Source organism: Malania oleifera, chromosome 2 (assembly GCF_029873635.1).
Source record: "Malania oleifera isolate guangnan ecotype guangnan chromosome 2, ASM2987363v1, whole genome shotgun sequence".
Taxonomy (NCBI): domain Eukaryota; kingdom Viridiplantae; phylum Streptophyta; class Magnoliopsida; order Santalales; family Ximeniaceae; genus Malania; species Malania oleifera.
This window is the reverse complement of record NC_080418.1, coordinates 47,668,255-47,740,343: the sequence shown is the minus strand read 5'-3', so window position 1 is coordinate 47,740,343 and position 72,089 is coordinate 47,668,255. Positions and strand designations below refer to the sequence as shown.

Below are 72,089 nucleotides of genomic sequence, written 5' to 3'. Positions count from 1 at the left end.
TATATAAATACAGAATGTGATGGATTATACTTAACTCTGGTATTATGTATTCTATGGTTTTAAGAATGTGATTTATATTTACTGCTGCTTAGGTGTCCACTGTGAATGACAGTGTCCCCGTTACCCACGGGTTCGGGTTGACTGCTTTATTTATTTTACTTGTATTATATGAGTATATAAGCAGGTCGTTACAGATATATGATATAATATGGTTCCCTAACACTTAATCTTGTGCAATGGACAACAGTGGCTCAACTTAAAGTATTATATTTAAGCATGAGTTAAGCATTTGAAATTGTTTACCAAGCAAAAATGCTTTGTCCATTTTGAAAGTGTATTTTATTCATTTTTTGTATTGGTTTGGTTATCTTATGATTCTTAGTATGGAAATAGTGTATAGTGAATACATATACTAAGATTTGAAATTTTAAGCATGCACCACTTCCTGAGCCTATAGTCATCAAGGAAGATTAAAAATATTTATGTAATGTTAATTTAGATCCATTTCACTTTAGATCCTACAGGGTTTTCTTTCATAACTACCCACACCATCTCCTTATCTAAGCCTCTGGCACTTCTAGATGAACAAGTAGATTGAATATGCCATTTCATTTTCGAAATAAGCAAACTTTGAATTTTCGTGAAGGGATATGCTTATTTATTCTATTTTTACCTGATGAGGCATGACATTAGGTTTGATAAACAGAACATGAACCTTTTACAAAAATATTTTTCTTTTTAACTTTCAAGGGTTTATCATTGTTATTCTTTTCACAAGAGGGTTTGAAAATCATTTCAGAATAGTCTTCAGTTTTTCTTTCTAAGCAGATGATTTTCAACACTTTCACAATCTTCTTCTTCTGTAAGGTGGCATAATATTTTCTTAGATCTTTTAATTGTTTTGCCAACCTTCTATTTTCATTTTTTTAAAATATTTTTTTTTTATATATATTCTACCTAGAAGCTTATATAGTTTAGATGAAGCCATTTCTAGTTTCCTATATGTGGGCATGCTTTCATCATATAATTTAGCACATGATTCATTACAAATATTATTATAATCATTGCATGTAGTAATATCATCAAAAACAACAAATGATTCATCATAAGTTATATCACAACATTTTTCATATGAATCATCACATGTATTATCAACAGAACTGCCATTATATTCAATAGATAATTCAACATATGATATATCACATAATTTAGCAACCAAATCATTTATAGAGGCTGAGATAGGATCATATACCTCAATGTCTAATACAACAGTTACCCTATCATTTACCACTTCCTGAGTGGTGGTTTCATTCTCTCGAGATTCTCCATATTTTATTTCAAGTTCATCTCAGATTTCCTATGCACTTCTGCATGCCATGATCTCAAGAAAGATGTTAGAATCTAAAAATCAGTATAGCATATGCATAACATTTGAATTGATTTAGTTGAAATCATGTCAAAAAATATTAGCACCACTTCCTTTAGCAATCACTTCGCAATCCTTCTAGTCCCTTGCTTTTATAAATATACTCATTCTAAATTTCTAGATGGTGTAATCAGCACCACAAAACACTGGAGGACTGAAAAGTGATCATCCCTCTCCAAATGGGGATACACCAATGTGAGCCATTGCAATCTTTTACAAGAGCTGTTAAGCCTAGTGTAACGAGGCTCTAATACCAATTGTTAGCCTTGGTGTATTCCCAAGAAAGGGGGTGAATTGGGTATTTAAAATTTCTTCCTAGGTATGTTCAAATCAGCAGTAGTAATACTCAACCTAGGGTTTGTCTATATACTCATAAACCCAAATGCACAGATAAATAAAATATGCGGAAATTAAATTATGCACAGCATTCACAGAATAACATACATTTGCGGTAAATAAATTATGGAAAAATAAAATGCACACATGATATTTTATCGAGGTTCGGCCAATACTGTCTATGTCCCTGCCTTGGCTCACGAGTATAAGGATTTCACTTATGCTCACTTAACGGGTGGAGCAGCACCGGTTACAACCAGGTCAATTAAAGGGGTTGATCTCAACCTACAACCGCACCTTTCCAACATGGTACACCTAACTTTCCTAACCGAGTCTAAGCCAATCTGAGACTATTCAACAGAGCTAGTCTCTCTCTTCAGGCCCACGCCTGGAATACAACAAATATAATTTTGCATACAACCAAAAATGCTTCTTACACTAAGCAGATGTGTACCACTATTAGCTTTACTGTGATCCTAAGAGGGGGGAGGGGTAAATTGGTATTTTTAAAATTAATGCCCTAGGTCAGTATCATAATAGCAGTATATTCGCAACCCTAAAGTCAATCTAGTGCAAGTAAAATTAATCAATTGTAATATGTAGCAGAAATTAAATAACACTATTTAATCAATTATGCATGCACCAGAAAGAAATAAAGAGAAGTGACACGCAAAAGTGTTATTAAGGTTTGGCAAATTGCCTACGTCCCCGCCTTGGCTAACAAGCGCAAGGATTACCACTATATTGCTTACTTAAACGGGTGGAGCGGCACTTAAACAACCAGGTCAATTAGCACAGGGCTGACCTCAACCTTTACACAATCCTTACTGGACTGGATTACCGCCCCCTCAAGCCATGCCTAGAATACAACAGTATTTTCTCAATCAACTGGTACAATGATTATACTTTCATATAAAGCAGATACGTACCAAATATGCGCAGTCACATACACATCAATGAATACTCTACACAGTATAATCAATATCAAGCTCAAGAGTATTCAACATACTACAATCAATATGATGCACAAGAGTATTCAACACAAGCAAAGTCTTGGAATCTAAATAGGATATTTCAGTAGCACATCAATATTCCAAGTATACTAAATATATAATCAAACTAGTTCCAAAATGGTTTTCCTCAATCAAATAAGCCCGGTGCTAGTTTGAAAAATTTCTTGCTTGTTTGAAAAATTCTTTGCACATGAAAACAAAGCTATTGGAAACTTGCAATGGAATGCAAATATCCCAAGCTTTCTTGGTTTAATCCCATACTAGATTTATAATAGAGAAATTTGTGGGATATACCTAAGCTAAGCTCCCAGAGAAATAATTTCAAGCACACACACACAGATGGGAGTATTAGCAATGGACAATAATCACATACACAAGACAAGCTCTTACAAACTTAGATTTTATCAAATGGATTTAAGCGTGAAAGTATTTGAGCAAAGGGTGATTTTTCAGTAGAGAGAATTTTGGCTTAATCACTTTTTGCTAATCACTCTCTAATCATGCAAATGAATGCATATTTATAGCGAGGTGAAAAAATATAACCGTTCAGGACAAAATGGGTATTATTAAAAAAGTCCCAATTAATTAAAATCTAGTTAGCCCTATTTAACCCAGTTTTACCGTGGTTAAATTAATTTTAACCAGCTAGGGTTCAGGTGGCTGAACCTAGGTTCGGTCGCCCGACACTACACAGCTTAAAAAGTTTTTCAAATAAGTTCGGTCGGCCGACTATAGGTTCAGCTGCTCGAATCAAAGTCAGTAGCTTAGCTACGTAACTTTGGGTGCCTGAACAATTGTTCGGTGTCCTCAATAGAGGTGTTCAGTCGCCAAGGGATATATTTGAACTAAAACCATCAGACACTCGAGTTGGTGAACAATCCCTTTCGAGTGGTTCGAGCGCCCGGGGAAGATGTGTGTATTTAGGGTTCGATCACCCGAGGGCTGATCAACATTTTACTTTCAAAGTTCGGGCGCCCGAGGAGTTTTGTGCTCCAAGGGTTTAGTCGCCCAAGCCCTCTTATCTTGCTTAGTTTTGTTCAATTTTGAGCACAATTAAAACACACTCATATATTTTATGCCATGTGTGTGAGTGTTGGAGCCTAGGGTCTGTCTATGGTCTAATTGAGCTTACGCTATATCCTGTATGCATGATGTGTAGGTGATAAACATACAACCACAACCTAGGTTATTATTACAGACCCATATAAATTATTATAGACCGATATGAATTACAATTACAAATTACAAGTCTTCGCGGTCTTCTTGTTTCTTCAAGTGTTCTTCCTCAAGATATTTATTTGAGCCTAAAAAAGCACTTGACAATCATCAAATGTCAGTATTTGTCATTATCAAAACCAGGTGCGACCTATAAGGTCAACATTCTCCCCCTTTTTGATGATGTCAAATACATTAAGCAAAAATTGGGTATAGCCTTAAGAGGCTCCCCCTAACAATATGTATTATGCTTTTAACCCACCCAATTTTTGTCACTACATCTCCCCCTTTTGGCAACTGCAAAAAGGGTCATAGGAGTGAACACTCTAGGCAATGGGTAAGTGTTACTTTTATACATAAGAAATTTTGAAAGGATTTTGAGAAAAAATTTCGGTAGAATGCCGTTTGTAAATCGGACTTTTCCAAAATAAACCCTGTATAAAATGTAACCTGTTTGAGTTTATATTTCCTAACAGTTTATCCACAACTACTCAAACAGTTTATATGGTCCAACAATCAAGTAAAAGTTTCAATATCATCATGAAGTGGACAAAGGAGTTGTGCATCATAAGTAAGAATCGATACTCATTACATATAATATGGGTATGCAATAGATGTATAGAATGTGCACACAAACAATAAGCAACACCCACAAAGTCTAGAACAAGTAGGCATGTCAACAATAATATTAGTTGCTAAGACTTATAAATTTCATTTAAGAGTTCCCCCTAAATTTATGCAAGTCATGAAAACATCTAAGAAGCCTCTCTATTGTGCATTAGACCTAACTCGTGTCTAATTTGTATGAACCTATCCTCAAGAAGTGGTTTAGTGAATATATCCGCCCATTGTTCATTAGTGCATACAAACTCAAGAGCCACATCCCCTTTTTGCACATGATCACGAAGGAAATGATGTCTAATCTCAATGTGTTTAGTTCGTGAATGTGAGATAGGATTTTTAGAGATGTTGACTGCACTAGTATTATCACATTTAATCGGTATTGTTTCATAGAGCAATCCAAAATCCAAAAGTTTTTGTTTCATATAAAGAGTTTGGGCACAACAACTTCCAACCACTATATATTCTACTTCGACTATGGATAAGACAACTGAGTTTTGCTTCTTGAAGAACCAAGAAACGAGAGATTGTCCTAAATAATGACAAGTGCCACTAGTACTTTTTGTATCAAATTTACTACCGGCAAAGTCACCATCAGTATAATTAACAATCTCAAAAGTAGTATGCTTAGGGTACCACAAGCCTAACTCTATAGTCCCAACTAGATACCTAAGGATTCGTTTGACAACTTTTAAGTGAGATTCCTTAGGGGCAGCCTAAAACCTAGCACACATACACACACTAAACATAATATCCGACCTACTAGCAGTGAGATATAGGAGACTCTTAATCATGCCACGATACAATTTTACGTCAACAGGGATTCCTTGCTCATCTTTATCAGGCTTAATGGAAGAATTCATAGGCGTGCCAAGAATTTTGCAATCTTCCATATTAAATTTCTTTAGCAAGTCCCTAATATATTTAGATTGGCATATGAAAGTTCCATGATTAGCTTGCTTAATTTGTAGTCCTAAGAAGAAACTAAGTTCACCCATCATGCTCATTTCAAATTCACTTTGCATGCATTTGGCAAACTCATTACATAACTCATCATTAGTTGCTCCAAAAATGATATCGTCCACATAAATTTGAACAAGAAGCATATCATCATTCTTGGATTTGATGAAGAGTGTAGTGTCAATCTTACCACGGGTAAACCCATTTTCTAGTAGAAAACCACTAAGCCTCTCATACCAAGCTCTAGGAGCTTGTTTCAATCCATAAAAGGTTTTAGACAACCAGTAAACATGATCGAGATATTTATGATTTTCAAAACCGGGTGGTTGTTCTACATATACCTCTTCATTAATGTAGCTATTTAGAAAAGTGCTTTTAACATCCATTTAAAGCAATTTAAAATTTTTAAAAGCGGCAAAGGTAAGTAGCATACGAATGACTTCTAACCTAGCAACAGGAGCATATGTTTCATCAAAATCAATCCCTTCCTACTGGTTGTACCCTTGGGCAACTAGTCTAACCTTATTTCTAGTTACTAGCCCATTCTTATCTTTCTTATTTCTATATTTCCGCTTAATTCCAATAATTGATTGATCATTAGGCCTAAGAACTAGAGTCACACCTTGCTTCTTTCAAATTGATTAAGTTCTTCTTGCATAGACATCACCCAAGACTCATACTCTATGGCTTCTTTAATATTTTTAGGTTCTTTTTGGGATAAGAAAGTATAATTATTTACTAGATTTCTAAGGGAGGATCTTGTGGCTACACCACGATATGGTTCACCTATGATTTGATCTATAGGATGATTTCTAATAAACTTCCAATCTCTAGGCAACTCCTGATTTCCATTTTCATTATCTTTAGGTGATTTTTCATTTGCTTCTTGATTTTCACTTGCATTGTTTTCAATAGACATCTTTTCTAAGCATTTTCTAATATCAATATCATCTTCTTCATCTTTATTAGAAAATGGATTGGATTCATCAAACCCAACATGAATAGATTCAATTACGGTCAATGTTCGTTTATTGAAAACCCTATATGCTTTGCTATTTATTGCATATCCTAGAAAAATACCTTCATCAGATTTAGAGTCAAATTTTCCTAGATGCTCATTATCTCTAAGCACAAAGCATTTACAACCAAACATATGAAAATAGGAAATATTAGGCTTATTGTTGTTCCATAATTCATAAGGGGTTTTATTAATCGAAGGTCTAATCAACACCCTATTCATAACATAGCATGTAGTATTAATGGCCTCGACCCAAAAATATTTAGGTAAGTTATGCTCATTCAATATAGTTCTACCCATTTCTTGTAGTGACCTATTCTTTTTTTCTACTACACCATTTTGTTGAGGTGTCCTAGGTGCAGATAAATTATGTGATATGCCCTCTAAGTCACAATATTTTTCTATGTTCTCATTTTTGAATTTCGTGCCTCTATCACTTCTTATATAAGTTATTTTATATCCCTTTTCATTCTAAATTTTCCTACAAAGCTTGGTAAATTGTTCACATGATTCATTTTTGTGTGCAAGAAATAATACCCATGTGAATATAGAAAAGTCATCTACAATAACAAAAGCATAAGATTTACCACCAAGACTTTGCATAAAATTATGACCAAACAAATCTAAGTGAAGCATCTCAAGAGGTCTAGTGGTAGATATAAATTTCTTTTTCTTGAAGCTAGATTTTGTTTGCGTACCCATTTGACATGCATCACAAATTTTATTTTTTACAAAAGACATTTTAGGCAAGCCCTTAACTAGTTCTTTTCTAACAAGTTTAGACAACAAATCCATGCTAGCGTGTCCTAAGCGCCTATGCCATAACCAACTGGCTTCATTTACAGCTGAAAAACAAGTAACTTGTTGTGAAGCTAAGTTATCAAAGGAAGTAGTATACATGTTTTCATGGCCGTTGGCAGTAAAAAACACTTTGTGAACTGATTTATCTTCTACTATGCATTTATCATTCTTAAAAGATACTTTATATCCTATGTCACACAATTGACCTATGCTAAGTAGATTATGCTTCAGTCCATCAACCAACAAAACATTATCAATAGTAAGAGATGAATCCTTACCAACCTTACCTACCCCGATGATGCGTCCTTTGGCATTGTCATCAAATGTTACATAGCCTCCATCCTTAGGAACAATTGATGTGAATTTGCCCTTGTTGCCGGTCATGTGCCGTGAGCACCCGCTATCCAAGTACTACCAGCGGTCCTTGGAGGAGGACGATCTTAGGCATACCTGCAAAGTAAGCTAAGTAACTGATGCTGGTCCCCAAATTTTGTTGGGTCCACGAGGGTTAGTAGCAAGATCTCCCTTAACTACCCATACTTTCCTAATTCTAGCATGTTTATTCCTAAGTGGACAATCAAATTGAATGTGACCTATCTGTTTACATTTAAAACATCTTAATCTACACTTAGGCTCTTTAGGAGAAATATGAGATTTTGATTCACGTGTAAAGTGTCCTAAGTAAAGATTAGGTCGTCTAACATTTTCAACACCATTAAAACCAAGACTTTCTTTACTTAAGGAGTTTCTTTGGGCACCAAGTAATTTTTCAAAATTGTCTTTGCCTTTAGTGAATTTAAAAATGATTTTGGAGCTATCCTCTAATCTCCTCTCAAGCTCAACAATAGTAGCATCTTTTTCTTTTAAAATAGATGCATGAGAGATTTTTGCTATATTAAACAATTTTGACCAATTTTCACATTTCTTTTTCAAATCACTATTTTCTTTGGTCACTTTGCCTAACAATTTAGAAACACAAATATATTCGAACTGTAACTCTCTAAATGTAGGCATGCAATCAGAATCACAATCATCAGATGAACAATATGAAGATAAAGAATTAGAAGACAATACCTCATCCTCGTGTGCCATCAAGCACAGATTAGCGACCTCTGAGTCGCCATGATTTGATTCTGAGTCGCTGCTACTAAGTTTGTCCCATGAAGTCCTGACCTTCATGGCTTTCTTCTTTTTCTTAGCCTCCTTTTTCAGCAGTAGGCAGTCAGGTTTGATGTGCCCCACCTTGTTGCAGTTATAGCACGTAGGAGCATTTGATTTTTCTTTTCTTTTTCTAGACTCTCCCTTTTCATTAGTAGACTTTCTATATTTTTTATAGGGCTTTCTGTTCTTCTTGAAAAGTCTGCTGAATTTTCTAGTTAGCATGACCATTTCATCATCAGTGTTAGGCCCACTACACTCACTAAATGTGTTATTAGATGCTTTCAATGCAGTCACTTTCTTAGTCCTATTATGCTCATTAAGTTTTTCATTTATGGATAATTCATAAGTAATCAAGGAACCTATCAATTCATCTAAGGTCATAGCCTTAAGGTCTCTACCCTCAGCAATGGATGTAGCCTTGGCTTCCCAAATAGGACGTAAGCCTCTAAGGATCTTCCTAATCATCTCATATGTGGGATAGGTCTTTCCTGATGCATGCAGTGAGTTTATGATGTATTTGAATCTAGTGTACATGCTCTGAATGGACTCACTTACATTCATCCTAAATGCCTCATACTCATTGGTCAACATATCTATCCTACTATCCTTCACATCCCTAGTACCCTCATATGTGACCTCTAACTTATCCTATATTACTTTTGTAGTAGAATAAGTCATAATTCTGTTAAATTCATCCACATCAAGACTACAGATATAAAATATTCATAGTAGTGGCATTAAGACTAACAACTTTCATATCATCATCATCATACTCATCTTCAGTCTTAAGAACCCTAGCTGCACCCTCAGTTTTCATAGGGACATAGTTTTCCTTAGAGACAATCCTTCACACCTTCCAATCAATATTCTGAAGGTAGATGTGCATCCTCTGTTTCCAAAAGGTGTAATTAACACCACTGAAAACAGGAGGTCGTGTGGAAGATGGTCCCTTAGGGAAAGGGGTCACGGAGTTATGAGCCATAAGTGATCTTTTTACAAAATAACAACTAGTCTATGCTACGTGGCTCTGATACCAATTGTTAGCTTTACCGTGATCCCAAGAGGGGGGGTGAATTGGTATTTTTTTAAATTTAAGCTCTAGGTCGATTTCCTAACACCAGTATATTCACAACCCAATGGTCAATCTAGTGCAAGTAATGTAAGAGTATACCAGAAAGTAAATAAAACGATTTAATCAAACATACATGCACTAGAAAGCAATAAAATAAGGATGACACACAGAATTGTTATCGATATTCAGCCAATTGCCTACGTCCTCGCCTTGGCTAACAAGCACAAGGATTACCATAATAACTTGTTCACTTAAACAGGTGGAGCGGCACCAATACAAATGAGGTCAATTAGCATAGGGCTGACCTCAACCTTTACACCAATCCTTATCGAGCTGGATTACCGCCCCCTCAGGCCACGCCTGGAATCACTCATATTTACAATCAAATGGTACAGATAAAAGTGCTTTCACGTAAAGAAGATATGTACACAAATGCGTTCAATCACATACACATCATTACCATGAATACAGTGTAAGCTCAGTGATGCAAGATTTGTTCAATCAATACTCTACACAGTACAATCAATATCAAGCTCAAGAGTATTCAACACACTACAATCAGTATGATGCACAAGAGTATTCAACACAAGCAAATTCTTGGAATCTAAATAGAATATTTCAGTGGCACATCAATATTCCAAGTATACTAAATAGATAATCAAACTAGTTCCAAAATGGTTTTCCTCAATCAAATAAGTCCAGTACTAGTTTGAAATAAATTTCTAGCTTGTTTGAAAAATTCTTTGCACACCAAAACAAAGCTATTGGAAACTTGCAATGGAATGCAAATATCCCAAGGTTTCTTTGTTTAATCCCACACTAGATTTATAATAGAGAAATTTGTGGGATATACCTAAGCTAAGCTCCCAGAGAAATAATTTCAAGCACACACACACAGATGGGAGTATTAGCAATGGACTATAATCACATACACAAGAGAAGTCCTTACAAACTTAGATTTTATGAAATGGATTTAAGCTTGAAAGTATTTGGGCCAAGGATGATTTTTCAATAGAGAGAATTTTGGCTTAATCACTTTTTGCTAATCACTCTCTAATCATGCAAATGAATGCATATTTATAGTTAGGTGAAAAAATATAACCGTTCAGGACAAAATGGGTATTATTAAAAAAGTCCCAATTAATTAAAATCCAATTAGCCCTATTTAACCCAATTTTATCGTGGTTAAATTAATTTTAATCGGCTAGGGTTCGGGTGGCTAAACCTAGGTTCAGTGGCCCGACAAGACACAGCTTAAAAAGTTTTTCAAATAAGTTCGGTCGGCCGGCTACAGGTTCAGCTGCCCGAATCAAAGTCAATAGTTTAGCTACGTAACTTCGGGTGCCTGAACAATTGTTCGGTGGCCTGAACAGAGGTGTTCGGTTACCCAAGGGTATATTTGAACTAAAATCATCGGACGCCCGAGTTGGTGAACAGTCCCTTTCGAGGGGTTCGGGCGCCCGGGGAAGATGTGTGTATATGGGTTCGATCACCCAAGGGTTGGTCAACATTTTGACTTTCAAAGTTCGGGCACCCGAGGAGTTTTGTGCTCCAAGGGTTCAGTCACCCGAGCCCTCTTATCTTGCTTAGTTTTGTGCAATTTTGAGCACAAGTAAAACACACTTATATATTTTATGCCATGTGTGTGAGTCTTGGAGCATAGGTTCTTGCTATGGTCTAATTGAGCTTATGCTATATCCTGTATGCATGATGTGTAGGTGATAAACATACAACCACAACCTAGGTTACTATTACAGACCCATATAAATTATTACAGACCGATATGAATTACAATTACAAATTACAAGTCTTTGCGGTCTTCTTATTTATTTAAGTGTTCTTCCTTGGGATATTTATTTGAGCATTCACAAGCACTTGACAATCATCAAATGTCAGTATTTGTCATGATCAAAACTGGGTGTGACCTATAAGATCAACAACTCGGTAGTCCGAGTTGGCGGAATGTCCCTTTCAAAGGGTTCGGGCGCCTGTGGAAGGTGTGCATAGTTTTAGTCGGTCGCCCGAGAGCCTAAGTCAACTAATGACTTCTCAACAGTTCGGGCGCCCGAGGAGTTTTGAACTCCTAGGGTTTGGTTGCTCGAACTCTCTCGATTTCTCTAATAATATTCAATTTTGATGCATTTTTAACACTCCTGTATTTTGTGTCATATGTGTGTGAGTGTTGGGACCTAGAGTCATACTATGGCCTTACTGAGCTTACCATATATCCTATATGCATGATATGCAGGTAAGTAATACAGACCATATCCCTAGTTACTATTACGGACTCATATTGCATTAATTGAATTGGCAATACAAATTAAAATGTTCAAGTTCTTCATGTTGCTTCAAGTGTCATTCCTTTAGATGCTCATCTAAGCTTGCACAAACACTTGAAAACCATCAAATACCTAAGTATTTGTCATTATCAAAACCGGGGTGTGACCTATAAGTCAACAACCACTATGCACAATATAATCAATGCACCTTAAATAGATAGGAAATATAAGCTCAGTGAAATACGTGTGTAATAACACTCAATCTAATATCAATGTTCAATCAAGCACAAGAGTGTATTAACTATATAATCTTTAAAACTAAGTAAAGATAAATCTCAATCAAGGTTTAGGTTTTCAAAGATTTGTACCAATGGAAATTTAGAATATCTCAAAAATAATTTTCTCAATATCAAAGTACAAAGAGATATTCAAATATGATTTTGTAAAAATATTTTTGCACACACAAAATACAAGCCCTAATGAGTCTTGTCATGATAATGCAAAGACCCACTTAGCTCTAAGAAATTTTCCAACTAAAGATTTATCAAATAAAATCAAGAGGAAAACTCCTTTGCTTAATCCTCAAACAAAAATAAAATATGCAAGAGTAAGTAAGAGATTTTAGCAATATAGAACAATCAACAAGCACTCACAAGACTTTGATTTTTCAAGGGAATGGAAGTATTAGAGTGTAAAAGGTTTGTATAAGAAAATAGGGTTTAGGATTTTTTAGAAAATTTTTCTTAATCTATTTTGCTAATCCTTGCAAATGAGCCCCTACATATAGAATAGGGTTAAATTATGACCGTTGAGGATATAGGAGTCATTATTAAATTTGTTTTAAAAAATTTGAGTAAAATTATACCCATTTAACCCTTCTTAACTGCGGTGAAAAATTGTGCAATCCAAGAGTTTCGGGCACCTGACTTGAAGTTCGGTTGCCCAAACAGACATAACAAAAAAAGTCATTTTTGAACGTTCGGGGTGCCTGAATAAGGTTCAGTCTGCTGAACTGAAGGTGATTTCAAAAGACTGCGGTTTGGTAGCTCGGTCCTGAGTTTGGTCTACCGATCTCATGTGTTGGGGTGCTCGAGACTATTTTGAACATATAAGTTCGGGCTGCCGAGTTGTTGGGAAAAGTCAGAATAGCGGTTCGGTCGCCCGAGGACGCTATGGTCAAATTGGTTTGGTCACCCAAAACCAAGTCAACACTTCGACTGGTCAAAGGTTCAGTTGCCTGAAGTGTTTTGACACCAAGGGCCCGGTCTCCTGAAACCTCACAATTTTACCCTTTAAGTCCTAATTTAATTTAATTTATTCCCCTAATATTATATGTGATCTTGAGGACTATTTTATGTGTAAGTGCAAGGACCTAAGGTCATTTTAAGGTTTTAGGCATTTTAACTTAGCCTAAAAAACCTGGCGTCGGTCGACCGAAGAGTGATCCCTAAGGTCTTGAGCTTATAGTCCTACATGCATGATATGAATATTATTACAAACCTTTTTTGAATTTAAATAATACAGACCCGAATATGAAAATACAACAAGTAAATATGTCGGAGTCTTCATTCTTCTTCAAGTTGCCGCATGACATCAATATAATCTTGCTAGTATTATCCTACACACAAACTTGACAAACATTAAATACCTTGTATTTGTCATTATAAAAAACGAGATAGGACTCAAAAAGTCAACAGAAATTCAAGCACTAACCCCCATGGACCCAAGAAAAAATGGGTACCAAAAATAGTTACTTAAATGTCTATTGCAGGTATGCTTGATATCGTCCTCCTCAAAAGATAGATGGTATATAAACAGCGGATGTTCACGTCATATGACTGGGGATAAAGCTAAATTCGCATTCATCACACCAAATGACGAATGATTTGTCACTTTTGGGGACAATGCAAAGGAAAGATCATAAGAGTAGGTAAAGTTGATAACAATCCATCACTTATTATAGATGATGTTTTATTGGTTAAGGGTTTAAAACATAACTTATTAAGTATAAGTCAATTGTGTGATAAAGGTTATAAAGTATCTTTTGAACATGACAAGTGCATTGTTGAATATAAAACTGATAACAAAATTCTATTCACTGCCGAACATCATGAAAATGTATATACCACTAGTTTTGATAACTTAACCTCTCAACGCGTGACATGTTTATCTGTTATGAATGAAATTAGTTGGATTTGGCATAGGAGATTAGTACATGCAAACATGGACTTAATATATATATATATATATATATATATATATTATCTATCTAATACTAGAAATAGAATTTTCTAGGTCTAGTTTTTAACATCTTAAAATGCTTCTATGATTATCCATAAATATTTTTCTCTATTATTAGGAAGGAAATTTAGGTAGTTTGATTTTAAACATCCGAAAATGTCCCATGACTATCTATAAATATTTCAAAATTATAGCTATTTATAAATATTCCCCAAATACTACGTAACCATCTATAACTATTTTAAGAGAATATATTTTTAAATATATATTTATTATTTTTTAAAATTATTTGTTAATTAATTAATTTTGTTATAACTATCATTTTTCAAATTTGTCATGAACGAGAACTATTTGTGCGCTCAATGATTCTATTTTTAAAATTTTATAAATAAAATAATAAAAAATTTAACAATACAGAGGTGTTTTATAATAATTATAAATAGTTATTAAATTATTTTGAGATAATTGTGAATAGTTACGTGAATAAAATTAATATAAGGACATTTCTAAATAGTTATAAGTAGTTAAAAAGATTTTTGAAACAATTATTTATAGTTATAGAAAAAAAACTATATTTTTTTCGGAAAAATTAACTCTTTCGTCTTTTTATCAAATATCTAATATATATTTTGCCCAAAAAAAAAAAAGCAGAGTGCAATTCACCCAGTTCAAAATTTAAAAGGAGTGCAATGTCAAAACCGCAGTCAAGGAGCAGGGTTTTCTATGTTGTGTTCTTCAGCGGCTGAACCATGGTGGTGCCTGGTGACAAAGCAAGCAGTGGCTTTTGTCATTTACCTTACGGCCTTTGGAGTTGGTATTGAGTGGCGGATCTCTCTTCTTTTTGTTGCGCCTGTGATCTTGCATCTCCTCTTTTCTTGACCTACTTTTCTTCCCGGAGCAATCAATCGAAGTCGTCAGGCCCTCTTCGATGATCTTTCACTTCCCGTATTAATCATTGTTGTGCTACATCTCGAATCTGTTCTTCTTGCCCTTTCCGGGTTCCTCTATAGTGACTCTACTCTCGTTTTCCTGATTCATGTTCAAACTGTCAGAATTCCCAAAAGTGGGTTGATTGGTAGGTTTGTACGTTTGTTCTATTTTTATATGATGTCTCGTTCACTGTTGCAATTCTTTTCCTTTTCTTGATGTGATTATCCAGTGTTGGGTTTTAAGTTTTGAAGGAAGTCTTTTAGAATTGCAAAAAATCTTGCTTCTCTTGTGCAAAATCTGTGCAAAATCTATGCTTTCCTAGTTTGAAGATTTTCTGGACCAGTCCGTTGTTTTAGGCGGTGAATTATGTTGATTTTCCAGTGTAAAGGGCTGGTGGTAAGTTAGTGTGAGGAAAACCTCAGCCCATGAGCTAATTTTTGGATTCAGAAGGCCCAACACCCTAACACTGATAAGCCATAGTTCAACATTTTCCTCAGGATGTTGAGTATGGGCCGTCGATTTGGAACCCGATGTGTGAGGGGAAGATTGTTGGGGTCGGTTGTGGAAGGGCTAGTAGTCAATTATTAAGTGTGAGGAAAGAAAAGCCTACCGTGAAGTAGCTTTTGGGATTAAGAAGGCCCAAGACCACCTAACACATTATTGATCGATTGAGTGAATCTTTTGTTATTGATGGCGATTATATAGGTTATAGTTTCTGAGCCTGCGATTTAGAAGTTAAGCTTGATTTGTGGATCCAATTGAGGTCTTGAGAATCTGGCTTGTTTTCTTTTCTGGTTTATTATGGAGTACCTTCCTGTTGAGGTTATTGGAAATATACTATCCCAGCTGGGAGCTGCCCAAGATGTGGTGGTAGCCTCTACTACATGTCGCAAATGGCGAGAAGCTTGCTGCGGACACCTTCACACCCTTTCATTCAATACAAATGACTCTTCAATGTATCGTGATCTCACAAATAGCGTACTAGAAATCCTAATTACTCAGACAATTTTACAAACCACAGGATTACAGAATCTATCAATTTTAATGGATGATTGTGATGAGTTCTCGGCAGCTACAGTAATTGCTTGGCTCATGTATACAACGGAGACCTTGCGGCGGTTGTTTTGTAATGTCCGAACTACTCCAAATATCAACATTCTTGATATATGTGGGAGGCAGAAGCTGGAAGTGCTGGGGTTGGCCCATAATTCGATCATAGGGGTTGAACCCAATTACTGAAAATTTCCTTGTCTGAAATCTCTTTCTTTGAGTTATGTCAGTATTTCAGTCCTGGACCTGAACCTTCTGCTCACTGCTTGCCCGAAAATTGAGATCTTGGCCCTTGTTAGTCCTGATATTGCAATGGCAGATCCACAGGTAACGGTTGAACTTTGCAGTCCCATGCTGAAGAGAATTTATGTTGAAACTGTAAGTTTCGACAAGTTTATTTTGGAGTTTGATGATCTTGGGATTTTGCACTTGAAAGATTGTGCTCTTGAGTTCTTTGAACTTATTGGAAAGGGAACCTTGAAACATTTCAAGATTGATGATGTTGGCGTTATACATCTTGATATTGGTGAATCTGTTGAAAATCTGGAGATTGTAGATGTTAGCAACTTCACGATAATTTGGCCAAAGTTCTTTCAGATGATCTCGAAATCATCAAAATTGAGAAAACTTCGGCTTTGGGATGTGTTGTTTGATGACGAGGATGAGATTGTGGATTTGGAAACAATTGCTGTTTGTTTCCCGCGATTAAGCCATCTTTCATTGAGTTATGACTTAAGAGATGGAGTGCTTCATTATGGTTTGCCGAGCCATTCTGATTTGGTGAGTGTGATCTTGTTGGAGGTTGGGTGGACTATAATTAATGATCTCTTCTCACATTGGGTTGGAGGACTACTAAAGCGCTGCCCTAATCCATTGTTCAGCTCATGAGGAAATATACACATGTGGATGTGCAGTTTGAGTATGAGTAGTGGTTCTGCAAAATGACTTCTCCAAGTTCAAGTATTGGCTTAGTTTGAATTGTATCAGCATCTTATGGGTAAAATATTTATTGAAATAGAGCCTCAGCATCTGCTTGTATCCTATAAATCATATCTGAAATAATTTGCTTCCACTAGATAACTAGTTTATTGTGCAAATGATATATTCTTCTATATAACCTGTTACCATTTTGCTGAATCTGCACATTTCAGTTTGCACATTAGTTTTTTGTTTCTATTTTTCCTTAGACTGATGATTCTTTACTACCCCACCCCCTGGTGCAGACAAATATTCACTGTCGTATTATTTCGTAACCTGCTTCCTTCCTATGCCTTTATGTGATTTCTCTTCTTGAATATCGTTGACTTAGCAGGAAAGAAAATTTTAGATATATGATAAGTAGATGCTTAAAGTTCTGCTATTGTTGTCTTGGTGAATTTATTGCATGTTCTATATCTGAAGTTGCAAATATGAGAGAGAACAACAATTTTATTTTATTTTATTTTATTTTTTATTATTTTTTCTTGCAGTTTTGAATCTTATCTTCGATTATATTTTAAAGATTACTTGTGATATTGTGGACTTGAAAATGCCAGTTATTGAAATTCTTTATTAAAATTTGATGAATCTCACTTCATAGGAATATACATATTATGTGTGTTTCACACACACACATGTATATTATGGGTATATATATTTATGTATATTTGTATGCACATATTTTTCACCTGATTACAAAATGACTATTTGCATTTGTTTAAAAAGTTGAAAAATGGAAAATGTTTGAATAACAATGGGAGTTTGCTTTTTGTGTCCACTTCATGGGAAAAGGCATTGGGATATATTAGCAATTTAGCTACCTGGGTTCATAAAGGTTTGAGAGATATTGGCTACGTGGGTTGGTAGTGCTGTGAGAAAGTAAAGTTGTATTCAGCTAGGATTTGCTTAGAATCCCAAGAGTGAATGACAGAAGAGCATAATATTTATTTTCTTATTGGTAAGAAATTTTTTTAATGGATGCAGAAGTTATGCAAGAATTTTGGTTATATTAGGCTTTTAATTGGATGTCTCGGGAGTATGAACTGCGATAGATGTGAGCAATTATGAATATGGTGTGATTGGCAAGAAAAAAACATTGAAGATAATATGTATTTTTTCTTCCTTTTAGGATTTCTATGTTGTTTTTTCCCTTACTTTTTTGAATAATGTTATTCTTGCTGCTGGATGCTGTTGATTAACATGATTCGAGTTTTAACTTATTACATTTGAGGGAAGAAATCTTAGATACATTGGTTTAGATGCTTGAAAATGGGTATAATGGAAAAACATATGATATTGTCATGTTTGCCTAAAGACTATAAGCAAGCAATGCCTATCAATTTTGTTGATGACAATAATGTTCAATTATAGGGGATTGTACACATTTTCATGATGATGATTAGCAAATAGTGGTATAGGATAATGACATATTAGTTTCCTTGCATGCCAAACTCGAAAGTAATGGTGAAACAATAAATTCTTTAAAATCATATTAGCATTTCAAAATTTTTTTGTATTCAATTAGTACCTTTTCAGACTCGCAAATCAAGGCAGCTATGTACGATGGGCTAGTTAAGGTTTGAAGCTCAAACAATTAGCTTAATATCTTAATAGTGTTCATTGCTGAACTAAATAGTTATCTCAAGTTGATCTTTATGCACATTATAGGTATTTTTTTTTTGGATAGAAGACAATTTCTTTTAAGACTAAGAAGCATAGTACATAATGGAGGACTCATCCTCCCTAGATAACAAAAGATCCAAAATTCTATAATGTACTAAAAGAACAAAAAAATAAAAATAAAAAATAGTACAATTATCAATTACAAGAAAGCTGCTCTCCAATCTCTTAGGAGGTCAGACTGCGGTAATCCTCAAAAAAATTCAAGAGAATGCACCCAAAGGGATGCAAGGAAAGTCGCTCTATCCAAAGTAACTGTGAGCAGGTTGAATGACCTTTAAAAATCCTAGCATTCCTCTCATTCCACAAGGTCCAAAGGTTGGCGAAGTTAGCTGCAGACCAAATAGCTCTTCCGTTTTTATTCTTTACAAGACCCCTGAAATTGACTAATAACAAGTCTCCCATCTTTCTCGGAGCCACCCACTCTGCCCCTGCAAGTGAAAAAAGGGCATAACAAAGCTTCGATGCTACTTGCAATGTACAAAAAGATGGGTATTTGTTTCGTTGCTTGCACAACGCATAAAGCACATGTTAGGACTAAGAGATTAATGGGGCCTTCTGGCCTAAAGAAAATCCTATATATTAATACTTTCTAGGATCATGGTCCAACCAAAATCCTGAATCTTCCTAAGTACCTTAGCCCTCCAAAGGGCGTGGTTTTGAGGAAGAGGGTTGGGGGAATTAGGTTTTAAAAGGTATGAGATGATGGATTTGGAAGTGAATATACCTGAGGAATCACCTTTCCACACTGTCCTGTCCTCATGTATGGGAGGAATATGATGGTCCAATAAAGAAGGATAGTGAGCTCTTCAACCTCTCTTTCATTGGGATTCCTTAAGAAATGGAAATACCAAGGACTGCCCTCAAGAGAAATGAAGTAGCTGATGGGAGCGTTTTTCAGCAAAGGAAGTTTGAATAAACGAGGAAATTTTAACTTCAACAAAGACTCCCACAGCCACACGTCCTCCTAGAAGCAAACTTTTTTGCCATTACCCACTTTGAATTGGATAAGAGGAAAGAAGAGACAAGTTTCACCCGTTCCGTTTGATCCCATACTTGCTGTTTTTACCTTATGCCACAGGGAGTCAACTTTTAGGGGGAATCTCCAAAGCCATTTGTTATTGATAGTGGGCAATATTTTGTATCTTCCAGCCCCGAACCTAAAAAGTGCTAGTGTTATTAATGGTGGGTAATATTCTTGAGTACATGTGTATCTTTTAAGTAAGTTGGGCTAACTTTCCCCGAATTGCCCCATGATGAGTGGGATGAACAGTTAGAACCTTCAAGCAACCACCAAAAGGCTTGAGTAAGGGGAGGATAAGAAAGGAGAGGATAAGAAGAGAAGGTAAGTATGCTGAATTGTAAGCTCCTATCTTTAATAGTTGTTTCCCTATGATTCCCACTAGGTTAAGTGTCATTGCATTGAAGGTTTTATTCAAAGCACAACCTCTGTTGTTGTTTTGTAGAGAAGCACAAGAGGATGTTAAATATTCAGAGAAAGGTTTCAAGCGAGAAATTATTTTAATAGTTTAGCATCGTTCATGAAAATGTTGAAACAATTAGCCATGGTCTGTTCACATTCTCGTCAGAATGATAAAAGGGTAGCACTTCAAGAAGAGAAGCAAGAGCATGTATTTTGTTCTCTAGTCTTGGTTAGACTTCCAATCTAGGAGAATTTAAATTCCAGTACATATCCTCCTTATAATACAATACCAATTTCAAACAATGCAAGATTAGGGAAGTTGTTGGCATGAAATGTGCAAGTGCTGCTAGCATGCATTGTTGGGAGAAAAGTAGCTTGGAGGCTGCCACCTGTAACCTTGATGGGAAGACAAGGGGAGTGAAGCACAAGGGAGTTTCCTTGTCTCCCTCCTCAAGAGTACTTGTCCAAGAAGGAAGGGAAGTTTGAGGTTAGAGACTGTAGTCTGTAAGATGTTGATGAAGGCTAAAAGACAAAATTCCACGGAGTTGAAGTGAAAGATTGAAGAAATATCATTCCTAAAGGAGATAATGGATGAATTGTCGCCCATGGGGTTTTGGATGCTAGTTATGAAGCCCTAAGATGGCATTGCATATCCTATGGATCATCTAGAGAGTGTCAAAGCCTTGATGGCATTGAATGCAATTATGTGTTGCACCTTTGCAAGAATCCTCAAGAAAACTGCTCAAAGGTATTGAATCCTAAGCCTCAATCTCATCCAAACTATTTAGTGCCCAATATATGGGGCACTTTGGTAGTAGATGGCGCATGAGGAAGATGTCTTTTAATCTCATGGAGATTCGTCAATAGCTCGAGGAATCATTAAGAGAGCACTTTTAATGCTTCAATTTCAAGGTGTTAGGAGGTCTTCATGGGAAAGTGTGGTCGTGGTGATGTAGGGGTGGGGTTGAAGCCTTTTGAACTATGTTTTGCATTGTCGAAGAAGCTCTTTTGAGACTCTAAAGTTACTGAAAAATTTGGAAGAGGTTAAAGAAGCTCTTAAAGACTTTATTGAAGTTATTGAAAAAATAGGAAGATATTGTAATGTGGAAGAAGTTGAATAGGGTCACATATAAATTGAACACATGAGAGGGGAAAAAAAGAAAAAGAAAATAGAGAGTTGTGAAGAATCCCAAGTGAACACAAAAGGAGAAGTGGATGGAAATCAAACAATCACTGAAAGATTGAGCACTGGAGAAGAGATTTGAACACTTCACCCCTCTAAGCACTTCTTGGGGTTTGATCTTGAATTTTGATGCTGATAGAGGCGATCCTAGGTTAGGGCTCAACCTACGAGCAATCATCGTACAATGGCATTGCAGAACTTTGAACCATTTGGAAATTACAAGTCTTAATAATGTTGGGTTGTTGGATGCAATAATGTGTCATGCCTTTACACAACTTACACGAAATTTGCTCATATGTAATATTCAAGCTTGAAGCTTGGATCTCATCCTTAAAAACAATTTAGCATCCAATTTATGGGGCATTTTGTTAGCAATTGTGCATGAGAAAGATGTCTCTTAAGTCGTCAAAATTCAAAATCTCAGAGAATCCTTGAGGGAGTACCTCAAACGCTTTGATTTTGAGGTGCTAAAGATCCCAATTTTGAGGGACTGATGGCGCTAGCACTAATGTATGTAATTTTAGGTTGGTGAAGTGAGAGACTCCGTGGTTTGAGTAGGAGACTTATAACAATTGTTTCGTAGACTAAACTTAGGCACTTGAAGACTGAAGCGTGAAAGCCCTTGCGACGAGATGCGGACATTCCCCTTGCTGCGGTTCCCTTCGGTCCGTTCTCGGCTTTCATCCTTTATTTCTTGGTGGTCTCTTCTGTTATGATTCCTAAATTGTCCATGCTCTCTATTTACCTTTTCTTTGGTTCATTTATGGGGGGAATAATAGACAATTACTTCTTGGATTCCAAGTGGGAGGTTACAAAATTATTTGGAGATGCTAGTTATGAATGTTGGGTACCCTGCTTGTTTGAAGAAAAAGGAAAATAAATTATCTGGATGCAAAAATGAATCCTTCCAAAGCTTTGAACTATGCTACCATTACATATCAAGGAGCACTAATTCTTGTTTGGTTAATGAGTAATGAGATAGATTCATGTTTATGTGGCTTGCCTTGGTTGGGTTGATATCTTCACTCTTCTTAAATGGTATTTGACAAAGAAATTTGGGTTGGCCAAAGTAGATTGTGACACTTGGTGAACTTAGGGTGGTCTAAGACTAGGGGAGGAGCTATTGTTTAAAATTCTCATCGTCTTGTGATGATATGTGTTGAAGCCCTTCAAATGTAGCTTTACAAAGTTGAAGAAGCTCCCTGAGACTTTACTTGAGCTATTGAAAAAGTAGAAGAATATTTAAATGTGGAAGAAGATGAATAGGCCTGGAGAGAGCCTTGATGTGTTTTGGGCCTAAAACGCCCTAAGGCGTTAGTGGAAATGTGTAATTCCTAAAAGGCGTACGCCTCAGAGGAGAATGCGTATGCCTCAAGTGTAAAGTCTTGCCTTTGACGCCTCAAATGCCAAGGCGTGCGCCTTTCGGGATTCTTGGTTTGAAACATAACTTAGACGGGGCAGAACCCAGAATGCATTGAAAGCCCTATCCTCCCTCTCTCCCACGAAGCTTCCTTTGTTCTACTCCCTCGACAAAGCCTCGATGAAGCCTTTAGCGAGTCTTCTCTCGACGATAGCCTCTGCTCTCTTTTCGAAGCCTCTAGTCTTCTCCTCTCTCGACGATTCCTCTGATGATTTCTCCAACAACGATTCATCTCTCGACGAAGCTTCTTCCTCTTTCGACGAAGCTTCTTCTCCTCTCTTGACTAGTGTAGAGGAGAGCCAGAGGGAGACGAGGGTGCTCGAAGGGAACATCGAAGCTGTTGAATAGAGTTGAGAGCTATTTTTCCCTAGATTTCAAGAATTTGGGCTTAATGTAAAAAATTTGGGCTCCTCTTTTACAGTAAAAACCCATGTTTTAAAAGGCACCTAAACTTTTAAATTTTTAAATTTAAAAATTAATGGGGACCATTTGTAATGTTTTGGCCTATATGATATTTACAAATTATGTTTTTTTTTCTCCATTATTTTAAAATTTTTCTCATTTTTTTTTTTACTATATATAAATTGATTTTATTTATTAATTATTTTTAAAAATATCGTTCCAAAATGCTTACGCCTTAAGGCTTATGCCTTGCTTTGCGGAGGGTAAAATGCCTCACCTTACGCCTTTGTCTTTTAAACCACTGCAGAAGAGAGACAAAAACAGGAAATAGAGAGTTGGGGAGAAGCCAAAGTCAACACAAAAGGAGAAGTGTCTTGTTCATTTTAAGTGTTCTTCTGTTAGTTAGGAAAGCATTTTAGGTGTATTTTTCGTTTAGATTTGAGTCTTTAGAGTTGAGTCTCATAGTAAATCAATATTTTCTCTTATTCATTTAGGTATTTGGGGTCCATGTAGAGCTAGTAATTTGACTGTTCATTGATATTTTATTTCGTCTGTAGATTGATTTTTCATATATGACCTGGATTTATTTGTTAAAAGACATGTCTGAATTTCTTAATTTATTTACCCAGTTCTACGAAAAATAAAAAATAAGTTTGGCATTGGTATACAAATTTGTTGACTTGATAATGCACTTGAATTTGTTCAAAATGAGCTTTAGTCTTTTCTGCTTGGAACAATGGGATTATCATCAAACATCACGTGTGTATACAACTTAAATGGAGTAGCTTAATGAGAAAATAAATGTTTACTTGACAATTGACATAGCTCTATCTATACTCTTTGACATGCATGTTCCTAAAACCTTTTGATAATGCTCTTCTTACTACTGTTTTATGCTTTACAGGATGCACTCTTAAGTGTTTCGGAGGCACAGGGGAGGGGGGTGGAGGAGTGGAAGACAAATTCCCTTGTCCATTGTGTACCCAAACGCATCCATTTCCCAGTTGTGCCTTGTGTCTTTGGTGCACATGTTTTGTTCATGTTCATCATTTGGTTAGAACAAATTTTCTTCTACTGTTAAATGTGTTTTTGTTGGTCCTCAAGAACTCAGAAAGGATATAGATGCAATGATCCCCACACTTGTTTGAAATATGTTAGTGCAAATGTCACCTTTTTTGAGGGGATACCTTAGTTCTCTAGTGCTGGATCCTCCTTTGATGAATTTACTTTGAGTGCATCAACAATTATGGTTCCCCCTTCGTGTGTTGATACCCTTATCCCTGACTCCATCACTTCTCAACCTGTGAAACAATTGAGGGTTTATGAATGATGGAAAACAGTCATTTACATCACTACCACCATAAAATAGTCTCTTTTTCCCTTCAATGTTTTGACTTCATGTTCTGGAGACCCATCCAAGGATGACTTGGATTTGCTGATTGCTCACCAGAAAGGTACTCACGCATGTACTCAACAGTTCTTAGTTGTTATCCTATTGTTTATTGTGTTAGTTATTCACCTTCCTTGTCCTATGCGTTCCTTTGTGTTAGCTATTTCCTTTGTTGCTGCTATTCCTTCATCACGTGTTGAAGTGCTCTAACCCTAGCTGGAAGGCCCACTTTGAGCATCATGTAGAATAGTTTTGTGTACATGCCGAAAGGGACATTGAGAGTTATCTATGTTTAGGGTGTGATGGGCAAAATCCATGTTTAACTGGCCATGGTAGTTCATGGCTTCATGCTGCACCACCACCTTGATTTGAGCTATAGGTACTAAGTAGCGCAAACAGCTGAATGCTGCTTTTACTGGTGAGTTTTTTAATTTTTAAAAAATAGTGCTGAAACATAGAAATATAAAGCGCAGCCCAGTCAACATGCTGCAAATTGATTCGCATCAATATGTCTCCTGTAAATCTGATCTGGCTATTTTATGGAGTTTACAGAAGTTCCCTGTTTTTATCATCTACTTTTTGGACCTTTGGCAGGTAAATGTGCATAGAGGTAATTATATTCCTTTATTTTTCTATGATTATCTGTTGATTTTTGGCTTGCATGAAGTGCCTCGCTTTCTTTTTTAGATACTCCTTTCCTAACATTAATAAGATAACCAAAAGCTGAAAGATGAGGAGCTGGTGTCCATGATGTAAACTTTGCATAGTGCATGAGCTTAATTCTTGGCACATTTATTGTAGTTATTGCCATATGATCACATATTATCCTCTTTCTTTTGCGACAGAATGAATAAATATAGTTTGCTCATGGATTTTAGATATCATGCTACTTAGCAAGTATTAGACATTTTATGTTCCCAGTTTTGTTTGTTCTGTTTTTTTTTTTTTGCTTTTTTTTGTTTTTTTTACGTTGTAATCTAATTAGTGTTTTTTGATTGGTTGTTAAATAGTTTGTTAGTTTATTTTTTATTTTTAAAAATTCTGTGGTCTGCAATTTGGATGTAAATTATTTTGTGGGATCACTGAGAAAGGAAACCTGCTAGAAGAAGTGTCATTTCCATTTTTGAAGACAAGAGTTGGGGCTGAAAAGAGATGGGAATTCTCAGAATCCAGTTATAACATAGAGACTTATGTTCCCCTAGCTGTATGCTGTTGCCATTTGTGACAAAAAATTGTGGTCAAGAATCTGAGCAGTGATTCTTCAACATAACAATCCATTGTTACTTTTCAATCCTTAGTAGCAACTTATGTTTCCAATTTTTTTTAGTTGAATTGCAGTGTATCAATTTCCTATTTGAGGAATTATTCCTGAAGGCGGTCTATCCCTGCTTTTTAGTTGGCATGTCATCTCTCATTCAGAACTTTATATCATGGTCAATTAAATGAAATATCAACCAGAATCAGAAGAATTAGCAAGCAGTTATACAGGGTCATTGCTTACTCAGCCCTCTTTGATTCCCTTAAAAATAAGTTCTGAACCGACAAAATTTGTCCACAATGATAAAAAAAGCTGTTCCTCAATAAACATTATCTTGTTCTCATTGTTTCAATTGTCAAAGAGTGCATTTATTTTGCAGGCTAGGATGGGATAGGACTTGACAATCCATACTTAGTTTGCGTTTTTTGCAAAAAAGTAGGTGATACAGCAGGATAAGACGCTGATACTTATGTAGTCTGGATTTTTGTTTGGGAATTATATCCAGGAGGGGAGAGGGCGTGGGTTTTGGTAAGTTGGTATCCAAAAACATCTATTTGGTGGGAGAGTGGTTATGTCGTTTTCCATTAGACTTTACTTTATGTTGCATTACTTATGTTTATGAGTCCTGGGAAATTTGTTTCACAAATCTGTCATCTGTTTCTCCCTTTGGTTTTGTATAAGATTTATAATGGGAAGAGATTCATTTTTGGGAAGATCATTGGATTGGGAAAGCTTTTTTGTCTCATTTCTGTGCATATCCTTTTGTTTTATTTTTATTTTTATTTTTATATCTACTCTACATGATACTCTGATCTCTGATTTCCTTTTTCCGAAGGGTGGTCAACTGTGGGAGTTTCACTTTATGAGAACTCTAAATGAAAGGGAGATGACTGATCTAATCCTTCTGTGGGATATTATTCTTTTTGTAGTTGTGGTGAGAGTCTTATTTGATTTTTAGGTTCCTCTAGGAAGTTTTCTCACCTTTCTTCATTTAACTCTTGTTCTTAATGCAAATCCTTTCTTCTTACATTATTTTATTTGGAAGGAAACGTTTGTCAATAATGAAAGTTTACTTGGACTGTCATTGTTATAAAATCAATACTAATGATTTGATTCAGAAGTCGAGGCCAAAATAAGGCCCAAGAACTAGATGCCTGTGCCTTTATTTTAGCAGTGAAAAGATTTGCTCAAAATAGTGTTGCTGCATCTATTAACTTGGTTTGGAGCAAAATGGTTTTTCCCATGCCACTTTGGTATTCTGCAAATGAGTTTTTAGAAATATTTCTTTAAAACTTGCAGAGAGTGGATTGTTTTGCTTCACTAGAGTTGTATTGTGGGCTTTTTTCTTCTTTTTTCTTTGTTGTATTATTATTATTTGACTTATTAGAGAAAGCCTTCTTCTCCATGCAGCCTTTCTTCTCTTATAGTGTTCTTTCTTGCTTTAATAAATTTTCTGTTTATTAAAAAACTTATAAGTGATTTAAAGTAAGAAATCAAAAATTTAATGGAAAAATCCATAGTTCATTAACTTCACACTTTGAAGCAACCAAATCCTTTAATCCAAGATTTCAACTCTTTGAATTCCTCATTAGGCAAACTTTTGAAATTTTAAGGATTAGGTGGCTTGATTCCTTAATCCTTTCTCAACCTTTATAGCAGTGTTTAGTGTGCTTGGTAACCAAGGAGAATTAGCTATATTGGAATGCTTACAATAGTAGTTTAAAAAGTGAGACATTGCATGCCCGAAATTTCTCTACCCCTTTTTGTAACTTTTTATAAATTCTAGGTTGTTTGGCACTTGAACTTTTTGAAGTTTTGGATTCGTAGTCCCTGACCTAGCTTCAAGAGTATCAGGGTTAATCCAGTGGTGTTAACTTCCAAGATCACACTTAATAATGCTGTCTTGAAACTCTAGATCTTTGTATGTCTTCCCATTCTCTAAATTCTCTTTAATGTTGCCTCTTGCAATTGTTATCTTGTAATCTTCATCTTCCCCAATTTAATGAACCCCTCATCTTCATCCCTATGTAATTCGTTATGTATTCTTTTTTCCAATCCTCCGCATATTTGTTGTTCTTATCTCCCCTCTGCTATTATTTGACATGATTCTTAGTTCCATCCACAAATTCAGTAAATTACCAGTTGCCAACCAATATGAGAGTAGGTGCTGCTGTTGTGTAATCAATATTCATGAGTTGGAAGTAGAATTTCCACTAAATTTTTATTGCATTTGTAAAATGTAAAATTAATACTTATAGTTACTAATTTTAGATAAATACTATTAAGTTATACTTAGCTAATACATAATAGGAAATAGATTATGAGTTGCAATTTGCACTAGCAAGTATAACTTGTGATTCATAATCATATAGAATCGAAAAGAAAAATTAAATACAAAAGAAAAAAAAAATCAGCTTGGAAATATGATAGTAACTTGAAAGTGGTAAGTTGGTACTAGGACAAAGTAATGCAATTTTATAGTGCCAATTTGGACTATTTATGGCACATTTATAAGCCACACAAATATCTCCTCAACCAATGCGGGAATGGGACTGGGGTGTTGCAATCTGCCTGCAATTAAATACAAAAAGTGTCTTAATTGCGCCACATCACAGGTCCATGTCAGAGGCCTAGCCTGACTCGGGTGGCGAATAAAAATCCCTTTGGCTCCACTATCTAGTTCCTCACAGGATAACATGCCTCTCTGTCATGTGTCTATTTCCCCATGTGGTTAACAGCGACCAGAGTACCACTCGATTGTTCTGATACCACTACTACCTGGGGCCAAGCCTGTTATCCAGAAACTTTTAGGCTGGTCAACTACCCATAAATGCTTAAAATAAAGCCATGTAAATATCTGCTATGCAGCCTATGTGTGACTGGAACTGTGTATGCACAATTAATTTACAATTACAAGCTTGGGAGGGCTTTATTGTGGTTGGATGAGTATCAAATGATCTGAGGGATGCATCCATAATGCATTGTATTGATGTTTCTCATTTATATTATTTTCTTACACAAGAAGAAAAAGCATATTGCACGGAAAATTTGTTTTTATTGACTATGATCTTGCCTATGTAGTTCTTCCATCATTTAATTATTTGAGAATCTTTCATCCTCATGGGTTACATGTTTAACCTGTTCTTTGAGACTTGGATTTTTTCTCTTTCTTTTCATGTCAATTGTATACAACAAAACCGAGCCTTAGTCCTACTGAGTGGGGTCGGCTATATGAATCCTTTTCCGCCAATTTATGCGATCATGAACCATTTCTTTTGATAGATTCAAGGATATTAAATCCTTACTCACTATCTCCTCCCAAGTTATTTTAGGTCTACTCTTACCCCTTCTACTGTCCCCCCACAGTAATTAAGTCACTCTTTCTCATAGGTGTACTATAAGGCATACGTTGCAAGTGTCCATACCATCTGAGTCATCCCTCCCTTATCTTATCTTCTATAGGAGTTACAGCTAACATACCACGAATATGTTCATTCCTTAATTTATCTTTCAATGCTATACCACTTATCCATCTAAGCATTCTCATTTCGGCAACTTTTACTTTTTGGATATTATGTTTTTTCTTTGCCCAATATTCCGATCCATATAGAATAGCTAGTCTTATAGCTGTCCTATAAAACTTCCCTTTCAATTTTGAGGGTATTCTACGATCACATAGCACACTTGAAGCACTTCTCTATTTTATTCAACCTACTTTAACTCTATGCATTACATCATCTTCAATTTCTCCTTCAGCTTTCATGTCAATTTTATATGACCTTTTAATTAAAGCTTTCCATTTTTATTTGTTGGAATAGGTGTATTCCTAAGAGGGGGGTGAATTGGAGATTTTAAAAATTCTAGGTCAACTAAACTAGCAGCAGTATAACTTAACCTAGGGTCTTTTCTAAATAGTTCCAATTCAATATAAAGATGTTCAGATAAATTAAGCAGATAAAGCAGTTCCAGTATTACACAAGCAATCACAAAAACGTAGTTAAATATCCGTGCAATGAATTTAGCAGATACAGAATGAACAAGTGTTATCGAGGTTCGGCAACTGTGCTTACGTCCCTGCCTCTAGCTCGCAAACCCAAGGATTTCACTAATGCTCACTTGCGGGTGGAGCGACACCGGTTACAACACCCTTTCCTTACTGGGTAAAGAAAACCCCAGGTGAGATTAATAGGGCTAACCTCAACTTTTACAACCTCTCCTTAAAGGGGCAGAAAAGACCCACCTCAGGCCACGCCTAGAATACAACCGATCCGTACTGGTTAGATCAACACCTCTTCAGGCCACGTTTGGAATACAACCACAAGTAATAAATTTTGTGTACAAAACAGATGCTTTTTACACAAGTAGATATGTACACCAATAAGCACAATACAATGCACATACGTATGATAAGAATTTATGCTCAATTGAGATTTGGTTAAGCAATATTTCAACTCTCAATAAATGTGTATATATTTGTATAAACATGAGAGTGATTACCTTTGATTCAAGATAATGTAATCAATATATAATCAAAGGAACTTTGAAACCCTAAGCGAAAATCTCAACAAAATATTTTTCAAGTATTAAGCACAACCGAGATTAGGGTTTAAGCTTACATAAACGTATTTTATCAAAAGGCACAAGCAAGCTTTCGAATCTGACAATAAGAATGCCAAGACTCGGAAACTAATATGAGTTCTTCCTAAATGATATTTATCAATCAAATATAATGGGAATAACTTTAGCTCACTCTCAAAAAATTATCAAACAATGCAAGAATGTGCGAGTAATAAGCTTCAAGATAAGATATAAATATGCACACAACAATGAGAATCAAACTCCCTTCAACTTGCAATTAATTTGTAAATAAGGTGAGTAAGAAAATAATATTCTCTGTTTTAAAACAATTTTGACAAGCAAGAATATGAGAGAGTATCAAATGTAAGCTTGAAAATGTGAAGTTTAAGCAATGGGAGTTCAAGAAAATCAGAGAGAATTTTTTGCTAATTATAATGCTAATTGTATGCTAATTTGGACAAATCAAGGGTATATATAGAATTCCCTAAAATGTGAACCGTTAGGGACATAAAGGAAATTTTTGGAAAAGATTAATTAAAGTTAACCCGTGTTTAACGCGGTAAAAATACATGAACCTGAGAGGTTCAGTCGCCTGAACAGACACATTAAATTTGAAAGATCTTGAGGGTTCGGCTGACCGATCACTGTGTCGGTTGGCCGAACCAAGGTGATTTTTCAAACCTTCGTAGGTTCAGTCGCCTGGCCTCAGGTTCGGTTACTCGAATGGTCAAGCTCGGTTGGCCGGTCAATTTTAGACCATGAAGGCCGGTCTGCCGAGGCAGATGAGTCCGATTGGGATCTTCGTTCAAGCGGTTGAGGAAGATGTGTGATAAATGGGATGGTCGACCGAGGCTGCACAGCATATGCCTCATGTGGCATGGTTCGATCAATCGGGTCATTCAGTGCATAAAGGGTCGGGCGGCTGAGACTTTTTAATTAAGCCAAAAAATCAAAGTCTTTATAAGCCTTGATTTTGACCTTAAAGTTATTTTAAAATCCTTTGTTTGATTGAAGTTTTTATAAAAAAAAATTTTGATAAAGTGAAGGTGCCCTAAGTCAGTCTATGGTTGGTTTGAGCTTTCAATCTTTACTGTTGGGAAGTGATCCACGAGCAACAATCGCACAAGCAAAAATTACGCAACACAATATACGAGACCAGATTTACGTGGTTCGGTCCACTGTGACCTATGTCCACGGGAGAGCACAAAATCCACTATAACCGCCGAGAGAATTATACAAGGAGAAGGAGGAGGCTACTGCCCTCAACTCCTCTCTCACTCTCACTACAAGGATTCACTCTGCCTCACACACAGCACATCACACCTCTCAGCTCTCTCACAAAGTAGCTCTCTGCATGCACACACACACTGCAACTCTGCTGCAATCACACAACACCACAACACACCACTCATAGCTGCAACTCAATTACACATATATATACACATAAGAGGGGGGGAGGAAGTCAAACAAGGCGGCTGCACTTCAACATGGTAGGTAGATTGTTGGTGGCCGTCCATCTCCAGCTTCAACAATTGCAGCTGGGTGGTGTGGCTGCCAACACCCATACGAGCCACATCCCAACAATCTCCACCTTGGCGAGTATTAACTCCCAAATCCACAGCTCCACCTTGATACGAACTCGATCAAGGCAAGTTTTCATAACTTGGTTCAAACTTGTGAACCATGCAAAGAGTACCGCCTTCTTCATCGGCAAACCGAACTCGTTTGTTCGTTTCTGACGACGTATTGCTATCATCATCTGAGGTCAAATCACCAACCACTGTGGTTCCCATCAACTGATACAACCCACGAGACTTCTTCCCAGTAAATATCATTGAGTCACGTTAGGTCACCTCCATAGCTTCACCTGCGATAGAGATTTGACAACCCTTAGAATCCAATCGACTAAAGAAGATCAAATTTCTTCGCATCCTTGGAACGAAGTTTACGTCATCTAAAATACAGACCGCTCCAGCAGGCGTCTTTAGCTTCATAAATCCGATCCCTCTAACATCGCATGAAGACCCATCTCTGAGTGATACCGTACCGCGAACTTCTTTGAAAGAATAAAAAAATTCTTTCTTAAAACAAACATGAACTGAACTCCTAGAGTCCAAAATCCATCCATCATCGATTGGACTGCCATGAGCATTCATGTTTTTTCTCATCAATTTTTGGCACTTTCTTCATCTGGCTGTGCTTCTTGCAGTATCGACACTGCACATTTCTTTGACTGATTTGTTGATGTGAGCTGCTCACCGTTACAAGGGCCTCGTCATTACCATGTCATGTGGCATGCTCTGATACATTGACACCGTCCCGTGTCTTTTTTTTCTTCGTATCTTTTTCGATCTTCACAGTCCCTCTTGAAGTGCCCTTTTTTATCACACCAAGTAACATATGACCTCGCTCGTTTCTGGTCCTCTTGATTTCGAACGCCATTGCTTACCTCTGGGCTTTCGATCTTTGCTTCTTCCTTGTCTCTCACTTTTAGCTACCAAAGCTTGCTCACGAAACGCCACAATCGGCTTTCTTAACGTCTCGGAATCTTGAAGTGATGCCATCACATCATCCAACTTCAAGGTATCCTTCCCCACAAGCAATGCAATTACCAGACCGTCAAATGAAGGTGGTAGAGATGACAATAGTAGAAGCGCCTTATCTTCTTCATCAATCTTTATGCCGAGGCTCAACAATTGGGTCAAAATCTTGTTGTAATCATTTATATGATAAAAAAAGACTTTCCCACATTCATTCGAAGTTGATAAAGTTTCTTCTTCAGAATCAATTTATTGGTAAGTGACTTCGACATATACCTTTGCTTCAGTTTCTTCTAGAGCTCCATCGGTGAGATTTCGTTTAACATCAAATATTTAATTTCATTTTTCCAAACACAATCAGATTGTGTTGATTGTCTTCATCTCCAATTCGGTCCAATCATCATCTTTGAAATCATCTGGCTTCTTCCCAATCAACGACTTGGTCAAGCCTTGATGAATCAAAATATCTTTCACCGTGCTTTGCCATAAATTGAAGTTGTTCCGCCCATCAAACTTCTCCACCTCAAACTTTGAAGTGCCAATTCTTGCCATTCTACTCCGAATCTCAATAAACGAACACCGCCAATGGCTCCGGAACGGTCGAAAACCTTAGAAATGGTTCAAGCCGCTTGAAAAATTGACCCGAAATGGCTCCAAAAAGTCCGGTCAAACTTCAGGTCAAATCGGTAAAAAAAGTCAACTCTATAACTGTAACAGAATATTCCATTCATTAACGGAATATTCGTGACGGTGTTAACGGTCACTGACGCTGTTACTGACGCCGTCTGTTGACGTGGCGCCGCGGTCCCCACCTGCTCATGTGTCTTGGGGCCCACTTTCTGTGGGGACCACTTGCTGATGTGGCATCGAGACCCACTTGCTGACGTGGCATCGGGACCCACTTGTTGACGTGGCACCGGGGCCACCTGCTGACGTGGTTGTGGCTCCCGATTGTTGACGTGGCACTGTATGGGCTGTTGATGTGTCGCTGGTCCCTCGCTGACATGGTTGCTGACTGTGCAGCTGATTCAGCGCTGATGTGGCGCTCTGACGTGGCTTGACACTTGCTGACGCGGCGCTGACTTAGCGCTTACGTGGCCACTGACGTCAGCATCTTCAACCTCCGGATGTGTGCCGGACTTTCGCCGGCGCGTGGTAGCGCGTGACGCCCTTTCCCGATTAGCTGCCGGCACGTGAGAGAGCGCGGCAACGCGGTCTTTCCGCCAGGGGCGCGTGTGAGCGCGTGCGGCTCTGTTCGAGCTCCGTTCGAGCGCCGGTTATCGCTGTTGATTTCGTCTTAACGAGAGGAATCTTGTGGTTGTCTCAAAATCGAGTTTCGAACTACTGGGCAGAGGCTCAAACCTGGGAATTTTGCTTCGATCCGGCGATTTTGCTCCAACCTCGCTCTGATACCATTTGTTGGGAGGTAATCCACGAGCAACAATTGCACAAGCAAAAATTACGCAACACAAAATATGAGACCAGATTTACGTGGTTCGGTCCACTGTGACCTACGTTTACGGGAGAGCACAAAATTCACTATAACCGCCGGGAGAATTATACAAGGAGAAAGGGAAGGCTACTGCCCTCAACTCCTCTCTCACTCTCATTGCAAGGATTCACTTTGCCTCACACACAGCACATCACATCTCTCTACTCTCTCACAATGCAGCTCTCTGCATGCACACACACACACTGCAACTCTGCTGCACTCACACAACACCACTCACAGCTTCAACTCAATTACACACACATATATACACATAAGAGAGGGGGAGGAAGTCAAACAAGGCAGCTGCACTTCAACATGGTAGGCAGATTGTTGGTGGTCGTCCATCTCCAGCTTCAACAATTGTGGCTGGGTGGTGCGGCTGCCGACACTCATACGAGCCACATCCCAACACTTACCATGCATGATCATATGATTATTACAGAACTAAATATATAAAATGCATTACAATACAACACAAAATGTCTTCATTCTTTTTGGCTCCTTTTAAGCCATCATGAAGTGTGATCGTTGTGGTCCTAGTGGCTTCCTTGTGTTCTTACCATCCGTGCATGCTAAGATTAATCCCGTGGGGAATTTCTGAAAGGTGAGGATCCAATTATATCTATGGTTGCTTATGTGTGTGCTATTAACAATAAAAAAGAAAAAAAAAAAAGAAAAAAAGAAAAGAAGAAAAGGTTGCATGTGTCCGTTGAATGTTTTGCTTGATACACTCATTGGAAGTTATTGATCAAGAACTTATTTTAGAATGACAAAGATTGTAAAGAGATATACCCCTATGTTTGTTTGCTTGGCAATAAGGTTAAGGGGGAAGAGAGGGGATAAGGAAGCTGACACCATTTGTAAGAGTTTTCCTGCCTACTCATTCCACTGTAGATTTCTATTATATTTGTTTTTGTGCTTTTATTCCAAATGTTTGAACTTCTGTTTGAGGGGAATGCAATATGAACTCCCTTGACATTTCTTTTGCATTCCCAGTTGGATTAGAACTTCAAAATATAGCTGGTTCGTATTTGAACGTTGATGTTATTTCTCCTGCATTCCGGGGGCTGGAATTGAAAGACTTATCCAATCATGTGCTCATAATTCATTCTGTTGCATGTAAGTTGCAGATCTTGTTGTCATTGTCTTGTCGGCTGCAGATTATAGTTGCTGCAGAACTAGTTAGCTTTTTTATTCTATTTTTTTTTGCATGCAGCCCCTAATATTATATTCTGACATTCTAGGTTCATTCTACATTTGTAGCATAATTTCTTGTTTATTCATTGTGTTAATCCCCTAGATAGACTATAAATCTTGTTGTAATACTGAGATTTTGCTCTGCTTCTCTATAATGTTACATTTGCCTGAATTAATTATCTACTGCCTCTCGTTTTATAGGAGTACCTTGTGAATTGGGAGCATATTTGCTTCCCCGGGTTTGGAATATGTATTAGTCTCTAATATAATTGTTCCCAGTTGCACCAAACCTCCTCTGTTCAGATACCAGTCTATCCGAGGCCCGAGGAGTTGAGAATTTCTTTTCTGGACCATTGATTTTCACATTCATTTGTCTGTGCAGGCAGTAAATATTGTTATTGTTGCTGTTATTGTGAGACTTTTTTTTTTTTTGGTTACATGTGCTTAGTGTAGGCTTCTAGGAATTTAAGGGGACTTGAAAATCCAATTTCCCTCAATATTTTATATAACAGTTGACTATTAGGTTTTAGGATATTAATAATGTAAGCTTATAGAAATTGAAGGGGAATTGAAAATCTGATCTCCTTTATATTGCACATTACCGTAGATTATATATTATGGTGATTGCCGATTAGTGTATGGGGAGCCATGACAATCATTAATCGCAAGCATGCACTAAGCAGGCAATGTGTTCATTATCTCTTTCTATCTATTCGACTATTCCCATGGGAATTTTGCAAGTGGCTGTATTATCACTCCTCTTGGTCTCCTGGCCTTCTGCATAGGCAATATGGCCCTTGGCCTTTATTTTCTATTTAAAATTTCTTGTTTGTGTGTATGGTCAAACACCAACATGAATTTGCTTCATTGTTTTTGTATGCCAGCACCACATCGTTTGCTCATCTCAGCTGTGCATCTAGACAATCAACGGTTCCAACTCTTGCATAAGGATAATGTGTCGAAAGGGAGTGATAGTATGAACAGATGCTTTTTAACCCTAAACTTCTATGTTGTAGTCCTCGACTTTAGTAGTCATTTTATATATTTTTGAAGAATATATTTATATGATCACATATTATTCAATTTTGGTAAACTCCAAGTCTTAGATAAATAATGCATCGAGCTGAGGTTGATTTCAATTATTCTTGAGCTTATATGTAACACGTTCATTTTCTTCAAGAAATTGCAATAATACCTGATAATAGTGATAATAATTTCCAAATTGCATGGATAAGCACTACAAATGTACAAAACTTTAAAGTTGAGAGTTGAGACATTTCTCGTCAATGTCTTCGCAGCTTTTGCCTTCGCAGCTTTATCTATGTAGACTTGCATACTTTTGCATGTTTCATCTGTATAGTCTCTGTCTCCCTAACATCGTTTATCATCTGGGTTACATTTATGTGCGATGTTCCTTCAAAATCACTAATATGCAGTGGATTGGTGACTTGCCAGAACAAATCATTTGGTGATGTAAGAATATTATCCATGCTTTAAAGCAATTCTGAATGTCATGTTTTGCATTACCTGGTTTGCACCAGGTCTTTCTTTCGTCATTCTTTAGAAATCGTTACTTTCGAAAAATAGAATCTATGTCTGTAATCAAAACCATTAGCAGTGAAGCAGAACTCGTGACTGGAAATTTTTTTTTCTGCAGTTCTCCGGCTGTGCAGCATATCGATTTTAATCTTGATATTAGTAAAAGGTTGTATAAAGTGGGTTTTCAGCCCAAAATATAATGAAAGCTCATTATGCACTATATTTTTGGCAGTTGTGGTGTTGATGTGGATTGAAAATTCATACATGATAGTTATTTGTTAACAACATAGGAATATATATTTCCATATAAAATAGGTTTTATATGGTATATATATATTTGTTTTATATGTAATACTCTTATCTGAATTAATATTCCCAATAATCTTGCTTTAATTTCTTGCTTCCACTCTTTAAATGAGGGCTGATTTGGTGTTTTGGTTTTGTAGGTTAATTATTTGATCTTATCCTTCTCTTTTTTGTGTATAAATTAGTAATAATTTGCCATTTGAAAAGTATCCTTACAATTTCATATATTTTGGGAAAAAAAATGAATCTAAAAAATATTTTCGCCATTTTTTTTACCTTCATTTGTGAGAAGATTGTTCTTGGGAGGAGTAAAAAGTGGGTTAGAAAAATACAATAATTAAATAAAATAATTATGAATACTTTTTTCTTGCATTATAATATTTTCTAATTTTGTGTTCTTTTGCATGTTCACTACTCTTAATTTATATATTATGTAATGTTATATTATATTATATTTGCTGTCTAATCTAAGAACAAAATGTTATTTTATTCAAAACCAAAAGTGGACATGGGGTTGGTTTTTAATTTTAGTTTTTATAAATTTTGACAGTGATATAAACAATCTCTTAATTACTCGATGTTGTTTTGGCCACTTGGAAGTTTTTAGTGCAATCGGTAATGATGTTTTCCAATCCACAGTTATGGCCTACTGGGTTTGTTGAAATTGCATCAGGCACTTTTGCCTTGCATTATTTAGGAGTTCATGAGAGTTGGGTTTGTTTTTTCTTTTATTGCATGTTTAGTATGTAGAAATGGAATGGGATTGGGAGGAATAAAATTGAATTTATTCCTTGATTTTGTCTCCAATATTTCATTCTATTTTTTTTAATCTTATTTTATTTTGCAAAGCAAACATGACATTGTTTGGTGTTAAAGCCAAAGAAAATTTAAGCATAGAGTGACTTAAACTTGGTAATTAACAATTTTGTTTTTCCAAAAAAATAGACTTGAATTTATGTTCCAAAACATTATTTAGGTAATTTTGAATTCTTATGTTTCCAAAATATTTTTTGTTGGTTATTCTTGAACAAAATTGTCCCTTCTTTTACACAATTGCTAATAATAATAGTGCTAATAATTTTTTTTTTTATAATTTCTAGCTAAAATATATTTTATTGGAGTATGTGACTTATATTAAGTGGAACACATGCATAGGGAAAGCATGTTGAGGAAAAACAAGGAAGTCGGGTTGTAGGAAGAAACAGTTGACGATTTGATTGACGGTTTAGTCTTGGGAAGAAATGGTCAACGTTCTGTCTGAAATCGTCAATGATTTTATCGACAGCTGCATTGATGGTTTAGTCTCAGGAAGAAACAGTTGATGTCTTGTTTGAAATCGTCGATAGTTTCAATTTTAGTAAGAAATCATCAACGTTTTGTTAAAATTGTCGACGGTTTTGTTTGACACTGCTTTTGAATTATGAATTGGGAAGATTAGTAGGTTGGGGATTCGGAGGTAAAACCTATAGAGATTAATACATGGGTATCTGAGGAACTTCCTAATCCTTTTGTATGTGTAGGGTTAACATATATACAATGTTGTAACCTTGGTTTTGTGATGATATTGAAATCAGCCACCGCTTGCTCTCGTGGACGTAGATACATTGCTGAACCACATTATTTTTTTATCTGTGTGTGATTGTGATTCTATATTGTTCATTGTTGGTTACTGCATTGCACGATTTGAACAAATTTTCATTGTGCATTAATTTACACAACAAATTGGTATCAGAGTTAGGTTACAATCATTGAGATTTCTTCTGCAAAGTTTGATATTGTCAAGTTCGACGGTTGGGAAATTTCGGACTTTGGTAGAGGAGGGTTGATGACTTATTAGTGCAACACGGTATGGTGAAGGCATTAAACGGAAGGTAGCCGAAAGACATGGACAACATGAGTTGGAAGGAATTGGAAGCAAAGATGGTGATAGTGGCTAAAATTAGAAAGTCGGTATATCTTTAAATCATTGACAAACAAGTTGTAACTTAAGAAAAAACTGTATGAGCTTAAGATGTTAGAGGGTTCGGATTTGAATCAACACATTAACGTATTTAATTAGATTATCAGTGATCTAAAGCGGGTTGATGTGAAATTTGAAGATGAAGACAAGACGTTGATACTGCTAAATTCCCTACCTACGTCTCCTACATATGAAAACTTGGTTACGACTCTGACATTGGGAAAAGAAACTCTGGAATTGAAGGATATTACGAGTGCTCTTTTGGATTTTTATAAGAGGAAGAAGGGCAGTGATGAGAATTCACAAGGTGAAAGGCTTGTGGTGAAGGGTAACCAGAAACGTGGGAGAAGCAAGTTTTGGAACGTACCAAGTAATTGTTGTATGTAATTAAGCTGATTGTTAATTCTAATTTTTAGATTTTAATTAATTATAAACAAACCGCAATCACACCTAAACGAAAACTATTTATTTCAATGTGTGTGCGCCAAGCCTAATCAATAAAAATACATGTTCACCAATCTAATATTCAGCAAATCAACAATAAATTCAGCAAAATGTAAACATGCGACAAGAACAATCCACAGGAACACATTTACGTGGTTCGGCCAAAAAAATTGGCCTACATCCACGGTAGAAACTCACCTTCGGAGATACTATATTAAATCCGGTGGAAACAATATGCATACATGTACACAGATTTACCTTTGGGGCTTATCGATCTCCTCTGGAAATTAGCTGAATAATCCAAGAAATCCCCCCTTCGCACCTGCGAAGAACCCTAGGTTTCTCCCTATATTCCTCCCTGATTTCCCTAAAAGAAACCCTCCCCAAGAAACTAAATTTGAGCTTTTACCTTGCCTTCCCCTTGCGCAAACCTCCATTGGAGGTTGGAAATTGCCCCAACGCCGAACCTCCGTTGCCGTCTCCTTCTCTTGTGCGCCCCTCTCCCGCGCAGCCGAAGGAACCCTTGGCTGCAGTTCTCTCGCACTGGTAAAGACTCGCAGATCTGTTGTTCTCTTGCATAGGTGAAGGGTCGCGACTCAAGAGAAGAACTGCTTTGCGTTGCCCTTTTCTTTTCTCCAAAAAGCTGAAAACTGAAGTGTGTAAAAGTCCCACGCCCTTACTGTTTTACATTTACAATTAATGAAGGCAAATTAGATTAATGCCTCTAAATACAAAAAAAAAAAAAAAAAAAAACCCAACAACTTGGATTGTTAAACTTGACACTCCAACAATTCTCCACCTTGGCAAGTTTGTGACCCTTGCACCTCCTTAGCATCTCCTATAGCGGTTCTTGTAAAATAAACACTAGAAACTTTCAAGGTTAATCAAGTTCGAACAATGTTCAAACTTAGATTTAGGTACTGCTTTAGTCATCCTAATCGAAGGATTATCTTTCGTTGGAATTTTCCTTACTTCTATTTCTCCACTAGAAATAATATCTCTTATAAAATGCAGTTTAACATCTATATGTTTGGACCTATCATGGTAAACATGATTCCTAGCCAAATGAATAGTGCTTTGATTGTCACGATAAATTGTAACGGTTCCACTATACATTCCTAACTCTAGGCACAGTCCTTTTATCCATATAGCCTCCTTAAAAGTTTCAGTAATGACAATATATTCAGCCTCCGTGGTAGACAAGGCTACCACTGACTGCATGTGAGATTTCTAACTAATAGCACTACTTAAAAAAGAAAAGACCATGCCAGACAAAGACTTCCTAGTATCTAAATTTCTAGTATTGTCAGAATCTACATATCCTTTTAACTCTATTTCACAATGCATATCTCTTTTACCAAATATTAATCTTTGTTGTTTTGTTCCAAACAAGTATTGAAAAATTTGTTTCAAAGCATGCCAATGTGGTTTTCCAGGTTTGCTCATAAATCTACTCACTTGACTTACATCATAAGATAGATCAGGTCTAGAACATACCATACCATACATTACACTACCAACCATACTAGCAAAAGGTATTCTATTCATAAACAGGGACTCATTTTCAGATTTAGGACACTGTTTTCTAGACAATTTAACATGCTGTGCAACAGGAATAGAAGTAGATTTAACATGACTCATTCCAAGTTTTTTCAACACCTTTGAAATATAAGACTTTTGAGACAAGTAGAGAAGCTTTTTATTCCTTTCTCTAGTTATTTCCATACCAAGTATTCTTTTAATAGGTCCTAAGTCTTTCATTTTAAATTCAGATTTAAGCATGCACTTAACTTGATTTAATATATCCATGTCTCCACAACCAACCAACATGTCATCAACATATAATAGCAAATATATATGACATTTATCACATGATTTAAAATAAACATAGCCATCATAATTGCTTCTACAGAAATCATTTTGAATCATGTAAGAATCAAATCGTTTATGCCATTGTCTAGGTGATTGTTTCAACCTATATAAAGATTTCTTTAATAAACATACATAATTTTTATTCATTTCTGTATCAAAGCCCTCGGGAGGTTACATATTAATTGTTTCTTCTAAAGTATCATGTAAGAAAGCAGTTTTAACATCAAGTTGTTCTAAATGCAAGTCATGTACAACAACAAAAGATAATAGAATTCTAATTGAACTATGCCTTACAACAGAGGAAAATATTTCATTATAGTCTACCCCTTCCCTTTGTGTAAATCCCTTAGCCACTAACCTAGCTTTATACCTAGATGGTTCAACTCTAAGGATTCCCTCTTTCCTTTTAAAGATCCACTTGGACCCTATGAGTTTCTGTTTTTCCAGTCTAGGTACCATCACCCATGTCTTATTTTTGTTTAGAGACTCCATTTCTTTTTGCATTGTAAGAATCCATTTTTCAACCTCTTTACTATCCATGGCCTCTCTAAAAGTCCTAGGCTCCACCTCAATTTCTGTTTCAGCAACAGAAAGAGTAAAAGTTGTCATATCAGCTTTCCCATACCTTTGAGGAGGTATTATGATTCTCCTCTCCCTATCTCGTGCTAGAAGGTAGGTTTTACTTAATTCAGAGGTTTCTATTTTTGAGCTCCTCAAAATCTACAGCATTTGTTTCTAAATGACTATGAGAAGTGGAGGGTTGCTCCACCTCAAGCTGCAGATCACTAGTATCAGAGTGTCTAACACTTTCATATGAATTTTTTGATTTTCCCTCCATTTTAGTTTCATTAAAAACTACATCCCTGCTAATAATACATTTTTTTTCCAGGTTCTTCAACCCAGAGCTTATAGCCTTTAACCCCCTCTGGGTATCCCACAAAAATGCATTGAATAGCCCTAGACTCTAATTTATCAGTTCTAATGTGGGCATAGGCTACGCACCCAAAAACTTTTAAACCCTGATAATCAGCAAGCTTACTCGACCAAATTTCTTGAGGGGTTTTAAAATATAGAGCTGTGGAAGGACACCTATTAATAAGGTATACAACAGTGGTCACCGCCTCTGCCCAAAAGGTCTTGGGCAGACCTGAAGTGGCTAACATGTATCTTACCCTTTTTAGAATAGTCCTATTCATCCTTTCAGCTAGTCCATTCTATTGGGGAGTATCACTAACAGTCCTATGTCTAGCAATGCCCTCAACTTTACAAAATTCATAAATTTCATTTGACAAGTATTCTAATCTATTGTCTGTTCTCAGTGTTTTAACTTTTCTGCCAACTTGATTTTCAACTAAGCTTTTCCATTCTTTAAACTTTTCAAAAGTATCACTTTTATGTTTTAGAATATAAACCCATACTTTTCTAGAAAAGTCATTTATAATTGACAAAAAATACCTAGAATCACCATGAGAACTAATTGTAACAGACCCCCACAAGTCTGAATGTATGTAATCAATAGTCTGTTTTGTGGTATGGGTGGACTTCTTAAAACTAACCCTAGTAGACTTACCCAAGACACACTCCTCACAGAATGACAATTCCTCTAGTTTCTTATCTCCAAGGAGCCCCTGTTTCTCTAGCTCCTTTAGGCCCTGTTGGCTAACATGTCCTAGCCTCTTATGTCACTAGGAAACCTAATTTTCTACCTTGTGATTGATAGGTGAGGCCTCACCAATCACTGTCTTTCCTACTAAGGTGTACAACCCATTCTTTAGCACCCATTTCATCACTACCAGTGAACCTTTACATACTCTTAGGCTACCTCCTTCAGACTTAAACGTGTACCTTGTCTTATCTAAGCTACCAAGAGAAATCAAGTTTCTCTTTAGCTTAGGTATGTACCTCACATCTTTTAGCACTCTTTCAATCCCATCATGCATTAGAAGTCTCACAATCCCAATACCCTGTATTTTACATGACTTATTGTTTCCTAGGATAACATGACCTCCTTCTAAGCATGTAAAGGACTTGAACCAGTTTTTCAATGGACACATGTGGAAGGAACATCCTGAATCTAATATCCATTCTTTTCCTGAATCTTTCTCATAGACGTTCAACACTTCTGCACTATCATACCCATCTAAAACTACAGTTGCCTTACCCTTTGATTCAGAGGCGGTGGTATTTGCAACCTTTTTCCTCTCAGGACAGTCCCTCTTAAAATGTCCTTCCTTGTGACATGCAAAACACTTTAGTGCTTTGCTCTTAGATTTTGATCTAGACCTCTTGCCTTTTCCTTTCTTGTCTCTCTTTTTAGACCTACCTCTCACATTTAACCCTTCCCCTGACCCTGATTTAGACTCAAACTTAGTGTGCAATTCCTTAGAGTGTAAAAAGTCTTGCACATCTTCTAAAGTCAGCCTCTCTCTCTCCCATACATCATAGTTTCTTTAATATTTTCATATGTGGAATCAAGAGAACTCAATAAAAGAAGTGCCTGGTCTTCTTCATCTATGCTACTATCAAAATTAGCAAGATCCAAAGGAATTTTATTAAATTTATCTAAATGTTCATCAATTTATGTTCCAGGGGTCATTCTAAAGGTGTTGAGTCTAGTCTTCTTATGGAGTCTATTTGCTAGGGATTTTGTTATGTACAAACTTTCTAGTTTTGACCACACTCCAGTTGCCGTATCCTCATTGGCAACTTCCCTAAGCACTTTGTCTCCTAAGGACAAGATAATGGCACTACGTGCGCTTTGGAGGATTTCGGGCTTCACTTTATCGGTGGAGGGAAAACTTGGTTTCCCATCTTGTGAAGTGGAAGCCCCCTTCTTTTCTCCAAAAAGGGCTTCCTCAAGCCCTTGTTGTACCAAGATGACACGCATCTTGATCCTCTATAAACCAAAGTCATTTTTTTCTGATGAATTTTTCTTTTTCAAACTTAGCGGTCCCCATCACATAGCCAGACTCTGATACCACTTGTTGTGTGTAATTAAGCTAATTGCTAATTCTAATTTTCAGATTTTAATTAATTATAAATAAACCACAATCTGATTTTACCTAAGCATCAACCATAATCACACCTAAACGAAAACCTGTTTATTTCAATGTGTGCGTGTGCGCCAAGCCTGATCAAGAAAAATATTTGTTCACCAATCTAATATTCAGCAAATAACCAATAAATTCAGCAAAATGTAAACATGCCACAAGAACAATCCACAAGAACACATTTATGTGGTTCGGCCCAAAAATTGGCCTACATCCATGACAGAAATTTAATTCGGAGATACTATATTAAATCCGGCGGAAATAATATGCATACATGTACACAGATTTACCTTTGGGGCTTACCGATCTCCTCTGAAAATCAGCCCAAGAATAATCCAAAAAATCCCCCTTTCACACCTGCGAAGAATCCTAGGTTTCTCCCTATATTCTTCCCTGATTTCCCTAAAAGAAACCCTCCCTAAGAAACTAAATTTGAGCTTTTACCTTGCCTTACCCTTGCGCGAACCTTCGTTGGAGGTTGGAGATTCCCCTAATGCCTAACCTCCATTGCCGTCTCCTTCTCTTGTGCGCCCCTCTCCCGCGCAGCTGAAGGAACCCTCGGCTGTAGTTCTCTCGCGCTGGTAAAGACTCACGGATCTGTTGGTGTTCTCTTGCGCAGGTGAAGGGCCGCGGCTCAAGAGAAGAACTGCTCTGCGCTGCCATTTTCTTTTCTCTAAGAAGCTGAAAATTGAAGTGTGTAAAAGTCCCACGCCCCCTACTGTTTTACATTTACAATTAATGAAGACAAATTACATTCATGCCCCTAAATACAAAAAAAAAAAAAAAAACCCCAACAACAACCGTTTGATTTGGGAAAAGAATGGACGGCTTGGATTGTTAAGCTTGACACTCCAACAGTAACAATAAGGCTTGGTCCAATTCTAGGAAAAGGAATGATGTATGGTGTTTTAAGTGCAGAAAAAAGGGCATATAAAACGAGATTGTCCAGAGAGGAAGAAGGGGAATATAGAAAATAATGAGCGTTCATCAAAATCGGCGAATGTAGTAGAAGAAGGAGACTCAGAGAGTGGTGATGATGATATGCTTTTGATTTCATCTGGTTCAGATCGTCTCACATATTCTTGGATCTTAGATTCAGTATGCTCCTATCACATGACACCAAACAAGGACTGGTTCACCGCTTATAGGTTGGTAAGTTGTGCTTCTATCCTAACAGGAAATGATGTTTCATGCAAAATTATCGGAATAAGGAATATTAGGATCAAAATGTTTGATGGTGTTGTGAGAACATTATGTGATGTTAGGCATATACTAGAGTTAAGAAAGAATTTGATTTCATTGGGCACTTTAGATTGTAATGGGTTTAGTTACAAGTCTACAAGTGGGGTTATGAAGGTGAGTAAGGGTGTTTTGACTATGATGAAGGGGTAGAAATTTTCGAGGAATATCTATTCACTTCTAGGTACCACATTTGTAGGTGGAGTTGCAGTTGCAGAGTCTGAGTTAGATAATACTGTCTTGTGGCATATGCGGTTAGGGCATATGGGTAAGCGTGGAATGATGAAGCTTTATAAGAGAAATCTTTTGAAGGGTGTTAAAACATGTAAGCTGAATTTCTGCAGGTATTGTGTGCTTGAGAAACATAATAGGGTGCAGTTTATGACAACCACACACAAGACGGAGGGAACTCTTGACTACATTCATTTATATGTTTGGGGGCCGATAAGGGTAGCATCATAAGGACATATGCACTTTGTGAGTTTTATTGATGATTACTCATAAAAGGTCTAGGTGTACTTCATGAGGCACAAGTGAGAGACGTTTGTTAAGTTTAAATTGTGGAAAACTGAAGTGGAAAACTAGACCGGGAGAAAAATAGAATGCCTCAAATTCGACAATAGTACTAAGTACACTAATTCGAGGTTCAAGGAGTTGTGCGAGGAGCATGACATTAGAAGACATTTCACAGCATGCAAGACATCACAACAGAATGGTGTGATAGAAAGGATGAACCGAACTATAGTTGAAAGAGCTCGGTGTCTCAAGTTGAATGTAGGGTTTGTAAAAAACTTTTAGGCAGAGGTAGTAAATATGACGTGTTTCTTGATTAATAGATCACCAAGGGCAGCACTAGATGGGAAAGTTGTAGAGGAGGTATGGACAGGCAGTGCGGTAGATTACTCTAGTTTAGGGTGTTTGGATGTCCAGCCTATGTGCATGTTTCTAGTGAGGAGAGATCGAAGTTTGATGCAAAGTCTAGACAATGCATCTTCTGGGATATCAGAAACGAGGTGAAAAAGTTCAAGTTGTGAGATTCGAAGGCAAACAAGGTGGTGATCAGTAGAGATGTGGTTTTTGATGAGAAAGTTATGTTGCAGCAAACTCAGGAAGAAGAAGAGAAAAAGGTGCGAGAAAATTATAGTCGTAATGAGCATGTGGTGCAGGTGGAGTTAGATACTCAAGGTGGAGATGACAATGTTCAGTATGCATGGAGTTCTAGTTCAGGTGACTAGTAGCATCACAACATTGCTATAAGATAAGACCAGATGCACTATCAGGCCACCTCTCAGGTATGGATTTGATGATCTGATTACTTATGCACTCATTACTGGTAGCGAAGATCCTACTACTTTTTAAGAGGCGGTGCATAGTCAAGAGAAAAGTAGATGAATGGGTGCTATGGTGGAAGAGATGAAGTCTTTGTATAAAAACCAAATATGGGAGTTTGTGGAGCTTATAGAGGGGAAGAAAGCAATAGGTTGCAAATGGGTGTATAGGAAGAAAGAAGCGGTAACAGAAAAGGAAGGAGAAAAGTTCAAGACTTAATTAGTAGCAAAGGGTTAGTCACATAGGAAAGGGGTTGATTATGATGAGATCTTCTCCCCTGTGGTTAGATACACTCCCATCAGGGCAATGTTGGGATTGGTGACGCATTTCGATATGCATTTGGAGAAGATAAACGTAAAGATAGCTTTTCTCTATGGTGCTTTAGAGGATATGATTTACATGATACAACTAGAAAGGTTAGTCAAACTGGACAAGAACATTTGCTATGTAAATTGAGGAAATCACTTTCCGGCTGAAGTCGTCTCTGAGGCAATACATACGACTTGACTTATACATAATCTGGATTGGTTACAGGAGATGTGAGTATGATTGCTGCATTTATGTGAAAAGCGTTGATGATGGTTCATTCATTTTTTTGTTGCTTTATGTGGATGACATGTTGATTGTTGTGAAGAGTCTGACTGAGATCAACAAATTAAAAACCCTGTTGACTAAAGAGTTTGATATGAAGGATTTGGGTGCGACCAAGAAGATTCTTGGGATGGACATTCGTAGGGATAGAACTTCTAGAAGATTATGGTTATCTCAGCGTAGCTATCTTAAGAGGGTGTTGGGATAATACAAAACCAATGAGTACACCGTTGGTGAATCATTTTAGGTTGTTTACTGCCTAGTGCCCAAAGACAAACAACGATGTTCATGACATGTCAAAGGTCCCATGTGCCAGTGCAGTGAGGTGCTTGATGTATGCTATGGTTTGTATAAGACCAGATCTAGCACAATTGTGAGCAAATTACTTTCAAATCTAGGTCGACAACATTGAGATGCAGTTAAGTGGATTTTCAGATACTTGAAGAGTACTACAGATTTTGACATCATGTTCAATAGACAACAGGTTGATCCTTTAGTGGTTAGGATATATGGATGCATACTATGCAGGGGACTTGGATGACATGAGGTCCCACAGGGTATGTATTCACCTTTTTGGGAGAGCCTATTTGTTGGAGGTCTATGGTTCACTCACTTGTTGCATTATCCACTATTGAATTGGAGTATATGACAGTGGCTGAAGCTAGCAAGGAAGCGTTGTGGCTTACAAGATTGGTTAAGGAGCTAGGAATTCAGTAAGGTGAAGTTCACATGCATTGAGATAGTTATAGCGCTTTTTTTTTTTTTTGTTTTTGTGAAGAACCAAGTGTATCATGCGAGGACCATGCATGTAGATGTGAGGTTCCATAGGATTAGGGAATTGGTTACTTCTGATGAACTACTACTTAAGAAAGTTCACACTTTCGAGAATGAAGAATCTATGTTGACAAAGTGCTACCACGGACAAGTTCAAGCATTGCTTGGACTTGAATGTCTCCAGTTGCTAGATGGGAGGTGTCCCAACCTATTGTCCTTGGTGGAGTTACAAGCCATGTTTTCGTATTTCTCCTAAGGGGTGAATATTCGTCAAGGTGGAGATTGTTGGAGTATGTGACTCATATTGAGTGGAATACATGCACAGAGAAAGCATGTTAAGGAAAAATAAGGAAGTTGGGTTATAGGAAGAAACATTCGATGGTTACTGATTACGCGTCAAAGCTACATAATTAGGTGTTTAAAATCATGAATTAAAAATTGTAATTTCATTTAAATGCGTAGTTATGTGTAATATTTTAATATTGAGTTCAATTTATAATATTTGAATTTTTTATCCTGTACTTGCCTTAAATTTATGAGTTTTTGTATTTAATTATTGTAGGGGCTTTTTTTAAATTTAAAGGAGAAACAAAAAGAAAAAAAGATGCAACTGTGAAGCACAAAAGAAGAAAAAAAGATATGCATGTGGCATGAATGTACTCGGTGGGCCAGCATGCAAAGGAAAAAGAGGCTGAAGAAGGGGGCGGCTGTGCATTGAAGGCAAGATTTGCATGGGCCACACATGCATTTAATGAGTCGGAGAAGAAAAAAAGGCTAGAAGTCGTAGGGTTTGATGGAGGAGGACATAAGGTTTTAAAATTGGAAGGGGGCCGCGTGAGCTGTAAATAGGAGAGAGGTCGTGCGCTGATAGGGTTTTATTAAAAAGGGGGCAGCAACATCATTGTAAAAGGAAGGTAGCCAACACTACAAAAAATAAGGTTATTAGTGAAGGATCAAAACCGTCACTAATACTTATAAATTTGTCAATAATACTATTAGTGACAGTTTTAAATTAGTTGCTATATCTGCCATTATTACTAATTATTAGTGACGAATTTTGAAACCGTCACTAATAATAGAGTATTAGTGATGGATTATAACCGTCACTAAAACCCCAATCCCGTCACTATAAATTTTATAGAGGTTCCACGCAAACTCGTCATTAATAGTAAGGTATTAGTAACGAATTTCAAAACCGTCACTAATAGTGTAGTTTTAGTGAAGGATCAAAACTATCACTAATAGTTGGGTATTAGTGACGAATTTTAAAGTCGTCACTAATAGTATAATATTAGTGATGGATCAAAACCGTCACTAATACTTATTGGCCTTTAGTGAAGGATCATAATTCATCACTAATAGTATAGTATTAGTGACAGTTTTAAATTCGTCACTAGTAGTGGAGTATTAGTGAAGGATCAAAACCGTCACTAATACTTATTAGCTTTTAGTGAAGGATCATAATTCGTCACTAATAGTTGACTTTAGTGAAGGATCAAAACCGTCACTAATACTTGACCTTTAGTGAATGATTAATATTTGTCATTAATAGTATAGTATTAGTGACGGTTTTGATCCTTCACTAATATCTATTGAAACTGTCACTAATTAATTAAAAATTAATATTTTTTTAAATCATTAATTCCTATAAAAATCTGTAATTACATTTTTGCATAGATAACATTAAACCATAATTATTAAAAAGATTCATAAATTATTAAAAATTATAATTCAAAATCAAATATAACATTATACAAATTCCGAATGTTTTATACATGAATCCCATATGTTCACATAACAAAAAAACAAAAAAACAAAAAAAAGTCAAAAGCTGCATCCTTCTGTAGCATGGGATGGTGTTGATGGTTTTTGAATTATATAAAAAAAATTAGTATATGATTTTTGACCATATATGTACTATAAGTATCAATGATTTAATAAAAAAAATAAACGGATATTCGGACAAAGTTAAAAAAAATTGATACGATTTTAAATTGTTAAATTTTATCAGTTTTGAGAAATTTTGGCAGCATTTTCCCTATAAATAGAACATTTTTCATAGAGATATGTTTGAAACTTGGGTGTTTACACAAACAGTTCACAATAATACAACCAATAATTAATGAATTTTATTAGTGCACAAAATTTTCATATAATCAGCATTAAATAATATAATGTGTTTATGCATCTCACAAACAATTTATATCAGACTATAGTTCTATGAAAAAATAAAACGTGATGTTGAGATTTATAAGGCTTCTTTAGGACTCAAAAACAACTATAATAGTCAAATAATGTAAATGAGTCCATTATTGATAAAATTTTCACTTAGCATATGCAAAAGTAAATTTAGAGATGAAGTTCACAATTCATTTGAACTTCACTCATCATTTCTAAAATGTTTTTAACATTCATCACACTATAATCATTTTCACAAATATGGTATATGACTTTGATTATTTTGCATTGGAATTAAACAAATTTTCGGTAACATACCGTCTGTAAATAGAACATTTCCCAAACTTGCAAGTCACAAACTTTACTAGCTGACAATATTTAAGCATATTTCTTACATGATCAATTTTCCCAAGCATACCCATTCATGAATCTCTTTATCAAGTTCACGTGTATTAGACTTAAAAGTATGAGGTATAGATGCTTAATTTTCTATGCACAAGAATAAAAAAAATTATATACTACGATTTGATAGCTTACCTAAAAAAAAAATCATTATCAGGATGTAAATGACTCTAAAATTGTAACCTGCCATCCTCTTAACCACTTGGCAGTGAACCATTAACTACCAGACCACTAACCCCAACAATGATACAAGGTTTTACGTGGGAAAAAAATTTACTGAAATTTCGGCAACATGCCGTTTGTAAATAAGACGTTTTCCCATTAAAATTGTACCTGATAGGGTAAAATAAGCAATTTATGATTCAGTTCAAGGCATACGAGAACATATATCTACTACCAGCATGCAATTCACATTCACTACATCCGCCATGCAGGAAGCATTTTAGACTACGCATGCAATCAGGTAGCACAATTAAACAAGCAACAGAATATATAAATTTTATGGAAATTGAATCAATTTAATTGTTATGTTTAAATTCTAAATCCAACTCACTCGATGTTTGACTTTAAGTTTTTGAAATTCAAACTATATTCTTAGAAATGCAATTCTTGGAAATCAGGTGTCTTCTAGAATTTCGATTATCAATAGACTGTGTCTGTTAGACAATTACTCAGGGCAGCTATTGTTTGAATAATGAGCTCGATGATACTATATATGGTTGTCATTGATCAATTTGAAGTGGAATTGAGATACGTACATACATTATCAAATCATATACTGTCCTCTCACTCAAGAGACTTACTTTCTATTGTATTTCTTATTCAATTATTCTTATTGTAACATCTTGCAAATAGGTTGAGACTAAATCACATATCTCTAGTTTCAGTAATTATGAATAAGAATAACTTTGAGTTAGAAAATATCCTTTGGACTAAAATTTTCTATACTTCTATAAATGGGGAGTTTTCTTGCAAGGCTAGGGATCTTGAGTGCAGTTGCACTATTTTTGGCTTGCGAGCCAAGAGAAAGTTGTGTTGAAAAGGATGGTAGTCCTAGTTGAGGTCTCAATGTAATAGTTGATTGATTATAGTGAAAATTGGATGTATGGTAGGTATGGTGATCAAACCATTATAAATTTGGCATCTCTCTAGCTTATGGCATTTATTTAACTTCATTTGCATGGACTTTGTGATTATGTTTAGATTGCATCACTATTATTTACTATGGTCAAACTAATTATCAATTTGGCTTGAAAAAAGATATAGAAGTCAAGTTTTAAAACCACCTAATTCACCTTCCTTTTTTGGGTGCCTATTGGGACCAACATTTGATATCAAAGCATGATTCTTGTACTTATTTTATTTGTACACAAGAGTATATCAAAGGCATCCATGGAAAGCCATGATCATGCTAAACTATAGTCCACCAGCTCGGTGTACTCATTTGAAGGAACTAATTACACTTACTAGAAAGCTAGAATAAAAACTTGTATTCAATCTCTTAATGTTAGTATATGAAACAATATTTTGAAAGGTCTAGTAATTCTAAGCAAGATGGTACATGGTAAGTTAGTTCCAAAAACTGAAGAAGAATATACTGATGGTGATGATAGACATATTTAATTAACCAAGTTTGTAAATGTTTTATATTGTGTTTTAACTTCTATTGAATTTAATAAAGTCTCATGTTGTTATCTAGCTAAAAAAATTTGAGATAACTTGAAGTAATGCATTAAGGAACTAATCAAGTCAAAGAATCTAAAGTAAATTTACTAACGAGTGAATATGAGATGTTTTAATTGAACGAAAATGATTCAATTACCAAAATGTACAATCAATTCACAAATATCATTAATCCTATGAAAGGACTTGGAAAGATCTTTCCTACTAGTGAGATGGTAAAGAAAATTTTAAGATCTTTGCCAAAGAAATGTGAAGCCAAGATTGCTACAATTATTGAAGCTAAAAATTAAAATATTTTATGAATTAATGAGCTTATTGGATCACTTATTACACATGAGATGACAATAAATGTCACTAACTCTTCAATTGTGCAATAAATGTCATTGATTCTTCCCTTATTGTAGTTCCTTTTTTTTTTTTTTTGAAGAAAAATGATTTTAAAGGAAAAATAATTTGGAAAAAACTTTTTAAAAATATTATTTGAAAAAAAAAGAATAAATTACATGTTCTAAGTGTAATAAAAAGGGATACTACCAAAATAATTGTCCTTTTAAAATAAAAGAAAAGGGAAGACTGAAAAGAAGGCATTGGTTGCCACATGGAATGGTTTAGAAACCTCTAAAGCTATCAATGTAGAAATTAAGGAAGAAATTGTTAATCTATGTTGATCACTAATATTAAAGATAAAAAAAGGTAATGTATGGTCCTCCTCTTTCAATAGATGATGCTTAGGATAGTGTTAAAAATATTTGTAAAAAGATTTGTTAAATTAAAAGAAAGAGTTAACGAGTTAAAAATTTAAAATTCTAAACTTAAGAAAAATAATCAAGAATAATTTAAGGATTTTGAAAATCAAGAATTAAAATGAAATTGAAAACTTTTGAATTTGAGAAAATTAAGCTTGAAATTGAAAATAATTGATTTTGAAAAAGATGGATATATAAGAAAAGAATTTGATTCTCAAATGACTGAGTTTGAAAATGAAAAAAAAAAAAAAACATTGAAGAAAGCAAAAAATTTGGATCATGGAATAATGACTTATATAATCATATAATTGATGTAAATGAGGTTTTTGAAAATTTTTCAATCATATAAGATAGATTAAAATTTTTTTTGGTAAGTCAGAAACCATGTTTTAATGAAAAAAGACTTGGTTATGAATCTTCTTTGAGTAGAAATCAAAGTTTGGAGTAAAATCTATCAAAATTGCTCCTATTGTTATTCACTGTACTATTGGTAATGAATTTGGACATCTTGAAAAGGATTGTTAGAAAAAAAACAAATAAGAATAATTTCAAAAGAGAAAACAAAAATGAACTCCAAGAAATTATCTCTAAGGTTTATGGACCTAACTTCACTAGATACCGATATTAGAAGGCTGTTGCTATTTTCCAAACATGAATAAAAGAGGAAATGAGAAGTGGTGCTTAGATAGTGCTTGCTCTCAACATGTGATTGATGATAAATTGAAGTTCATATTTATCCAGCTTAGAAATTATGGATTTGTAACATTGGCAACAATAATAAACGAATAATTCTCGAGAAAGGTATCTTTGGTAAAAATTCTAATACCATAATTGAGAAGTATTCAGTTTGTAAAAGGTTTAAAAAATAATTTGTTAAGTATTAGCCAAATATGCGATGAAGGCAAGACTATATTATTCACCAAGTCTAGATGCATTGTGATAAATTCTTGTGGAAGTTTAACATTTGACGCTTAAGAGAAGGTAATGCTTTACATTATAAATATCTTGTAAAGATAAATGTTTGCATTGTTGTTTATAATGACATATCACCACCTCCCACTTAACCAAACTCTCTCTCCTCTCCCCTTTGTCTGACCAAAGAAAATTCCTCGTAACCCTCCTAAGTTTTTGAGTTACCCCTCTAGGAATCCTTAAAGGAAAGAAAAACTAAAGCACGATGTATATGATTTCTTTATGCTTTTTCTCTAGGAATGGAGCTGAGCTCCTTTAACTATTCGATGATTATGTTAGGATGAAATTTAATATTCAATTAGTTTTCTCTCATCCTTTCAAAAATATATTATCATTTATTTTAACATAATCATCTTTGTACAAGGTTTTATTTAAAAAAAAAGGCAGCATGCCGTTTGTAAATTGGACGTTTTCCCATAAAACTAGTACTTGATAGGTTCAAATAGGCAATTTATGATTCAGTTCAAGGCACACGAGAACCTATATCCACTACCACCATGCAATTCACATCCGCTGCACCTGCCATGCAAGAGGCATTCTAGACTACGCATGCAATCAGGTAGCACAATTAAACAAGCAGTACAACTACCAGCATAATATTGAAATTACATTTTACATACCTTCTAATGAGAGGAGTCACCTGTATCATTTGGTCAAAATTGACGCATCATTTCTTTGAATTGCACTTGTCTGTTCAGAATTGCGGTGAGTGTGGCTTCAACGGTGGAGACCTTGTCTTTCAATTGCTGGTTCTCCGTTGAGATGTTAGACATCATGTCTTTCAAACTTTGGTTCTTTGTCGAGATGTTAGACACCATGTCTCTCAATTGCTGGTTCTCCATTTCCATCGTATGCATCTACCAAATCATCACATTCGTCCGAAACTCGGCGTCTCAACTCCCTCGTTCTATCTCAGCACGAGCCGCCGCACCCGTCAAAGACGATGCTGTTGCGGCAATGTATCCACTTCTAAGACCTTTCACCCAGGCCCCCGCTCGTTCCCCAAGCACCTGAGCTGTTATCTAGTAATCCATCATTTGTTGGCTCCCCTCTGCAACAGGTGCATCCCTCAGCTCGACCATCATCACCTATTTTCAGTCATGAAAATGAAAAACAAGAAGAAATAAGAATAAAATTTTGATGTTTTGAATAAAATCATAAACTAAATATTTTCTTTGACTTACATGTTTGTCATGCGCACCGTTGCACCACTCCCTCGAGCGCTTTTGGTGTGTTCTCTGATAAAGATCTGGCAGCGGCTCCTCTGCGTCCGTCTTGGGATCACACTACATTATCATATAAAATATCATTACTATTAATTCAGGTAATGGTCAGATATTCTAATATATAACAATTACCCTTCGATGATTTACGAATAACTTCGACCCACTGCAATGTGTCGTAGGGAGTTTGCTGCGGTTTGCAACATTTTTTTTTACATATAGCCTAAAAAAAGATGTAATGACTTCTTATTAGCTACATCAAAGCTTAAAATAGTTATTATAATGCAAACACATCACCTAATAGTGTGGATTGCGGAAATGGCGACACACCACCTCCTAATCCTTTTGGGATATTTTATCGTATGGGTGTGTTTCTGCTTGATCTCCCTTCGCATGGAAATGTTCGTGAATTTTCGCACGATAGGTCTTAAATTTATTGCACAGTTGGACGTCTACCACCCTTTTTCACATGGTCCAAGTGGAGAATGTCCATGTTGAACTCCTACTACATAGGTAATACAGTTAGAATGCTAGATAGTTGTTTTGCTAATATATAAAGTTAAAAAAAATTAAAGGTTTGGGATTACTTACCAAGATGTGCATATAAAGAACCATGTGCTGCGTCTCAGTCACCTGCGGCCAGCTAAAGGCGGTGACTGGAGCATACTGTCGGCATATAATGCCGAGCTCTCGCGTCCACGCTGGACACCAATCGTCACGCGGGGCGATGAAACCTAGAGGAATGTCGATCCTAATGCGCTGCCCCATCCTCTGCAGGTACTTCTTAAGCGTCGTGTTCTTCACTACACCACGACCTGACCTGGCTATGAATGTCGATGCTGAAAGGCGAGTTAAATTAACAACAATATTTTAATCATACAAGTGAATAAAAATCAATAGTTTACATTGAAATAAATTAATTGTAACCTTACCAACGCTGCTCATCATGGTGGGCAACTCACCCTGCGTGTCATCCCGAGTTGAGGTATCCATGTTTGGCTGAGGTACCGATGGCTTAGAAAATGATGGCGCCGCATTAGGACCAACAGGATCCGCTGATCTCAAGGATGTCAGATCATCCTTAAGCGATGTAGTAGAGAGCCTAGAAGGAAGTCAACCACGACGACCTCTTGGTGCTATGTATGCAAAATGTTAGACAAGTAAATATAAGAAGTATGAATATTAGATGGATGCATAATAAATATATTTTTAGTTATTTACACATGTCAGATACATAGTGACAAACATAACATGCTTACCCTCCTATACGTCCTCACTATCGGTATCATCCTCACTTTCTAAAGTGTCTTCCTCTTCACTATAATACTCGACCCCTATTTCGTCTTCCCCATCAGTTTCCTCATTGTCAATGAAGTGAATGTCTAGAGAAGGTTTAATTGTAATGTTAGCAGTCCCTACATGTTCTACCGTGGCACCAACCCTATTCAATGGTATGAGATCGGCTCCTTTGACAACATTGAAAGCAGATTGCGCTACTACACTGACAGATGACTCATCTTCTTGGAATGCAGCCTCAATAAAACTCTTCTCCCCGTATGCAACTTTTGTAATAGCATACAAACTTTGGGGAGGAATATTTTGGGCCACATGCCATTCACCCTTCAATTTTGTGTCTTTAAGGTAAAACACTTGTTCTGCCTGCATCACTAGCACAAAAGGGTCATTTTGATACCACATATTGCTAAAATTGATACTGATAAAGTAGGAATCCATGTTTATCCTAGTTTTTTTATTGCCATTGTCCCACCAGGTACACTTGAATAGGTGGACGAGTTTGTTGGCTCCATAGTTAAGCTCTATAATGTCATCCAAGACACCAAAGTAGTCAATTTCTTCATCTCCTTCTGTGCTTAGCACCGCAACCCCACAATTTTGGGTTCTTCTATTTAGTTTAAGGGACTTTGTATGAAATCGTAACCTGTTGACAATGCAACCGTTGTAGCGGTTAACTCATTGATCGAGGCCATATGCCAATGCATACAAATCTTTACTTGCGGTTGGTTCTTTATTGTAATACATGACTTTCATCTATTAAATAAACAGGAGTTTAGATGAGTAAACTGTCAACATTGGCAATGTACATTACTTTGTACTCAAGCAGTATTTGTTACTTACATGACTCCCAAACCAATTGACAAATTCCTTTTTATGTCTTTCATCGACATTCCTTTCATTTTGGGCCAGAAGTTCAGCTTTATGTTCACTATATGCAACAATAGTACATGTTAATGTCAAGTAAGTATATAAATATGCATATGTAAATACAATGTGTTAGCCTAACAAGGCTTTCACCTCTTGTTTTGATGATAACAAATGAAGAAAAGGTTAATGACATTATGTGTTCAAGTAATGATGTTTTTAGGAATCTGAAAAAGCCAATTCACCTTCCCTCTTGGCAAGCTATTCCTAATTTCAATTGGTATCAGAGCCAAGTTATAACAAATCCTAACAAGTAGTTATAAAAAGATCTATATGGCTAACTTAGGCGTAGCTCACTTTGGAGAGGGACAATCTTCAATTAGACCTCCTATATTTTGTGGTATAAATTACACTTTTTGGAAAAAGAGAATGCAAATCTATCTCCAAACTATGAATTGAAAAGTATGGGAAGTTGTTATAGATGGAGATCAAATTCCTACTAAGATAGTAGATGGAAAACAAATTCCCAAAGAGAGAAGAGATATGACCGATATAGACTATAAGATGCTGCAAGTTAATTTTAGTTCCATGAATGCTTTATATTGCGCTTTAGATGCAAATGAATTTAATAGAATAATGGCTTGCAAACCAGCTAAGGAGACATGAGACAAATTAGAAGTAACATATGAAAGAACTATCGATGTTAGGGATAATAAGATCGATATGCTTACAAGTGAATATGAAGCCTTTAGGATGAACCCAGATGAATCCATAACTAATATGTTTACTAGGTTCACTCACATAATCAATTCCGTAAATGCACTAGGAAAAACCTACACTACTTATGAGATGATAAGGAAAATTCTTAGAGGGCTGCCACCTAAGTGGGAACCAAAAGCCACTACCATAACCGAAGGAAGAAATTTGAAAAACACTTCCTTAGATGAACTTATAGGTTCTTTACTCACATATGAAATGGCAATGAATGAAAAGAGTGGAAAAGCCAAAGCCCAAGAATCAATAGCCTTTAAAGCCTTAAAAGAAAACTCAAGTAGTGAAATGGATGAAGATGAAGAAGTCTTCACATCTAAAAAGGTAGCAAGGATACTAAGAAGGAGAAACAAATTTAAAAGAAGAAACCAAGACTCTGAATCAGATGAAGAAGGAGAAGAAATCAGTAAAAAGAAATCTAAAAGTAAAACTCCTACATGCTATAATTGCAACAAAGCTGGACATTTAAAACCGGAATGTCCACTAGTAAAGAAAGGATCTAAGAAGAAAAAGAAAAAGGTCATGAAAGCCACTACTTGGGACATGATGAGTACAAGTAGTTCAGAAAATGAATCAAGCCGACCAAGAGGTTGCTTATATGTGCTTTATGGCTTGGGACAATGAGGAAAGCTCCTCATCCAAACCTTTAGATAATTCTTGTAGTAATTCATCTAGTAAATCCAATGATGAGGGTATGCCATCTTATTATGAACTATAAAATGATCTATTCAAAGTACATAAGATGCTTATCAAAGTAAATAAACAAAATGCTTCATTGAAGAATAAGAATGAAGGATTAATGAAAGAGTTAGAATCCCTTAGAAATGTTGAAAGAGAAAAGGATTCAAGGATCAAGAAAATAGAAAATAAGTATGAAGCTGCAATAAAAGAAATAGAAGCTAAAACTCTTGTTGAAAAAGAAAATAACTTGAAAATCAGGAAATTAGAAAGCAAGAATGAACAAATGATAGAAGACCTTCGATCCCTATCCTCTATGGTATATGAGAAAGATATGTATATTTCTGAATTAGAGGATAGAATCAGAAAATTATCTCTAGAATTAGAGAAATCATTAAAGAAAGTTGACAACAAGAAAGAGATGGAGATAAATGATTTCAAGAGTCAAATCAAAGATAAAGATAAGATCATTTATAACTTCACTAAAGGAAAAGAAAATCTTGATAAGATGATTGGCTCACAAAGAATGTCATTGAACAAAGAAGGCATTGGTTTCAATAGAGTTGAAAATAAAAGGAAAAAGAATCTGTACATGGGATATTTTTCAAAAGAATCCAAAGATTATGTTACCACATCTAGTAATGCCTACATGAATACAATATGCTATAAATGTAAGAAAAAAGGGCATATCAAGTTTGAATGTCCATTTGAAAGAAAGGGTATGAAGACTAAATAGGTGTGAAAAATAAAAGAAACATCCCTTGAAAAATCAAAAGGAATCAAGAAGATATCGGTACCAAAAATGAAATAATAACTTCATACATATATAAAATAAGAGAGTAGAAGGATACATAAAGGATGGATGTCTAAATGAAACAAAAAGAAACTCTAAAAGCTTATAACATAAGTGTTGTTAAAAGATAGGTATACATCAATAAAAAGAGAAACTTCAACCATTATACAATAAGGGAAATAAGTTAGAAAGGTTCAAAACAAGGAAATAAGGAAATTTCAAAAGTTGAAGAACTTCAGTTGACTGAACTAATAACTTAAGGCTCATACATGTACCTCAGGCGCCTGAGCTGCAGACCTCAAGCGACCGAACAATTACTGCCTGTTGAATTTTAGCCCAGAAAATTCTTCACACGCCTGCACTTATTCTTTAGGTGCCTGAAGTCGTGGAGTCCTTATATTTTAAACGCGTGAAACCCTATTTTTTCTAAACTCTAGGCTCTTGAACCAAGTTCTATCACTCACCTGAAGTTCCAAACACCAAACCTCCTTCAATCTCCAGTGCTAAAACCTTAGATTCCAAGCTACTCAGTTAAATCATACATATTCTAGGGTTTGAAAGAAGCCATCTGCTGCTTCAAGAAACCTCCACAATGCCTCGAATGAAGCAAACAGCAAATCGTGGCTTATCTTCTGGTAAAGATGATCCTAATATCGATGGATGGATGGTATCCTCTCATGTAAAGCATGTTTATCGAACCCATCTTAAGTCCATAGATCCTATATTTGGTAAGGTTCTTGATGTCCAATTCTTCCACATAGAATTTCCTGATAATCTGCCATTATTCCAAACCATAGGATGAAAAACTTTATTGTATACCAAGCTAAAGGATTGTTTCCAAATCTTGTCAAGATATTTTATGCTAACATGGTGTAAGGAGAAAATAGTTTATCAACTGAAGTTAAGGGTAGGAAAATAATTCTTACTCCTCAATCATTGGCTCCCATTCTTCACATTACTTCAGGAGAGTTTGAATGCCCTGCATTTGCCTAATCTTGGATACTTCAACAAGAGTTTACACCAGAAGAGTTTTTGCCACTAATCATAGAGAATGAACCTATCTAATTTGGACATCTGCCACTCTATATGCAACTAAACTTGAGAGCCCAAATCCTTCAAAAGATCATCACAAATAACATTTTGCCACAAGCTGTATCATATGATCATCTCTCGTATATCGACTGTTTTGTGTTGTGGTGTCTATTAAAAGGGAAGAAGCTTGATTTGGCTAGTATTATTATGAAATGGATGTGGGGCAAAGATGGATGCAAAACGAGTCACTCTTCCATACAGGGGAGCTCTTAATATGATCTTTGCAAATTAGAATATCACATCTTCATCAGACTTTTTCATAAAAAGGACTAGATATAAGCTCTTTACCTCAACCACTCTCAAATAGATGGGATATGAAAAATAAAATCAGGAGTGGTTCTTAAAAGGAGGTAGACAACGAAAAGCAGCTACTGCACCTCCTCTTTCACCTCAGACTCAGCCACAAGAATCCGCAATCAAAGCACCTTCTTGGTTTATGCCATTCTATAATGAATTCACATCTTTTAGCCTAGATATGTGCAATGGTCTTAAATCTCTATAGGAAAACTACTCTTCTTTAGACCAACGTCTCACACGAATTGAACAGGAAAGAGCTAGTTCCTCACATGGTGATCCTATGGATACTAGCTCCATACCTCGTAGTGATGACTCATCGGAAGAAGCATCTGAAGAAGATAAGGAAGGAGATGAAGAAGAAGAAGCAGATACTGGTAATGAGGAAAGTGAAGATGATGGTGATGATGAGAATGAAGAAGAAGGAGAAGAAGAAGCAGATGATGATGTCTCTGATGGTGCTGAAGGACATGATGATTGACATTTCTTAACTTTTAAGACGTAAACTTAAAAATAGTTTTTTTTGTGATGCATTGTATTGCTATAGGTCACATCTTAGTGATGTGTGTTTGAGTTGTACTACTTATGGTTCTCTAGATGCATATCTATATGGTTCTTGGCTCTTTGTATTAGAATTGAGTACCCCTTTTTGTATGATGTCAAAGGGGGAGAGATGGTTAGAGAGCAAAAATATGAATTAACTATATTTGAGCTGAATGGAATATTGAGCTAAATTGAATATGCAATAAATTCAATGTTGAAAACATTATATGTTGACTATATAAAATGTTGAACTGAATATATGAAACGGTTTAGAGAAATACTATGCTGAATGTTGAAAAATGCAATATGAAAATTGACTATATAAATAAACTATGCAAATGCAAATATTGGGAAATATTACTTGAATCTATGCTTATTGTAAGGGGGAGCGTTCTACAAGTTTTTATAAATTTTTGCTCCTTATTTGTCATCATCAAAAAGGGGGAGATTGTTAGCCTAAAAAGGCTTTCACCTCTTGTTTTGATGATAACAAATGAAGAAAATGTTAATGACATTATGTGTTCAAGTAATGATGTTTTTAGGAATATGAAAAAGCCAATTCACCCCCCCTCTTGGGAAGCCATTCCTAATTTCACAATGCAAAGTAAGGAGTTTCGAACCATGTACTCGATATATGGAGCAATCTCATCACAATTATTGAGGACGTAAAAATGGGCCTTTTGTAGGTCGACCATATCCATGAAATCGTAAACCCATGCACTGAACATCCAAACATTTTCTTGAAATATAAATCTCCTCGGTTCTTCATCTTCAGCATTAATAGCATGAATGTCTGCATTTCACTCCTCGCAAGTGAACCTTGTGTCAATATCATGTAGATACATTGAGCAAAATGCAAGACATTCACTGTCAATGTATGCCTCATTGATTGAACCTTCCGGCCGTGCCTTATTGCGCACATACCCCTTCAAAGTGGACAAGAACCTGTGCATTTTACATAACATTATTGACTTGTAGACATAAAAAGGAAAAAAAAAAAAAAATAATGAGGAAAGCACATGACCATTATAGAAAGACTTTATAATTTACCTCTCAATAGGATACATCCAACGATATTGGACCGGTCCTCCAATTATGGCCTCCCTTGGTAAATGGACGGCTAGGTGGACCATCACATTGAAGAATGTTGGCATAAATATTTTTTCCAGCTGGCATAGTATGATCACGATGTCATCCTCTAAACATTCAAGTACGTTTACGCTTAATTTTTTGAAGCACAACTGTCGAAAATAGATCCCCAGCTCAATCAGTACCGAGCGAACATCTTCGGTTAAGTGTCCATGAAGGAATATGGGTTGAACCCATTGAAGAAGAATGTGACAGTCATGATTTTTCATTCCTAACATCTTCCCTTCCTTTGTGTTTATGCATTGAGCTATGATCGATGGATATCCATCAAGGAACTTCATTGATTTCAACCATTCGAAGAATTTATTCTTCTCATCCTTTGAAAATATGTAACAAGCTAGCGGATGACATGAGAAGTTTGTCCCCATCACGAAATAGGTGCAACTCAGGCCGTATTCCGATATCGTCCATATCCCGGCGAGCATTTGCGGTGTCCTTTGTCTTCCCATTCATATCCAACAATGTACAAATGACATTCTCACAAATGTTCTTTTCGATGTGCATGACATCCAAGTTGTGGCGTAGTGGATGATCCAGTATGACAACTCAAAGAAGATGCTTCTCTTTGTCTAATTCAACTCCCACTCAGCACGTTTTCTTTTTCTACTAGTTGGTGGTTTCTCAAATTTCACATCTCCGATCAACCTAAGTTAGTTTAATATCTCATCCCCACTTAGTCACTTTGGCTGCAACCTGTGTTTAGGTTTTCTATTAAAGCTTTTGACACCACGAGTCCTCCAAGGATGTCTAGGTCGTAGAAAATGACGATGACACATAAAGCATAACTTGCATCCATGCTTCAAGGATAAGGACCCAACATCCTTATTACATATTGGGTATGCTAAGTAACCTTTTGTGCTCCAACCCGACAGGTTGTCGTAAGCGGGGAAATCGTTAATTGTCCACAACACTACAGCATGCATCCAAAATGTTGTCCCAATTTCCACATCGAATGTCTCCACTCCTTTTTCCCATAGTTCTTTCAACTCGTCAATTAATGGACACAGGCACACATCAATATCATTACCAGGTGCCCTCGATCTGGGAATAAGCAGAGACATATAAATGAAACGTTCTTTCATACATCGCCATGGTGGCATATTGCATGGCATCATCATAACTGGCCACATGCTATACGAGTTGTTCATGTTTCTAAAAGGATTGAACCTATCTGAAGTTAGGCCAAGTCTGATGTTGCGAGCATCACCAGGAAACCACTGATACATTTTATCAAAATCAACGCAAGCTTCGGAGTTCACTGGATGGCTAAGGGTGTTTCCATCTTGAAGACATTTCTCTTGATGCCATCTTATATCTGCATCAGTCTTTCTGCACATGTACAATCATTGCAGTCATGGGATTAATGGACAATATTGCAAGACCTTTTGGGGGACCTTTTTACCCTTATTATGATTAGTTGTATACCTTGGTTCACCACATTCTGGGCACTCATTCGCATTTTCGTGTTCCCTATAAAAGAGTGCACAATCATACCTACATGCATGTATTAAAGTGTAACTAAGACCCAATTCACGCATGTATGTCTTCGCCTCATAAAAGGATTCAGAAGTGTTTCACCATGAGGTAGTGCCGCCTTAATGAGACTTAAATGCATGTTGAATGCACTCTGAGATAACCCATGTATTGTCCTTGCATGAAACAACTTTATCAGAAAACTCTAATTTTGAGAACTTCTTACAGTTTGGATATAGGGGCACCCATGCATCCCTCATGAGATTAGCAAATGGTTTACCAAGTCGATTCAACATACTAGGATTGCAAGGTATGGTACCTGCTAAAGTAGATTCATCACCAGTATGAGACACACCGACATCGTCCGTGTCCAGTGCAATCTCCCTTTGCAAGTCACCTAACATTTCACATAACCCTTCCGAACGTGTATCACCATGTAGTATATTTGCCCCCTCATCTTCATTGTCATTATCATCGCTCTAAACTGCGTAATCTTCACTGTGGAACACCCACGTTGTGTAACTTTTCTCCATTCCAAAGTCTAATAAATGTGTATGAACCAAATCAATGTGTTTGAATGTTATGTTTTGGCATTTCTAGCAAGGACACCTTATTCTACTGGTTTTGTCTGCACGAGGACGTGCGAACTCCATTAAATCATGTACTCCTTTCACGTATTCTGGAAAAAACCTACCTCGAGTGTTCATCCAACTCTTATCCATGTTCATTAATTACCCTATAACATGTTCAAGTAAATGGTGTTGATTACATTCTCATAATGTTTATGACGCATGCATTATGAATCCTATAGTCAACCACCTTCCGTCTAAAGGGTACAAATCCTATCCCATTCAGGAATGTTGCATTTACGTTGCGATCAATCGCTCAAATTTCTTTGTCGCAGTCATTATAAATTTTGGCAGCATCTCCCCATGGCTCTCCAAGTACACGAGATGGGGGAAGTAAACATGTTGCTAGTTTTCCATCACTAACAAATTATCACGACACCCCACTATACACCCAAAGAACACAAGTAGAGATGCACTGGAAATATATAATGACAATTGAAAAAACGTGAACGATGACAACAATGTAAATACAACTTCATGAACTATCCACATTGGACAATCCAAGAATGGTTGAAATACAAACATTACTAATCGTAAGTGAAAAAAATAATTAACATGTTCAATTGATTATTAGTCAACATAGTATGACTAATAATCAATTGAATTTCAATAATTGTTTTGTTTCACATGTACGATGAGGCATGAATGTATAGTAACCATTCTTGAATGGGTCTAAGTTTCAATGAACACAATAAATGATAGTAATTAATTTGGCAGTTTACTTCATATGACATTTAGTTGGCTTTTCTTAAGTGTCATATTTTATATTTTGTTGTTCCAAAGATTTTCTAACTGTGCACAATCTCAGATGAATGCACAATAAGGATAAAAAAAAAAGTGAACACATATTTGCCTACCTTATCTGTGTAAGTAACATCCACATAAATTCCAAAAATAGCTAGACAAATGTAATGATATATGTGAAGCACAAAATAAAGGTAGAAACCAAAAGCTCCATGTATTTTCATTAATTTTAGAGACAATACAATATAGATAGACACACTCGAAGCACACGTACAACCATTCAAAAACATGGTAAAATAGAATACAGGAAAAAACAAATAAAAGAAAAAGAAATAAAATAAAAGCAAAGGGTGCATGAGCACAATACATAAGCAAAAGAGAAAGCGCATAAAAAGATCCCAAGCATCTAGTCTATCCTAATAAGAGTCAGAATCAGAATCGGAACTGCACGAGCAAGGCGAGGTGGTTGCTACTCTAGCGGCGTCTCGGTCTCGTGCCATTTCCTCCAAAAGACAATGCAATTCAGGGGTAAAAGGGGAGGCTAGTGGTTTGCGTGGCCTGAGGACCCGAGGCAGCAACTCGGTAGGAATGTCTGCCAGAGGTGGAGCCTAACAATTATACGACACGGTCGACCTAATTGTACAAAACAACACCGGATGAGCAGGCATGTCCTCTGTAGGCCTTGGGGTAACATTCGAGGACTGCTCTTTAATGGGTGGCGCAGCAGAACGTGCCGGGGGCAACTGCACATCCTCAAGAGTCACCCTTGGTGCTCTCGTCTCTTCCGAAACCCTTTTGTGCTCACTCAATACAACTCGACCCCTGGAAGAAGACTCTTCCCTTGGCGGGTCCTGAATACTCTGCCACTTGGCAGCGCATCATGGCGAGTGGTCATGCTTTGAGGCAGCCAGAGGCTTCATTCGCAGAGGCATTGGCCAGTAAAGATGAAAACCTACGATTTATGTTGAAAACCAAATTTTTTTCAGAGGGGCATACTTAATAATAACATTATGAGAAAATATTGACACGTACTTATTAAAAAATTTCAACATAAATATAATTTTAAAACTCATTTACTAAACCAAATAAAATCATTAAGGATGGCTCAGGTGAGTGCTTCATTTTAATATATATATATATATATATATATATGATTATAATATATTAATTCATAAATAATAAGGTAAACATTTAAGTTGTTTAGGATGAGTTTGATAACCCTCTTTTGTCTTGTCCTTTTTAAAAGATAAAGGTAGGTCTAACTTTTGGTATAAGTTTTTTAGTTTCTAAAAATCAACTTTTACTTTTTTAGAAGTTACAAAATTAAAATTGAAAAGCTAGAAGCTAATTTTTTTTCATGAACAAATTATTTTTTCTATTGTTGTCCTTAATTTTTTCTAACACTATAACACGGTCAATGTATTAATTATATTTTCTAAAAAGACCATATTCTTTCTAGTTATTATATACTTTTAAACACCTTACAACTTTTTTCATCAAATACTCAAATCTAACTTTTTCTTTCTAGTAGCTCCTTTTTCACAAGGAGACCAAATATTTTAAAATGACTTCAATAAACTCACATTTACCAAGAGAAATTGCTGCATTTAACATCCGCCAATGAGGTTTTGCATAAGATTATAACAATTTGAGTAAATCTGACTATTAAACGTAGGATTTCCGTTTCTCATTGTTAAAATTAGTTTGTGTTAGGATTTAGAATTTAAATTGCATGCTCTTTTAATTCTTCAAAAAGAATCTCAAACCCCTAGAAAAGCCGAATCTGAACTATGTTCAGTGACTTTTGTTTCTTATTTTCAATTGGAACTATGTAAAATTTGGAGTTAAACTGCATTCCCTGAGGAGACTATCATCTATCACTCAACAACCAAGTTTTTAAAAATAACCAGAAGAGTGGTAGTCGTCTAACAAAACCTACACAATCATCTTAGTTGTCACTGATAGTCGTCTGTCAAGTACTTGACAGTCGACTATCAAGCTTCTGTCTTACTTAATTTAGGTTCTTTAATATACCAGTTGACTATCATAGACAAGCAGTCGTCTGTCAATTAGATTTTCCTTCTTTTAAAAATTTTTTATCTCTCTCATCTTTGCTTAATTAATCTTGGAATATTAACTTGTTTTACTTTGAAAAACATATTCCAAGACTTTAAAACTTCAGGTTTCTAAGTATGTCTTTGCCTAATAAGCTTCAAAATGAAAAATCATATTTGAACCATTCTTGAAGTACTTACAAAGCTTGTTCTAAAAACTGAAATGAAACTTCTTTGCTTTGAGTTCTTTTTGTCACTGATCTTTGATCTTTCAAACTTCTTTGAACTTTCATTATGGATCACTCGCATTTATGTAAGGCCTTCCATGTTCCTTGATCCTCGTGAGCTTTCAAGATATGGCATTTGAAGTTTGAGCTTTCAGAATTTTCCTTTTTATTACTGAAATCATCTTTGCCTGAAGTAGTATCACTTGGAAACAAATTAGATAACCTTACTTTGTTATCATCAAAATCAAGAGTTGTAAGCCTAACTAGGCCAACAATCTCCCCCTTTTTGATGATGACAAAGAAGGAGCAAAGATACAAAAATAATACTCCCCCTGTCAATAAGCATAGACTTAAAATACTACTCCCTCTTTCAATAAACATAATTTCATTAAGACATAATTTCAGAAGGCTCAATTTTCAGATATACATAGAAACAAATACATAGAAGGACATAGAACACATAGTTCACATATAGTTCAACAAACTAGAAACATAGACTGATAGACTTTGCGCACACACACATACTCCCCATTTTGACATCAACAAAAAGGCATAATACACCCATAAACTGAGCATGTGTAGCATATAAAACAGAAAAAAGTTCAAACAGCATAAAAAGTCTTTAGTCAAGCATCAAAAGTTGTATCACTATCTGTAGCAACTACTTTCCCTTTAGATTTTTGTGATTCTTCTTCTTCTTCTTCTTCTTCTTCTTCTTCTTCTTCTTCTTCAGCAGAGCCTTCAATTGAATTACCATGTGAACCTTGATTTGATTATGAGCCAGCATTATCTTTATCAGAATCAGAATCTTGTTGTGCTGAACTAGTGACACGTTGTTCTATTTTGTCAAGGCGTTGATCCAGTAAAGAGTACTTATCATCAATATTTGAGATCTTATCTTGAAGAGAGGTAAAGCCAGCCCTCATGTCAGAACTAAAGCTGGAATAATGCTGATAAAAAGGAAGAAACCATGTAGGCATATCAGCTTCTTCAGGAGCTGGATTACGTTCTTCTAGCTCTGGTCTTATAGGTCTATTTCCCCTAAACATCCATCCCTCAGTATATATTTCTTGTAACCCATCCTTTTTAGAGTAGTGGAGGAGAATATGTTATAATGGGTTCGCTTCACTATTTTGGAAGATGGAGTGAGGACTTGAAAGTGAGCAAAAACTAAAGAAAGAATGCCACCATATGGAAGTCCAATTCTAGGAGATTCGAGCTTCATGGCCATCCATTTGAGTATGAGGCTTGCTAAATCCAATTTCTTTCCTTTTAGTATGCACCATATAACGAAGCAATCAAAGAAGGAAATATGATCATAGGATCCTACTCTAGGAATTATATTATAAACAACAATTTTGTGAAGAATTTTTGCTTGCAAATTGAGCTACTTGTATTGTGGAGGATTTCCAAAATAGACGGGTTGATCGTTCATCCCAAGAGGTAGAAATTTTTGTGGGGAAAAACCCTGCTCCATTGTCCATTTTTTTTCTATTGCTGTCAAAATCACCATGCTTTATACGAAGTATTTTCCTTAGTGAGTGTGGAGTAAGTGTAATCTTTTGGCCAAATACTTCAGTGGAAAAACCAACATCTTTCTTTACCAAGTTTGAGTAAAAAAATTTGATCTGATCAAGGTAATATCCTTTAACTTGGTGAAGAATAAACTTGTCCCATACTATATCTTTGAATAACTCAAGAATCTCAGGGAAATTTTCTTCAAAGAAAGAAAATATATCGTGTAATGCCAAATGTCCATGATAACATATCGTGTTTGCAATTTACATTTCCAAAATTTATTTACCGCACATGAATGTTTTATTGTGAATGATTGGATTTATAATTCCATAAACATACCCTAGGTTGCGCAATACTATTGTTAGACTGGTTGACCTAGGAAATAATTTTTAAATATCCAATTCACCCCCCTCTTGGGATTGCACCAAAGCTAACAAGTGGTATCAGATCCCTGTTACTTAGACTTAACAGTTAGTTAGTAAAAAGATCATTATGACTCGTGTTGGTGCATCCCCTTCATGTGAGGGAAGGTTAGTTACGAACCCTCCAGTGTTTTGTGGTAAAAATTTTGTTGTATGAAAATTTAGGATGGTCATATTTGTTAAAGCCTTAAATTAGAGGTTCGAGAAAGTTATTGATCAGGGAAATATTGTGCTTGTAAAAATCATTGATTGTGTTGATGTTCCTAAATCTGAATTTGAGCTGAATGATAATGATAGGAACTTAATGCAAGTAAATTTTGATGCAATGGACACCTTGCTGCATGCTTTATATTCTAATGTTCTTTATAAGGTTATGACATGTAATAATGCTAAGGAGATATGGGAGGAACTTGGAAGGAGATATGGAGCAACTACGCAGGAAAAGGTAATCACTCCTTATGACTCAAGCTCTACAGATCTTGAAGGAGGTAAATAGTGCTTCATAGCTCTAACCGACGATGAGGTAAACTCGTCTCCTCCTACGTTATTAAATAATCGTGGCAATGATTCATGTGATGATTTGAATGATGTATCTGATACTTAGTAAATTGCAAGAAATGGGTAGGACTATGCTGAATGAACATAAATTACCTAAATATTGCTGGGCTGAGGCTATAAATACTACATGTTATGTAATGAATTGGGTGTTAACTAGACCTTCACTTAATAAAACCCCATATGAATTGAGGAACAACCATAGGCCTAATATTTCTTATTTTCATGTTTTTGATTGTAAATGCTTTGTGCTTAGGGATAATGAGCATCTAGGGAAATTTGATTCTAAATCTAATGAAGGCATTTTCTTAGGTTATTCTCTTAATAGTAAAGCATGTAGAGTTTTCAATAAAAGAACTTTGACTGTTATTGAATCTATTCATGTAGTATTTGAAGAATTTAAGCCATTTTCTAAGAAAGATGATGAAGATGATATTGGCATTAGAAAATGCTTAGACAAGATATCTATTAAGAACAATGTGAATGAAAATTCAGAAATAAATGATAAATCATATAAAGATAATCAAAATGAGAATAAAGTTCAGGAGCTGCCTAGGGATTAGAAATTTATTAGAAACCATCCTATAAATCAAATCATAGGTGAACCTTCTCATGGTGTAGCCACAAGATCTTCCTTGAGAAACCTAGTGAATCACTCTGCTTTCTTGTACCAAGAAGAACCTAAAAATATTAAAGAAGTCATAGAGGATGAGTCTTGGGTGATGTCTATGCAAGAAGAACTTAATCAATTTGAAAGAAGCAAAGTGTGGACCCTAGTTCCTAGGTCTAATGATCATACAATTATTGGAACCAAATGGATGTATAGAAATAAGAAGGATGAGAATGGGATAGTAACTAGGAATAAGGTTAGACTAGTTGCCCAGGGTTATAATCAGGAAGGGGGGGATAGATTTTAATGAAACCTATGCTCGTGTTGCTAGAATGGAAACCATTTGCATGCTACTTGCTTATGCTGCTTTTAAGAACTTTAAATTATATCAAATGGATGTTAAAA

At 36.0% G+C, this 72,089-nt stretch overlaps 1 pseudogene; it reads left to right on the top strand.

The window, feature by feature from the left end:
- Window positions 1-15,224: 15,224 nt before the first annotated feature.
- Window positions 15,225-37,488, top strand: LOC131147992 (F-box/LRR-repeat protein At1g67190-like; annotated as a pseudogene).
- The last annotated feature ends 34,601 nt before the right edge of the window (window positions 37,489-72,089 follow it).